The sequence below is a fragment of the Eubalaena glacialis genome, chromosome X, assembly GCF_028564815.1.
Source record: "Eubalaena glacialis isolate mEubGla1 chromosome X, mEubGla1.1.hap2.+ XY, whole genome shotgun sequence".
Classification (NCBI taxonomy): Eukaryota; Metazoa; Chordata; class Mammalia; order Artiodactyla; family Balaenidae; genus Eubalaena; species Eubalaena glacialis.
Window position 1 is genome coordinate 73,324,914 of NC_083736.1, and position 72,089 is coordinate 73,397,002.

At 36.2% G+C, this 72,089-nt stretch overlaps 1 pseudogene; it reads left to right on the forward strand.

Moving 5' to 3' along the window:
- Nucleotides 1-22,951: 22,951 nt before the first annotated feature.
- Nucleotides 22,952-60,337, forward strand: LOC133081820 (sodium/hydrogen exchanger 2-like; annotated as a pseudogene).
- Nucleotides 60,338-72,089: the final 11,752 nt, after the last annotated feature.

Here is a 72,089-nt window from a genome sequence, read left to right on the forward strand (position 1 = left end):
TTTTACTTCTTCTTTTCCAATTTGTATTCCTTTTATTTCTTTTTCTTCTCTGATTGCTGTGGCTAGGACTTCCAAAACTATGTTGAATAATAGTGGTGAGAGTGGACATCCTTGTCTCGTTCCTGATCTTAGAGGAAATGCTTCCAGTTTTTCACCATTGAGAATGATATTTGTTGTGGGTTTGTCGTATGTGGCCTTTATTATGTAGAGGTAGGTTCCCTCTATGCCCACTTTCTGGAGAGTTTTTATCATAAATGGGTGTTGAATTTTGTTAAAAGCTTTCTCTGCATCTATTGAGATGATCATATGGTTTTTATTCTTCAATTTGTTAACATGGTGTATCACATTGATTGATTTGCATATATTGAAGAATCCTTGCATCCCTGGGAAAAATCCCACTTGATCGTGGTGCATGAACCATTTAATGTGTTGTTGGATTCTGTTTGCTACTATTTTGTTGAGGATTTTTGCATCTATGTTCATCAGTGATATTGGTCTTTAATTTTCTTTTGTTGTAGTATCTTTGTCTGGTTTTGGTATCAGGGTGATGGTGGCCTCATAGAATGAGTTTGGGAGTGTTCCTTCCTCTGCAATTTTTTGGAAGAGTTTGAGAAGGATGGGTGTTAGCTCTTCTCTAAATGTTTGATAGAATTCACCTGTGAAGCCATCTGGTCCTGGACTTTTGTTTGTTGGAAGATTTTTAATCACAGTTTCAATTTCATTACTTGTGATTGGTCTGTTCATATTTTCTGTTTCTTCCTGGTTCAGTCTCGGAAGGTTATACCTTTCTAAGAATTTGTCCATTTCTTCCAGGTTGTCCATTTTATTGGCATAGAGTTGCTTATAGTAGCCTCTTAGGATGCTTTGTATTTCTGTGGTGTCTGTTGTAACTTCTCCTTTTTCATTTCTGATTTTATTGATTTGAGTCCTCTCCCTGTTTTTCTTGATGAGTCTGGCTAATGGCTTATCAGTTTTGTTTATCTTCTCAAAGAACCAGCTTTTAGTTTTATTGATTTTGCTATTGTTTTCTTTGTTTCTATTTCATTTATTTCCGCTCTGATCTTTATGATTTCTTTCCTTCTGCTAACTTTGGGTTTTGTTTGTTCTTCTTTCTCTAGTTCCTTTAGGTATAAGTTGAGATTGTTACTTGAGATTTTTCTTGTTTCTTTAGGTAGGCTTGTATAGCTATAAACTTCCCTCTTAGAACTGCTTTTGCTGCATCCCATAGATTTTGGATCATCGTGTTTTCATTGTCATTTGTCTCTAGGTATTTTTTGATTTCCTCTTTGATTTCTTCAGTGATCTCTTGGTTATTTGGTAACGTACTGTTTAGCCTCCATGTGTTTGTATTTTTTATGTTTTTCTCCCTGTAATTCATTTCTAATCTCATAGTGTTGTGGTCAGAAAAGATGCTTAATATGATTTCAATTTTCTTAAATTAACTGAGGCTTGATTTGTGACCCAAGATGTGATCTATCCTGGAGAATGTTCCATGCGCACTTGAGAAGAAATTGTAATCTGCTGTTTTTGGATGGAATGTCCTATAAATTAAATCTATCTGGTTTATTGTGTCATTTAAGGCTTCTGTTTCCTTATTTATTTTCATTTTGGATGATCTGTCCATTGGTGTAAGTGAGGTGTTAAAGTCCCCCACTATTATTGTGTTACTGTTGATTTCCTCTTTTATAGCTGTTAGCCGTTGCCTTATGTATTGAGGTGCTCCTATGTTAGGTGTATATATATTTATAATTGTTATATCTTCTTCTTGGATTGATCCCTTGATCATTATGTAGTGTCCTTCCTTGTCTCTTGTAACATTCTTTATTTTAAAGTCTATTTTATCTGATATGAATATAGCTACTCCAGCTTTCTTTTGATTTCCATTTGCATGGAATATCTTTTTCCATCCCCTCACTTTCAGTCTGTATGTGTCCCTAGGTCTGAAGTGGGTCTCTTGTAGACAGCATATATACGGGTCTTGTTTTTGTATCCATTCAGCAAGCCTGTGTCTTTTGGTTGGAGCATTTAATCCATTCACGTTTAAGGTAATTATTGATATGTATGTTCCTATGACCATTTTCTTGTTTAGTGTTTGTTTTTGTAGGTCCTTTTCTTCTCTTGTGTTTCCCACTTAGAGAAGTTCCTTTAGCATTTGTTGTATAGCTGGTTTGGTCGTGCTGAATTCTCTTAGCTTTTGCTTGTCTGTAAAGCTTTTGATTTCTCCTTCAAATCTGAATGAGATCCTTGCGGGGTAGAGTAATCTTGGTTGTAGGTTCTTCCCTTTCATCACTTTAAGTATATCATGTCACTCCCTTCTGGCTTGTAGAGTTTCTGCTGAGAAATCAGCTGTTAACCTTATGGGAGTTCCCTTGTATGTTATTTGTCATTTTTCCCTTGCTGCTTTCAATAATTTTTCTTTGTCTTTATTTTTTGCCAATTTGATTACTATGTGTCTTGGCGTGTTTCTCCTTGAGTTTATCCTGTATGGGACTCTCTGTGCTTCCTGGACTTGGGTGGCTATTTCCTTTCCCATGTTAGGGAAGTTTTCAACTATAATCTCTTCAAATATTTTCTCTGGTCCTTTCTCTCTCTCTTCTCCTTCTGGGACCCCTATAATGCGAATGTTGTTGCGTTTAATGTTGTCCCAGAGGTCTCTTAGGCTGTCTTCATTTCTTTTCATTCTTTTTTCTTTAGTCTGTTCCGCAGCAGTGAATTCCACCATTCTGTCTTCCAGGTCACTTATCCGTTCTTCTGCCTCAGTTATTCTGCTATTGATTCCTTCTAGTGTAGTTTTCATTTCAGTTATTGTATTGATCATCTCTGTTTGTTTGTTCTTTAATTCTTCTAGGTCTTTGTTAATCATTTCTTGCATCTTCTCAATCTTTGCCTCCATTCTTATTCCGAGGTCCTGGATCATCTTCACTATCATTATTCTGAATTCTTTTTCTGGAAGGTTGCCTATCTCCACTTCATTTAGTTGTTTTTCTGGGGTTTTATCTTGTTCCTTCATCTGGTATATAGCCCTCTGCCTTTTCATCTTGTCTATCTTTCTGTGAATGTGGTTTTTGTTCCACAAGCTGCAGGATTATAGTTTTTCTTGCTTCTGCTGTCTACCCTCTGGTGGTTGACGCTATCTAAGAGGCTTGATGGGAGGCTCTGGTGGTGGGTAGAGCTGACTGTTGCTGTGGTGGTCAGGGCTCAGTAAAACTTTAATCCACTTGACTGTTTATGGGTGGGGCTGGGTTCCCTCCTTGTTGGTTGTTTTGCCTGAGGCAACCCAACACTGAAGCCTACCTGGGCTCTTTGGTGGGGCTAATGACAGACTCTGGGAGGGCTCATGCCAAGGAGTACTTCCCAGAACTTCTGCTGCCAGTGTCCTTGTCCCCACGGTGAAACAGAACCACCCCCGCCTCTGCAGGAGACCTTCCAACACTAGCAGGTAGGTCTGGTTCAGTCTTTCCCAGGGTCATTGTTCCTTCCCCTGGGTCCTGATGTGCACACTATTTTGTGTGCACCCTCCAAGAGTGGGGTCTCTGTTTCTCCCAGTCCTGTTGAAGTCCTGCAATCATTTCCCATTAGGTTTCAAAGTCTGATTCTCTATGAATTCCTCCTCCCCTTGCCAGACTCCCAGGTTGGGAAGCCTGACGTGGGGCTCAGAACCTTCACTCCAGTGGGTGGACTTCTGTGGTATAAGTCTTCACCAGTCTGTGAGTCACCCACCCACCAGTTATGGGATTTGATTTTACTCTGATTGCTCCCCTCCTACCGTCTCATTGTGGCTTCTCCTTTGTCTTTGGATGTGGGATATCTTTTTTGGTGAGGTCCAGTGTCTTCCTGTCGATGATTGTCCAGCAGCTAGTTGTGATTCTGGTGTTCTTGCAAGAGGGAGTGAGAGCACGTCCTTCTACTCTGCCATCTTGGTTCCTCCCCTCCTCAACTTCTAATCTTAAGCTTTCCTTGTCTTTTGTAACAGTCTTTATTTTAAAGTATATTTTATCTGATACGAGTATTGTTACACCAGTTTTCTTCTGATTTACATTTGCATGGAATATTTTTCCATTTCCTCACTTTCAGACTGTATGTGTCCCTGGGTCTGAAGTAGGTCTCTTGTAGACAGCTTATATATGTGTCTTGTTTTCGTATCCATTTAGCCAGTCTGTGTCTTTTGGTTGGAGAATTTAATCGATTTACATTCAAGGTAATTATCAATATTTGTGTTCTTTTTTTTAAACATCTTTATTGGAGCATAATTGATTTACAATATGTGTGTTCTTATTACCATTTTCTTAATTGTTTTGGGTTTGTTTTTGTAGGTCTTTTTCTTCTCTTGTGTTTCCTGCCTAGAGAAGTTCCTTTACCATTTGTTGTAAAGCTGGTTTGGTGGTGCTGAATTCTCTTAGCTTTTGTTTGTCTGTAAAGTTTTTGATTTCTCTGTCGAATCTGAATGAGATCCTTGCTGGGTAGATTAATCTTGGTTGTAGGTTTTTCCCTTTCATTACTTTAAATATGTCATGCCACTCCCTTCTGGCCTTCAGAGTTTCTGCTGAAAAATCAGCTGATACCCTTATGGAAATCCTCTTGCATGTTATTTGTTGCTTTGCCCTTGCTGCATTTAATTTTCTTTTTGAATTTAACTTTTTTTTTAATTAATATGTGTTTCAGCGTGTTTCTCCTTGGGTTTATCCTGTATGGGACTCTCTGCGCTTCCTGGACTTGGGACATTATTTCCTTTCCCATGTTAAGGAAGTTTTCGAATATCATCCTTCAAATATTTTCTCAGATCCTGTCTCTGTCTCTTCTTCTTTTGGGACCCGTATAATTCGAATGTTAGTGCTTTTAATGTTGTCCCAGAAGTTTCTGAGACTGTCTTCTTTTCTTTTCATTCTTTTTTCTTTATTCACCTCCTTGGCAGTTATTTCCACCTTTCTATCTTCCATCTCACTTATTCTTTCTTCTGCCTCAGTTATTCTGCTATTGATTCCTTCTAGTGTATTTTTCATTAGAGGTATTGTGTTGTTTATCACTGTTTGTTCTTTAGTTTTCCTAGGTCCTTGTTAAACATTTCTTTTATCTTCTGGATCCATACCTCCATTCTATTTCTGAGATCTTGGATTATTTTTACTATCATTACTGTGAATTCTTTTTCAGGTAGGTTGCCTATTTCCTCTTCATTTATTTGGTCTCATAGTTTCTTACCTTGCTCCTTTGTCTGTAACATATTTTTTTGTTGTCTCATTTTTTTTGATGGGTGGGGCCGTGTTCTTGTCTTGCTGGTTTTTTTCCCTGTGGCATCCAGCACTGGAGTTTGCAGGCAGTTGGATGGAGCCAGGTCTTGGTGCCGAGATGAGGACCTCTGGGAGAGCTCATGCTGATTAATATTCCCTGTGGCCTGAAGTCTCTGTTATCCAACAGCTTGGACTCAGCGCTCCCACCACAGTAACTCAGGCCTGACCCCGCAAGGGTCAGGGGGGCTTTTAAAGAGCATAATATTAACAAAGAACAACAAATAAAATAAATTAGAAAAATAATAAAAAATATATTTGAAAAATAATGAAAATTAAATAACAACAACAAAACAAAACAGAACCACAGCAGCAAGAAAATAAAAAATAAAATTAAAAGGTAAGAATAAAAAAATAATAATTTCCCTGGTGCCTCCAATATCAGTTTCCTTGCCTCCACGGTGAGCTAATGCCAATCCCCACCTCCCCAGTACGTCCTCCAAGACCTCTAGGTAGGTCTCTGAACCTGCTGTGTCAGCCCCACCTTTGCGCTTGTTCCTCTCACCAGCATCTGCTCCTGAAGGTGGCCTGGAGCACATGTAACTGTGCAGGCTAGCTGGGGCACATTCCTCCACAGGGATGCCTGCAGGGGCTGGTGCAGCCTGAGGAGGTCTCGGAGGGGGGCAGTGCTCTGCCCGTCTGGCCCTGTGTGGCAGATGAGGCCCTGTCAGGTGCAGCCTTGGGCTGCCCGGACCTGTGCAGCCAGAGCAAGATTTGGCAGAGGCAGGGCTCAAGCCCCAGACCTGTGCAGCCTTTGGAGGCATTGGCAGGGTTGGGTTTCATGCCCAGGACCCATGTGGCCATCAGAGGCTTTGGCAGGGCTGGGGCTTAGGTCCAGGAGCTGCACAGCTGGAGGAGGCCTTGGGGTGGGGGCTTAGGCCCAGGACCTGCATGGCTGGAAGAGATGTTGGCGGGGTCTGTGTTCAGGCCCAGGACCTGAGCGGCCAGAGGGGCCTTGGGGGTTTGGCTCAGGCTTGGGACCTGTGCGGCTGGAAGACGCCATGGTGGGGGCAGGGCTCAGGCCTGGGGTCTCAGGCCCAGGACCGTAGCAGGCTCGCCAGGGCCCAAGTGGGCAGGGGAGACCCTAGCCATGTTCCCTCTTATCCCCTGAAGGCTCCTCTTCATCCTTGCTGATCCCCTCTGCCATGAGTGGGCCCCTCTGAGTGTGGGAACACCTTGTCTCCCCCAGCCACCCCTGAGGATCGCCAGTCCCATCCTGCTTCTGCTTTTCACCCCCCGCCTTCCCTCCCATGTCTTACCTGGTCACGCAGGGATTCCTCTAGTCCCCTTAGGTGTCTGAGGTCCCCCACAAGTGTCCAGTAGGTGCCCTGTGAGAATTGCTCTGATGCATTCTTGTTGTACTTGTGTGGAGATGTGAACTCCATGTCTTCCTACTCTGCCATCTTGACTCTGCCCCTGACTTGTGTTATTTAGAAGTGTGTTGTTGAAATTCCAATTATTTGAGGATTTTCCACCTGTCTTTCTGTTATTGATTTCTAGTTTAACTCCACTGTGATTAAAAGCAGACATTGTATGATATATATTATTTTAAAATATTTAAAGTATGTTTTATGGCTCAGAATGTGGTTTATATTGAGAATGTCCCATATGAGTTTGAGATGAATGTGTATTCTGCTGTTGTTGGATGAAGTAGTCTATAGATGTCAATTATATTCAGTTGATTGATGGTGCTGTGGAGTTCAACTATGTCCCTACTGATTTTCAGCCTCCTGGATCAGTTCATTTCTGATAGAGGGGCGCTGAAGTCTTTAACTATAATAGTGAATTTTGCTGTTTCTCCTTGCAGTTCTATCATTTTTTTTTTCTTGCATATTTTGATGCTTTGTTGTTCGGTGCATATATCTGGATCCTCTTTTTGGCCCACTCTCACAACCTCTATTTTTTATTTGGTGTGTTAGACCATTAACATTAAAATGATTATTGATATATCTGTATTAATATTTACCATATTTAATATTGTTGTCTATTTATGGTCTTTGTTCTTTATTCTTATTTTTGTCTTTCACTCTTTACTCTTTTTCTGCCTTTTGTGGGTTTTAATTGAAAATTTTGTATGATTCCATTTACTTTCCTTTCTTAACATATTAATTATACTTCCTTTTATCACTTAAAAACATTCCTAATTCCTCCCTCTCATTTTTTGCATCATTTCTATTATTCATTTTACTTATACATAAAATATATAGGTATATAAATATACATAAGCATACAAAATTGAATACATTGTTGTTATTATTATTTTGAACAAACTGTTACCCATTAGATCCATTAAGAATAAGAAAAAAAGGTTTTCTTTTATTCCTTCTCCAGTTTTCTTTCTTTCTTTATATAGATATGAGTTTCTGACATATATATTTTATTCTCTCTGAAGAATGTCTTTTAACATTTCTTGCAAGACAGGTGTACTGGCAACAGATTCTCTCAATTTTTATTTGTGTGAGAAATTATTTCTTCTTCACATTTCAAGAATAATGTTGCAGGATACAGAATTTTAAGTTTGTGTGTGTGTGTGTGTGTTTTTTCCTCTCGACACAATATTTTGCTCCACTCTCTTCTTGCTTGCATGTTTTCTGAGGAGAAGTAAGATGTAATACTCCTTTTGTTTCTTTGCTCCTATATGGGTAAGATGTTTTATTCCTTTGGCTTCTTCCCAGATTTTTCTTTATCTTTGATTTTATGCAGTTTGAATATTCTATGCCTAAGTTTAGGTTTTGGGCATGTATTCTCCTTTGTATTCTCTGTGCTTCATGGATCTATTGAATTAATGTGTGACATTAATTCTTCATTATTCTTATTTATTCATTATTCATTATTCATTATTCTTCTTCATTATTCATTATTGTTTCAAAAATTCTTCTGTTATTTTCTCTATTCTCCTTCTATTCCTGTTATGCATATGATACATTTTTTTTGTATCTGTCCTACAGTTTTTGGATATTCTGTTCCATTATTTTCAGTTTTTGTACTTTTGCTTTTCAGTTTTGAAAGTTTCTATTGCAGTCATATCAGCAAGCTCAGAGATTCTTTCCTCAGCTGTGCTCATTCTACTAATTAGCCCATTAAATGCATCCTTCATTTCTGTTTTTTTATCTCTATCATTTCTTTTTGATTGTTTCTTTGAATTTTGATCTCTTTGCTTATATTGTCTAACTCTTCTTGCATGTTGTCTACTTTTTTCTTTAGGCCCCTTAGCAAAATAATAATAGTTGTTTTCAATTCTCAGTCTGATAATTCCAACATCCCTGCCACATCTGAGTTAGGATCTAATGTTTGCTCTGTCTCTTCAAACTGTGTTTTTGGACTTTTAGTATGTCTCTTAATTTTTTTGAAAGCCAGACATAATATACTAGGGTTAAGACATTGTGGTAAATAGGTTTTAGGTGGTACAGTGGTAAGGTATCGGGGGAGGGAAGCGGTCTATAGTTCTATGATTAAGTCTCAGTCTTTCAGTGAGTGTGTGTCTCTGGGCTATGCACCTCACAAGTACTTATCAGTTTCTTCTCCTTCTTATGTGGGACAGGATAACTAGCATGGACAGAAGTTGGGTATTTGTCTTCCCCCTTGAGGAAGACTGGAGAGGACTCGAGTTCCCCCAGGTCAGTTAGTCTCCTAATAACTTAGGCTTTGGTAAAATAGTTTCTCCTAAGGACAGGCTTTGTTTAAAAGAACAGAATGTTCTGGTGTATTTCAAAATGATTATTTTTCCCTTTCCCCCTGCAGGTAGCACAGGGAGGTTTTTCTCTTCTTCCATATTCACTGTGAGAACCTTGTAGATCTTCTGGAGTTAAATCATGGGAACCCCTTTATAACTCCCCCGCAACAAGAGTTTTAAAATTTTAAACATATCCACACTGATCCTCTAGGAATTTGTCAATTGAAGTTTAAATTTTCCTACACTGGTATTTGTCCCAGGAAAGTTTTCTGCTTGTGAATTTTTGCTCCAGAAGCTTGTGATACTCTGTATTCCAAGTTTAGAAAACAGAAAGTAGTTTATCAAGTGTAGAGTACAGTGTATATTGAAGGTGATGGTAGAGCATAAGTCTGGAGAGGTAGGCCACTTAACTATTTAGTTCAATAAATATTGATAAACACTCCTTTGTGCCAGGCACAATGATAAGAACAAGGGATCTATAAATTAATAAGTTATTGCCCTGAAGGTGCTCACAGTATAGTGTAAGGGACAGTAGAGAATAAAAATAATTTCAATATAGCAAATAAAATACGACGATAGAGGCATGGTGTCATATGGGACATTGAGGTGGGGTACTTAATACAATTTAATTTCCTGGAGGAAATGACATCTGAATTACATCTTGAAGGAGGAATAAAAATTATCCAGAGAAGAAAAGTAGGAATGGCTTTCTGGAAACAAATAACCATATGACCACAGCACAGAGGTGAGGAATACCATATTCTATGAAAGCAACCACAAATATTTTGGTGTCATTAAAGCATGAAATTAGAGAAAGAAATTGGTAGAAAATGGGAGTGGATAGGTGTGTATGAGTGAAGTAATGACCAACATTTTTCATATGTTTGAATTTTATTCTTTTCATTTTTGGGAGTCAGTGATGTGTTTTAGACAGGGATTGACATTATCAATTTGATATTTTAGAAAGATAATTTTAGCAAGCAATATATTGAATGGTTTGGATGATGATGAGACCAGATATAGGAAGAGTTGTTAGGAGGTCATTACACTGGTCCTGGGAAAGATGTTGAGGTCACAAACTGATACAGTGAAAATAGAGAAGAGGAGAAAGATATGAGAAAGGGATAGGAAATGAAATTAACAGGATTTGTAATAGGTTAGATATATAAGGTAATGGAGAAATGTAAAGAATAACTCCCAGGTTTCTAGCATGTTTGACATGGTGGTACTGCTAGCTGATATAGGGAATACAGGAAGAAAATCTGGGTTAGAGTAAGAAAATATGAGGTAATATATCCAATTCTGAACAGGTTGAGTTGGAGGGTGGAGTTTATAAACATTGTAGTATGTTTTAAGAAATGAGAATTTTTTAAATGATATAGCTCTCTGGCTATAAATGTTTCCATTTCAGTCTTGATACTTTTTGAGGGGAACATTTGAATGCATTTAGACTTCTTTTTGGTCCATGTGGAAGGTTGGGACAGATGGGGCGTGTGTGCGTGTGTGTGTGTGTGTACAGAAGCATGTTCACATGCTTGCAGAAACAGCATATACAAAGAAGGCCTAAGCCCAGCATTGAGCTAGGAGAGATATATAGTTGTGTGAAATTGCAAATACAGTCTTGGGCATGCCATAAATGTCACACTACTTACTTTAAAAAGTCAAACTAAAGTTGATTTTTGAGGCCCCATACTAATCAACTGGTGTTTCAATCTGAGTCACTGTGTGTTGCGTGTGTGTGTGTGTGTGTGTGTGTGTGTGTGTGTGTGTGTTTGAGGACCTTTCCCCCTCTTTAGAATCTCAGAAAATTCTGGAGGTTATATATGGTTCCTGGAAACCTTGTCTTTGCTGCAACGTTGATGTTATTGACTTGTTCATCATCTGAATCTACATGATACCTTGAAGACCTGTTGCATTTGTGTCAAGATTTGGCATGACTTTATTTGCTAAGTTTGGAAGCTGTCCTGTCTAAGATCCAGCTTCCCTAGATTGTTCTATCACACCCCTACTCCCAAGAAGTCATGGCATCTTTCTAAGGCATCAGATTCAGGGCATAGGTCCTCTGCTGCTTATAAAACTCCAAACCATAATACCTTTCTGGTCTTGGGAAATTTTATTCTCTTTCACTGCTTATGCTTCTCTCTCCTCAAATTTATACATTCTATTTTTTGTTTCCAAGCCTACTTACCTCAGGTTACTTAGGCTTCTGGAAAACAAAAACTATGAATGTTATAATTTCTGAAAGCAACTTCTGTGTTTAACACTGAATTCCAACCCTTCCCTGAGACTAGAAGGACCAAGAAAGGGAAAAATACAGCAAGAACGAAATACATATGTCTTATCCTGGGTTACCTTGAAAGCTGAGCCTGATTCAAAAGCTTTTTCATGAAGATAGTTTGTTTGGGAAGTGATTCTGGGCAGTGAGAATGAGGAACCAGAGAGAGTACAACAGGGAAGGAGAAAAATCCAATTACGTGGAATCAAGTTGGTTACTACTGTGGATAGTTGATATTCAATCTAGATAGACCATTCTGAAGAGATATATAGAATGCACCTCAGAATGACCACCTGTCTAAGGGGTATTGTCTTTCCATTGACTCCTGGTCCTAATTTAGTTGAGGATTATGCTATTGAGATGAGGTACTGTCAGCATGAAGTGGGATCAAAGCTTGCAAAACACTTTTTGTCAGTATATGGCTGGAATCAGACCTGAGGGTAAGATTCTGTGACATAGTGATCAAGATGTGTCCTATAGAGTCCACCCTTTACATTCTCTGTCTCTCATTCTCTCCCTTAAGTTTTTAATGCAGTGGCCAACTGCATTCTCTAAAAATGACAATACATGGGGGAGATTAATGGAACATGCTACTACTGTCCATGCCATTACAACTGGTCCCAAGTCCGTATTGATATTTACTGTCTCACTCCTCCACCTGCAGTCTATTTTTCCCTCACTCTCAGTCAGTATTTTAGTTGGTATAGGTTGCTTGTCTGGTGAGATTATCCAAACTTTCGATCTTAAGAGGTCTGAATCCTTAGTTGACTTGCCCTTGCCTGGCTATAATAACTGTAATTGTCTATTAATCATTATGAGGTGTGGAAACAAAAAGAGACACCCTAGTAAAATTCCCTGGGCTCTAGAAATTTCTCCCTACCTCACTCATATAAGAGTAACCTTAGCTCTTCATAGTAATATGGTCAATTTCCACCATTAATGTTAAATTCTTCCTTTGCCTGCTGATCTACTTTTATGAGAAGTCCTAACTAACTAGGTGGGGGTTGTAGTTTCATGTTCAGGGGCACCCTACACTATCCTCTTTTTAAGAAGCATTGTTTCCCAGTTGAAACCAGGGCTTTGAACCTGGCAGAGCCTAAGAATTTAAGAATAGAAAGTCAGCCCACAAGGGTTGGAGAGAGGAGCCAATCCCATTATTCACTGGACCAATTTATTCTAGTATTGAGGATAAGAACCATATATCAGCTATTTGTTCAAGGGATATGCTTTATACTAGAGGATTGTGCCTCAACCTTGTGTGGTATAGTTTCCAAATGGAACACTCATTGAACATCTACTAGGCCTTTTAATTAGGCTGACTGATCTCAGATGATGTGACATATGGTAAAACTAGTAGACCTCAGATGGAAGAGGAATTATGTCATTAACCAACAGCAGTGGCTGGCTGGTCTCTTTGAAGGGATCATACTATATCAAGAGTTCAATATCAGTCTCTGCTGCTGGTAGATTGGTCATTCAGCAGTAGAGGTAGCTATATCAGCCTTGGTTAAGAAAAGCCTTTGCCTAGCTCTCAGTGCTACTATTGTAGCCACTTTATTCATGGTTCCATTACAAGAGCACTAGGATAGCCTAGAAGAGAGGTTGGCTGATAGCTATAGGGTGAATTATCCAATTCACTTAAATGTTGAGGACATCCTCAATGTTAATGTGTGTTACAAACTTTTTCATGTTTTGCCCATTCCTATGTGTCACTCACATGCCTCTACCCTAGACTTCCTAGTCTCCAATATTTTAATCTTGCTATTTCCAGGCCTCTGACCAGCTGGCCAAGCCATTATCACTGCCCAGAAGTCCATGGATATCCATATTTCCATCCAGCTCTCCTTCCACATTGTATCAGTTAGCTATTGTTACATAATAAATCACCCCCAAATTCAGCTGTTTAAAACAATAAACATATATTTTTGCTCATGAGATTTTGGTCAGCTGGATGATTCTGTTTTTCTAGATCATGCTTGGTTGATCTCATCTGGGCTTGTTCATGCATCTGTGGTCAACTACTACATCAGCTGGGAGACGGCTGGTCTAGAAGGGGTTTTCTCACATGTATGGTAATTTGTTGCCCATTGGCTAGGATAATTGGGGGCCACATGCATCTCATCATCCAGCAAACTATCCTGGACTTTTTCATATAGTCATATAAGGGTTTTGAGAGAGAGGGGAAGCATAGAAAGCCTCTTGAGTACTAGGCCCTGAATTGTTACTTAATGCTTCATGCAATGGGCCAAACAAATCACAAGGGCAGTCCATTCTCAAGGGATGGAGAAATAGACTTTACCTCTTAATGGGAGGAGTTGAAAAGTCAGAAAGAACAGGGTAAAGAATTGCGGACATTTTTATAATTAATGTATTATACACATCAAATTGATAACCAGGTGTACTACATAAAACTTTGCCAACTGGGAGGATTTTCATTTATTTCTCCCCTTTAAGGACATCTATATGTGTGGCTGATAGATGCAGTAACAGGCTACTTTTGGTTTACAACAGTATATCAAGCCTACCATATGTGAACCAGGCCCTGGAATATTCTCTCTCTCTCTCTGTATTTTTTTTTTTTTTACAGCTGGTCATAGGGTAACCTAGGTGAGGGAGAGACATCAGTGTACCAGAGATAAGTGACAAGAAGTCTAGGCCTTCTGTTTGTGCAACTTATTTTGGGACCAGTCTATTGAATGATGGATTGCTATTGACTTGGTGGATCTGATAATAACCAGCTCATGATGGTCAGCTCTAGTGGTAGTCACTGATGTCCCTTAGTCATGTGTTTAGTCTCTACTAGAGTTTAATAGCACATCTAGGTCTTCTTTTTGAACATCAAGGAGTTATCTGCTGCAGAAGGCATGACCTTGTTCCATAACCCCTGGAGTCTGTGTTATAACTCTCTAATTGGGGCTGTAGAGTGCACACAGCATCCCATCCACTACAAGTACCTCTCACACCATCAAATCTGCTAGGTCATATGACCTGAGAAAAGGGCTGCTTTCACCTGGATCTTTTTCATAGCTTCTGTGATATAAAGTCTAAAATTTAGGCCCAATATTATATGCTGCCTTGATATCTGAAACCAGAAAGGCCCCTAATAGTGTAAATGCAAAGTTCCCCTCTGTATTCTGCCTTGTGGATAAAGTCTCCTAGTTAGTCCACCCTCCTTATCAAGGGTGCCAGGCACAATTCCTGCTTATCCCTGGGTAGTGGGTTTCAGTTCTTCACCAGCCTATAGAATTAGTCAGACAAGCCAATTTCATCTTCTGACAGGAACTAAGCAGCACCTCACTCTCTTGATACTATAAAGCCTGTCTTCCACAGCCCTTTCTCATTCACTTTATTCCAGATTGCAACACCCAGGTAGTCTTATGTGACATATGGTGTCCTCCTCCCCTGGGCTGTGAGTATATATGACTCTTAAACTGCTGTTGATTTCACCTGTCCAGTGTTGGTTGTTGTGTTTTTGGTCATTGCCATAACTCTAGGGTGTTTCTCACCAATGGGGTGAATGGGAAGAAATTAAAACACCCTCTCTTACTGCTCAGAGCCCTACTCAAAACTGTGACTTTTAAATCTCTTGATAAATGGGTAAGGACTATATTTCCAAGTGTGATATACTACTGCATCCAACATTCGATGAGGACCACCGATCACTGCATTGCTTTTATATTGGAAGGGGATCCAATATAAGATTTCTGCCAAATGTTGAATATTCCAACCCAATTATTACCCAGGGACTGGAGAAATAACAACAACGTAGGTCCATAGAACCTTTGGACCCATTTTCAGATGGACTTAGGCCAGTACTCCACGTATCATCCTGGTCTCCTTAAGTTCCTGTCTTATTCAGAGAACAATGACAGTATTTCAGGTCTTTCAATATCAGTGTCATCTCCAGCTTTATATCAAATAGTTTTTCCTTGAATCTCTTTTGTGAGATATTAATATTGCTATATTTCATTTTTAAAGCAATTTGCTTTGTATATTTTTTCTATCTTTTTCTTTGCAACTTTTATTTGAAGTTTATCTCTTGTTAACAACATATATCTGGATTTAGCAACTCCAATCTGAGAGCATCTGCCACTTAATAATGAGTTTATCCCACTTACATTGTCTATCATTATGATTATATTTAGAACTATTCCTATATCTTATTTTGTGTCTTCCTATTTGGAGTTTCTAGAGTTTTTTCCTATCTTTTTTGATCTTTGTTAAGTTGACAATCTTCGTTAGGTTGACTGAGTTTTCTTTGCTCTATTTTTCTTTCTCTATTTTATTCTCCTTATTACTTTTTTTTTTTAATTTTATTTATTAATTTATTAATTTATTTATGGCTGTGTTGGGTCTTTGTTTCTGTGCGAGGGCTTTCTCCAGTTGCGGCAAGTGGGGGCCACTCTTCATCGCGGTGCGCGGGCCTCTCACTATCGCGGCCTCTCCCGTTGCGGAGCACAGGCTCCAGACGCGCAGGCTCAGTAATTGTGGCTCACGGGCCCAGTCGCTCCGCGGCATGTGGGATCTTCCCAGACCAGGGCTCGAACCCGTGTCCCCTGCATTGGCAGGCAGATTCTCAACCACTGCGCCACCAGGGAAGCCCTCCTTATTACTTTTTAACTGAGCTCTGTATAACATCCATATTCTGCTTATGGTTTATACCTTGGGCATATCTCATTGCTTTTCTGGTCACTTTCAGGGATCAACAGTCTAATTTTAGGTATGACAAACATCAATCTAGTCTATTACTATATTTTTAATCTCTCTCTCTCTCTTCCTGTATTTGGGTCTGACTCATGATTAGAAGCCTGCAGTGAGAAGTGGTGGTAGAGAGGAGGTTATGTGTGGATGGCTTCTTTCCTATTCCTTTAACTTCCTTTTTATGCCTTTTTCCCTGCTTGTTTGGCTGCCTCTAGCTCATGCAGGAGGGTTGGGGTTTGAAGGGGAGCTGAGGGGAAGAAAATATATCTTACTGGAGTGCTCCAGTGTATTTTGGCACCGAATGCCCTCATGATGTGTCATATGTGCAAATTCAAACTTTTTCTCCATGGTTATTCCCCTTTGTGAATTCTTGGGAAAGCTCATCTGCTTTAGGGATATTCCAGTGCTTGTACATTCCCATGTCTGGGATATGCCCCTGTGGCTGACTACTTATCAATTTCCTCTTCTTTTCTATTTCTGTCAGTAATAGATGCTCCATCCTATTTTCTTAGAAGAGAGTCATTTCTCCAGGCAGGAATATCTCTTGGTATAACAAGAGGACTCTGAAAAAGTACAGGCAGGGATTTTCTGATACTGACCTCTTTAATAAGGTAGATGTTATCAATAAAAAAGTGTAGTGATTCTGAGTGCGTGTGCGTGTGCGTGTGTGTGTGCACGTGCACGTGTGTGTGTAAGAGCATGCATCAAAGCTGGGGAGGCACTTCAAACTACACATAACCTCTGGAATACCTAATATGTCCATCTCCACTCCCTTGTTTGCAAATCACTACTCTGCTGAGCCACACATTTTGATGGGATGTGTCATAATCTTAACTGATTGGGTGTAGAAATAAAGATTTCAGTCTATGTGTGGGTACACTCAGGCCTCTCCTATTCAAATAAGTGAAGAGATTGAAAGCTTTCACTTCTTACTTGTGTGTTCGCTCTTTTTTGGATGTCTTCTCTTCTTTTTTCTCCTTTTTTTTCTCACATGCAGCTGGGATAGTATTAGTATTAGTATTTGTATTTGTATTTGTATTAGTATATAGTAATTAGAACTGTGTGCCAGTCTTGGACCTGTTTGCTCTCAGATCCATTCCTTGACATTTGCTTGCTTTGCTCTGCTTGCAGAGTGGCAGACTCCTCTAGGTTGTGTTTCTCAGGCTCCTGTGTCAGCTGGCTTCCTGGTGGACTCATATAATTGTAGGTACTGATAGGAGTATGGAGAGAGAGAAGAGAGAGGCCAGAGTATTTCTCTCTCTCTCTTATTTTCCTTGGGGAGGTCTCTGGCAGCAACTGTTCATGACTCTAGCTCTCATTGAACATTACTGCTAATGTTTTAGTTTCTGCCAGGTTATTCTGGCCTCTGTGATAAGTTTCCATCTCCTCTCTTTGTCTCTTCAGCCTAGGGGTAGTAGCAGCTTCCTGTTGCTGCTAATCTTTCTAATCTGTCAACTTTATGTTTTCATTGTTGTGTCTCTATTTCAGGTTACTGTCATCTCCTAATTGGTCTCAAAGTCTTTATTCATGCCACTCATTTAAGATGCAGTCACACAATTTTTTTTTTTTCATTCCTGGAATTTGCCATGATCTTTCTCTGGTTGTTTATGTCTCTATTTTTCTTTGCTAGTGAAACCCATCCCTTTTTGTCAGACTATCTCCAACTTTTCTTCCTTTGAGTCTCAGTTCAGATTTTTTCCAGAACGTTTTCTCTGTCTTCTTTCTTCTTTTAGTCTGGGTTAACAACCTTGATTCTGTGCTCCCATGTGTTGTGTATTCCCCCAGTATCTAGTTGTACTACATTAGGGTTGGATTTTTAATTTGTATCTCCCATTAGTCTGTACCACAAAGGCCAAACCTATATTGGAAGTATTTAGCATCGTATGCCGAATACCTAGCAGGAAATACAAGGTAGACACTCAATAGATACCTGTTGGTTATATACTTATTTTTGAATGAACCTCACTTATTATATTCTAATGACCTTTCAGGTTTATGTGTCTATTTCTCCCACTAACTCATAAGCTCCTTGATTGCAGGGAATCAGTGTTACCCCTCATGTCTACAGCATCTAGTTCTATCCCCACATAGCATGATAGGGGCATAGAAGATACAAATGATTTAGAACACTAAACCTTATTTTTGAAGAGGAGTGAATAGAAGTTCACAAAGGTTAAGTAAACTGTCTAAGGTCATAGAACTGAGGCAGGAGATAGATGGGCTCCAGGCTAGGCATTTACAACTGGCCTCCTATTTACATTTCTTGGGGTGAGAAAAAGATGGGTTTCAGGCCAGGCACTTACAACTAACCTCCTGTTTGCATTTCCTGAGACAGGAGATAGGTGGGCTCCAGGTAAGGCATTTACAATCAGCCTCCTGTTTGCTCTCCAAAATGGAAGTAACAACAGAAACAGGGTAAATAGCCAGCCTTTGTCTCCTGTGGACACCTTAAGATAACAGTCATGGCAGGGACAGATAAGGGCTAAACCCCGTTTGAGTAAAGATCAAGAGGTTATATATTTCCCTTTCTTGAGATAAGAGAGACACTGCACATGTGCAGAAGGGGTCCTTGGGGGTCAAAAGTCTGGGGACACTGCCAGGCCATAGTGAGTCTTGTTTCTCCCAGACCCTTTCACGTCAAGATCCATCTTGTCTGAGAGGTGCGTGCGCACCTAAGGGGAGGGTCCTGAGACAAATTAGCCAAGGGAGACAAAACAAGATGATTGGCCAGAAGGGAGACAAAGACCCAGCAAACTGCCCCTTTATAAAGAATTTAAACTTCCCAAAGGGGCGACTCTCTCTCTCTCTTGTGTTTGCCCGCGTGTCTTTCCACATGTACTCTACTTTTCCAATAAACTTTTAACTTTTCTCTTTACCTTCTGTCTCCTCGCCGGAATTCTTTCCTGACAAGGCAGGCAAGAACTGGGGGATCCAGGCACTAGCCGCTGGCCTCTGTGGTCTAGCAGTTAGGACTCCCGGTCCGAGAACTAGGATCTTGCTTCCAGCTACTACTCAGCTGCTTACTGCAAGCTGCCGCTTCCTGCTGCGTGCGTCCGAAATCAGAACTAGCACCTAATGGTGGCATTAGAATCGAGGTCTTCTAATTCATAGTTTATTGCACTTTTATATTTACCAAGTACTCTGAGTTCAGTCATTTATCCCATACTATGAATTTTTTAAATTAATTAATTAATTTATTTATTTTTGGCTGCATTGGGTCTTCATTGCTGTGCACCGGCTTCCCCTAGTTATGGTGAGCGGAGGCTATTCTTCATTGTGGTGTGGGGGCTTCTCATTGCGGTGGCTTCTCTGGTTGCGGAGCATGGGGTCAGGCGTGTGGACTTCAGTAGTTGTGGCGCACAGGCTCAGTAGTTGTGGCTCGCGGGCTGTAGAGTGCAGGCTCAGTAGTTGTGGTGCATGGGCTTATATGCTCCGCGGCATGTGGAATCTTCCTGGACCAGGGCTCGAACCCGTGTCCCCTGCATTGGCAGGCAGATTCTTAACCACTGCGCCACCAGGAAAGTCCCCATATTATGAATTTAAGTTAATAATTATGTTCTTTACAGATTTACATTATATGTCTTAATAACAATGGGTTATAGAATTAAATATCTGTCTTGTATTTTTTTAAAAGGAGGGAAATACCTATCAATTACATGCATAAACAATTACCCAAAATAAATAAAAACATGTGTTCACACAAAGCTTGTTCAATAATATTCATAGCAGCCTTTTTCACAGTCGCCAAAACTAGTAACAACACAAATGTCCATCAACATAAGAATGGATAAACAAATTGTGGGATATTTGTACAATGGAACAGCACTTGGCAGTAAAAAGGATTGAACAACTGATACATATAACAACGTGGATAATAACCACAGATACTATGCTGATCGAAAGAAGCCAGACACAGAGAGTAGATATTTTATGATTCAATTCATATGTAGTTCAATAATAGGCAAAAACTAATGTATTGAAAAAAATCAGAACAGTGGTTGTCTGTGTGTTAAGGTGGGGATAAGCTGAAAAGGAGCATGAGACAAAGGTTCAATATCTTTCTTTGGGTAGTAGTTATAAAGGTGTACATAAATTGCCAAACCATCAAGTTGAACACTTAAGAACTGTGCATTTTATTAAATATAAATTATAATCAATAAAAAGAGAAAAGAATGGAGAGGTGCTTTTCTTTTCATGGAATAACCTTCCATAGATCCTAAAATCACATTATATGCCTCTTGTATAAAAATCTAGACCTAGATAATGAGGGACACCAATATTGAATATTCCACACCTAATATGATTACTCCAGAACTTGGTCTAATGGAAACCTGGAAAATAATTACTGAGAATAGTGGTTAGTGTCAAATTTGCAGTCTCTGATCTAAAAATAAATAGCTAAATGCTGTGTACAGGATCATGGTAAATGAAATTGCAAATGGAGAAATTTACAGGGAAATTAAATTTTAAGTTGTCAGATTTTTAATTTATGCCCCACTTTAAAAAATTAGATTTATTTTCAAGAAGACTGCTTGTTGACATATCAAAAGCATATGCATTGGTGAATTTGTGTCTCCAAATTATTCCTTTTTGTTGAAAAATGGGTCATTGATTTATCATTAGCTGTTAGGTTAGATGGTGTTTAAGCAACTAAGAAAAAAAATGGGTCATCGATTTATATAATAGCCTAGGGCTCCCATATTTTAATTACTTGTGTTCTCTGTGAATAGTCAACTATGATAGCAGTCCTACATCCTGTTATGTGAAGTACTTATTTACTTATTTTGGCCTTCCTTTGTTTCTTCCTCCCTCCCTTTCTATGTGTGTATATGTATATATAGTTTTTGCTTTCTGTCAGAAAGGCAAGGATGATTATTATTAAAAACAAGAATTTAAAAGAAAAATATTTTTCCACTTTTACTGTGTAATTTTGCAGTATTCTGACCACAAAGAAAACAAGAAAAAATAATTTTCCTTGGTATCACAAATATTTATATTTGCTATAATACTCAAAGTGTACATCACTTTAAAATAGACTTATCACCTTCCCCCGTGAATTTTTTTTATTGAGTACCTATTGCAAGCATTGTTATATAAACATATGTCTTTATATAAGCAATGTCTATAAAGCAATGTCTTTACCCTGAGAAAATGGGGATCTACTCTTGTCTATTTAATTTCACAGGCTGAAAATACAAAATATTTATAATTAAGAAACAATACTAATAAAGGATTTTATAATAATACAGAACAAATACAAAGATGTAGTTAAAAATGCAGTAGTAGAGAAAATTCACCATCTTTATCAACTTGTCACAGGATTCATATGTATATTATTCATACTAACAGTTAGTTATATGGACAACGTGACATGGATGCTTAGCATTGAAAGCTCAGGGAAAGAAACCACGTGGAAATTTCAGAAAACCTTCTTTTTTTTTAGATTGGCTCTATTCTTTCCCTGAAACTAATAACACAATACAATTGTTGATGAAAATAATCAATAAGCAATTTATAATAGAAATTGAAAAGAGTTTTATTTGAGCCAAACTGAGGACTATAGCCCGGAAGACAGCCTCTCAGATAACTCTGAGGAAATGCTCCAGAGAAGCATGGTTTTCAGTACAATTTTATATCTTTTCAGAACAAAGAACATTAAACAAGTCAGGGATACATTCCTTCAAAGTTTCACAAAAGCAGATCTGCATCTGTACAGTGAGTCACTATGGCTTTGGCACCTGGGTAGGGAGTCTTATCATCAAAGGAGTACCAGCATTAGTGTTCAGGAAAGGAGGCTAATGTTTATTTCTAACATGGACATTCTTTACTTCTGGTTAATGTGCCCTTTTCTTTAATAATTAAAGCAGATGTACAATGTATGTTTGATAGGCCACAAACAGCCTGTTTTAGTTAGCATAAAATTCAAGTTTACTTATGTATAAGACAGAATGACTTCCCCATACCTCAATATGTGAAAATTTATTTTATCATGTTCCACTTTTAATTACATTTTTCCCCAATTGCCACAAGCAAAATAAATATGTAAGTATTAAATTTTTGATGCTATTCTATTTGGTAATCTATGTAACAAGATGTCCTCTAAAGAGTTTGACAAAGGACAGCAACAGAAAAGAAGACACCAGGTTTAAAATCATGCCTAATTTGAGGATAATAAAAATGAAAAGGGCACAATGATACAAAAGGATATGTAACTATTCTGGAGGTTGGCCTCTCTAGTGAAATCTCACTGAGTTTATAAGCAACCAATACATGTTTTTCATGGTGAAACCTGAGAAAATTGATTAACAAGTAAAGTAGGCATAATTTACATGGGGTGGAAGTTGGAGTAGAAGGTCCTTGTCCTTTTTTAGAAGTTCTATTGAAAGATATCACATGGGAGATAGGAATTATGGTAAAAAAATAAAAATAGTATTTCTATTCCCCTCTTAAGTACTAGGCCATTTATTCAGAATAAAGAAAAGGCTTTTCTCCTAGGATTTCCAGGAGCAGCTGATTTAATTTTGTCGACCCCTTCACCTCTCTCTGTGGAAATAAGGAGCTCTAACTCTAGAGTTTTCCCCAAAAGGCAGCTTAAATTTGGCATCCTAGTTAGGATTCTCGTACGCAGAGGTCTTGATAGTCTCTGGAGATTTAGGAATTCTTCTTGAATAGTTTTCCATATCCATTCTGAATTGGAGTTATCTTTAGTAAGAAAATAGATTGCTAAGTGGCCAGAATCCAGTTCCCAGTGATTTTCTTCCCTTGAGAGTTAGGACTGGGGGTAAAATCCTTTTCCATGTCAATCAATTAATTTGTCCCAGCTTCCTCTAATTTCATTCCAGGGCATAACAGCCCAGCATTTCTCTTCTAAGATTCCAGGGAGCTGCTGGAATTTTCACTAATCCATTAAATGCTAACCAGCAGGACTAAGGGTCAGGGACAGCAAACTGCATTTGTGAGCAACTGCAGCTGGGGGGGGGAGATTAAGTACTTTAGCAAGCACAGTTGGCAGAGCTGGTGATGGCCCATGGGCTGGGCCTCCTGTTACCTCTGCTACTGGGGCAGCTCTGCTCCCAGCTTCTGGGAACCTCTGGGGATAACATGCTGCACTATTGGGACCTGACGGCAAAAAATAGCAGCTGGGGACCCAAAAGAACACAGGAAAATGCCTCGATGGTGTCTGCTCACACACTCCTCTTCTCCCTGGATTAGCAGCATGTGCAAATTCCTTTCAAGATCACACTCTGGATTATGTTAGCCTCTCTGGCAAAGATAGGTAAGTGAGGAACTTCCCAAGGCTCTCCCAGGGAGTTGCCTAATGGGGGAGGGGACTTTCAGGGCTTTTCCAGATGTTAAGAAAGGCACCTTTTCCTTAATAGACCAGAGAAAGGCAAACTGGAATATTTGCCTCCTGTGCTCTGTCACAAGGATCTTTATCTTCATAGCTCCAACCCTCTTGCAGTGATTATGTTCAAATGTTGGTGGTCTCCCAGCAGAAGGAGGTGGGAATAGGCTCAGCACAGGAACTTAGACTACAAAGGGTCCCAGTTGTTCAAGGGTTGAGAAGATGAGGCATAACTTTAAAAGGGAGAACAGAGAAATCTTAATAGAATGATTCTAACTGATCTGAGTCTTTAGGCAGCCTTTTTTTTCTCAGAGGATGCTTATTATAGTTACCAGGTAGTGAGAAAGTGGAACAAGTCCATTTCCTATTTTTTAAAAGATAGGCCTTTTTGTCACCACTCAGAATTTAAGTGGAAACACAAACTAAGACTAAATCCAGCAAGAAAAGAAGAGCTGCTATGTTTTAACTATTTCACCTTTATGAACACCCTGATTTACTAGTGTTATGATTCTCTTAAGGAGATTTATTCTGTTACTCCTTTTATGTTCTTTAATAATTTATCAGACCTTTGCTTTGGTGGTATTAAAATTATGAGAGTCCTTTAACAGTTCAAAGTATTTATGATGGAATTAACATTTTTATGTAGGTTGAGAACCAAAAACAATGCCAGGAAAACATAAAAGACTGTAGAATTCTGTCATTTTAAAATGAATTTATTCTAAAATAAACCATGTTCAGCATTTCAAAGTTTTATTTAAGTGACTTTATAGATACCAAATCTTTACCATTCATGAAATGTAATATTTAATGATGACACAGAAAATCCATAGATTCATAGCACAATAGATTGTCAGAGCTGGAAAGACCCTAGAAATCATTCTTATCCAACTTCTTTATTTTATAGATAGGAAATCTGAGGCCCAGGGAGAGAAGATGCTTTGTGAAGTTCAACAAACCAGAACTAGAATGCTAGTCTCATGCTTCCTTGATTAGAAATACATGCTGTTTTGGGTGATAGTAATTAGCACTTGTGGATTCTTTTAAATTATTAGGGTTAATAATTAAGGTTATTAGGGTTAGGTTTCTTTTAAATTATTTTTGTAGTACTAGATATATTGATTGTAATAAATAGTCTAATTAAATGTTAATTTCAGGATAACAGGGCAAAGGGACTTCCCAGTAGGTCTTCCATCCCCATTTGTTTAAGTAGGACTTTATTGAGCCATCACTGACAGACAATTTTTTGCTGTGACCTTGTAAGAGAAGGTAAATTAAAAAACAAAAAACTTCCTTGTTAGCATTCATTCAACAAATATTTTTGAGCACATTTTATGTGTGGAGCATTATATTGGGCCCATGGGCTACAGAGATGAATAACACCCCATCCTTCCCATGAGGAGTTTTCAAATTATTTCAATGCCTAGAGGAAATAAGTGGTTCTGTAGAGCATAAAGAGAGACTTAGCATGGTTTAGTGGAAAGATAAGATTACTTTGAGCTATTTAATATTTGCTCAAATTTAGGAGCCAGTGCCTGGCACATAGGCAATCAGTATGTGTTAGATGAGTGAAGTACTTCTTTGGCCTCATATTTATCATTTCTAATATGGGGATAACAGTATTTACATTGCTGTGTTGGTATGATGAGAGAGTCAAATAGAAGAGTATATGTGAAAGCACTTTTGAAACTGTTTAAAGTCTAGCTTAGGAACCAACTGGCTTTCTTTCCTAAAAATATATTTATTATTTATTTGATAAGTATCTGTTGAGCTATTTCTATGTGCTATCAATGTGCTAGGGGATTAATGTAAAAACTAGCTTCAATCCTTGAGAAAGTTGTAGTCAAATTAATTAACAAATATTTTAGAAAGGGATCTCAGCAGTGTATTAGTGGTGACTGGGGCAGAGAGGAAGGGGATGGATTAGCTCAGATGACCATTAAGGTCCTTTCTATAGCAGAGAGGATTGATGATAATTAGAGTCGTTATTTATAGGCTTCGTGTAAGCTAGAGCATGATGATGTGGCATAGAACATGGGCAAAGGTAAAAAAATACAGGATAAAACAGAGAACTGCTGCTATGTGGGTTGCTAGAGACGGCTGCATTTCCCTCATGGGATGAAAGACTCATATCATTCTATGAGAAAAAACTAACTTTATAGTTGGGATTGTATTTTGATAATTCAGTAGTATGCATTAGTGTTAAGTCCATATCTGTCAATCAGACCAAGTGACAGTTTGGGGTAATTATAGGAACACTGAGCTAAAAGTCAGGAGACCTGGCTGGGTTGTCATCTCAGCTCTGCCACATAATTACCATTTAGCCATGAAAAGTCACTTTACTTCTTTGGCCTCAATTTCCTTATAAGTAATTATAATTCCTTATCAATGAAGAGTTAGTTATGATTACTAAAGCCCTTTTCAACTCTTATTATTCAAAGCAGACGTTTGAATTATGGTTGTCATTTCTATATTTTTAAGTTTCTGATGTCTTTGACTATGATCATGAGAAGAGCAGAAGAATATTGCCAGCTGATAAATGCATTGTTTCCATTTTAAAACATGTACTCACATTTGAAAATGATTCAGTGGGCACATGAATAATCATTTGCTGTTAACTGTGAACACTTTTATTCTATTAGTAAATATTTTCCATTATAAAGAAAATTGTCTCCACTCATGCCTCTGTATCTTTATCAAGTCATTATTAAAATGTAAAATGTAAAATGACTGAGAAGCTATTTTCCTGAAATCATGAGGCTTGAGAAGAAGGCTGACATATAGAGATGATTGATAATAAAGATGTTATAATAGTCTATCTTTTTTCTCTTTTCTAGGATTTCACCTCTATAATAAGTTACCCACAGTTGTACCCGAAAGCTGCCTCTTGATATTTGTAGGTCTCAACATGGGAGGACTAATTTACAGTTTAAATGACAAATCCCCACCAGTCATGAACAGTGATATATTTTTCTTGTATTTACTTCCACCAATAGTCCTTGATGCAGGATATTTTATGCCTAGTTGACCATTTTTTGAAAACATAGGGACCATTCTGTCATATGCTGTAGTTGGAACCATGTGGAATGCATTTGGGATAGGCCTTTCCCTCTATGGCATATGTCAGGAGAAGTACTTCAAACTTCAAGATGTGTCATTGCTCCATAACTTTTGGTTTGGTAGTTTGATTGCTGCAGTAGATCCTGTGGCTGTACTCTCTGTAGTTGAAGAAATTCATGTGAATGAAAAGCTTCATATTTTGGCATTTGGAGAATCCCTCCTTAATGATGCTGTTACTGTTGTAAGTATCCGAAGCATGAGCTTTCATGGTAATTAATTAGGTTCCCTTATGGTCACCCTTGAAATTTAAATAAGAATTGAATTCTGGTTTAGACCATGATTGAACAATTTAGTCCTAGGAATAAGTCTATGAATCGAGAGAATACGATTTACTGGTCATTATGTTTTCAAAAATAACCATGCTTTTTTGATACTATATTAATCTTGTATCAGTTTATTAAGTGAAAACTAGGATAAAACTTCTGGAGGCCACAGTCTTTCTAGTCATGTCAAATAAGAATATTTTAGCCATGAAGCATATATTCACAGCCCATCAGACAATTTTCAAACAGAATTATGCATAATTTGATATTGACCTGTAGAAATATCTTTTGATGTAGGGAAGATTTCTAGGAACTCATGTTGGGAAGGAAATGGGGAGTTGGAGGACTTCAAAGTTGAGAAACCTCAAAATAGAAGGATACATAGGGCATAAGTTGAGACTTTTCTGATTGGTAAATTCACTGTAATCTTTTTTTATGAAGGTGCTCTATAAGTTGTTCAAATCTTTCTCTGAAATGCCATCTATCAAACCATTGGATATTTTGGCTGGGATAGGAAAGTATTTTTTGGTTGGAATAGGAAGCATTTTCATTGGGCTCCTGTTTGGCATGGTTGCTGCCTTTACCACATACTTTACCAAGACCAGCCAGGTCATGGAACCTCTCTTTATCTTCTTATATAGCTATCTCTCCTACCTGACAGCTGAAATGTTCCATCTCTCAGGGATTGTGGAATAAGTATCTGGAAAAGTCTTTGATTTATTGAATTTCTTTTAGGAATTGAGTCTGATTTCCCACTAGAAACCTAGGAAATTGCATTTCCTAGATATGGGAGAAGGACCCTCCCTTTATGTTCTTCTAGGATTTCCTGTTACCTCTAATAGTCACTTAGTCATAGCACTGAAAGTGTTATTGTGGTCAAGTTCATGGGCTCCCTGTAGAGATTAAATGGCTACATCCCAACTACCTTGCCTATGTTGGGGTGGGGGTCAGTATGACTCTTTCATTGTATAACAAAAATGCTGAGAATTTGGCATGGGGCTACCTAGGGCAGTTCTCTATCTTTGCAGGGGAGAATCATTTCTCCTAATGGATTAGTTATCTGAGCTCAGTAGCATTCCAGTGGTAAGTAATTAGATGGCCCAGCATATAAATAAGCTTGGCATTAGTCCTTGTATAGATGAACTTTCTGCCATAACAATTAAGAAATTTTATTACTTCTTTTGTAAACCATATGGCATATGCTATATATTTTTTTCTTATCCATCACTGGCATTTAACCAATGATGATAGTACCTCATATCTAGTAATTAGCTTGTAAGGCTAAATGCCCACATGGTAAGTATTAACACCTAAATGCTTTTGTACTAGGGTTCAGACAGACCATCCGTTCTGTGTTTTTAAAAGAAATAGAATGCATTTTTTTTTCAAATGTTGCATGTTTTCTGAAAGCTTAAAAAGAAAAAAAGAAAAGATTGATTTTTAAATTAAGTTCTATAGAGCTAATGCCATTTGATTTTAGGTTGCTCTAAGTTCTAAATGGAATTACTGTACATGATAAATGTCACAGTATAGTGGTTGAAATTAGTCTGTTTTAAATAAAATGTTCTAGGTTGAAAGCAAGGATTCTATCTAGGGTCTGGGTGATTGCATTTTAATTTGTTAAGGGATGTAGTTTGTGCTTAAATTGTCTTTGATTTTTATTGTTCATGTTACCTATTAATGAAAGACATGTTAAAAAAAATCCAATAAAATAATTGGATTAGGAAATTTAAATTTAATTCTTCTAATCCAGGGCATTTTCCAAAGCTTTGAATACAGTATCTTTTAAGTGGCTTCCTTCTTTTGAGCACCCTGGACTTTTAAAGAACTTTGCAATGTGGAGAGTATTGCCATGTCTGTGTTGAGTCCTGAAAGAAAGAAACAGGTGGTCTCTCAGGTTAGAATGAATTCCAGTCAATCTTTTTCCATTGTCCCTGAGATACACTTTAATTAAAAAAACAGACAAGTAGTTATGAGCTCCTGTATGTTTAGTGCTATTCTCATTGTTAGGAGTGATAAAAGTAACTTTTAAAAAAATTTAAATTCTTGCTTTCAGAGATCTTATAATCTACTTAATGATGAAAAACATACACATGAAATAATAGGTTGACAACAAAGAAAGATGGGAAATACTCAAATGTATGGTAACAATGATTAGCACTTATCTGCTGTCATGCCTGGGCCTGGGCCAGAGTTTCTTGTGGAGAAGGGAAGGTCTGAGACCTAGGGGAAAAACAAGAGTGGGGGGGTGTGTAGAAAAGGGAGAAGAGAAGGCTGGCTTCATGGCTCTCTCAACACTGAAGACCTAGAGGCTGTAGAATTTTCTGCCTGCTTCCTCCTTTTGCCTTCCATAATAACTTCTTTTAATCTTTAGTGCCATTAAATATTGCACAGTTTTTGATTCATATTAACTGCTTTAAGTGTGAGGACAATTTGTAACCAGCTACTCATTAAATCTTCCAGAAAGTGGCCATAAGGTACTTAATTATTTTTACCTTATACATATGTGAGCATGTTTTATCCATCCTCACCCCCAAAGATTGTGAGCTCCTGTAAGATAGTGACAATGTCCTCTGTATTTTTCTGTTTTAACTAATTAACTAGCATACCATAGATGCTAAATATTTATTGAAGATAAGTTTTATTAATTTATTTATTTAGTATTATTATTACTTTACTTTTGTGTGCCTCCTAGAGAAAAGTTAGACTGGTAAAATGCTTTGGGGACTGGTAAAAATATTGTTATTTTGTTACCAAACTCAGGTTCAGCTGCTTGCCTCTTGAAAGCCGATACTGGAGACACAAGTGTTGGTTGGAAAAGGAAAAGTTGCTTTATTCAGGAGGGTGGCAACCTGGGGAGAAGGTGGACCAAGAACCAATTGCAAAGATTCTGCTCAGCCATGAAAGTTTTTAAAGGGGAAAAGGGAAGCTAGTTGCAGTTAATCATTTGGGGAGGGAGTCAGAATCTTGGTCATCTTTCACTATGTGCAGACTTACTGACTCCTTGTGATCTTTCTTTAGATGTTATCTTGTTCATGCAGTTTGCTCGTGAGATTACTGAAGGGGAAAATAGGGAAAAGATCTAGTCATCGGTTAATTACTTATTCTTCATTCCTACTTCTTCAGTCTAAAAAAAAATCAACAGGTTAGACAAGGCATTATGTGATCAAAAGATTTGAGACGTATGCTTGGGCCAGAGATTAGTGAAGCATGGGGGCACCTGGTGTAAGGTTAAGTTAAAATACAGCTGCTAAAGTGATGGGACAAAGGGCCTCCTGCAAAGAGCTGCTTCCTGCAAAAATCTGTTTCCTGCAAAGAGCTGCTTACAATTTGATAGGTGTATTAAATACCTAGTAGCCCAAGTTACAGTGCTAGGTGCTACATACAAAATTTGTGTACAGAGATACAACCCCTTTTTTAATTATTAGAGCTTGCTGTTACTTCAACACTTTATATAGTAAGGGTGAAAGCAAATAAGTGGTTGAAATTGATAGTCTAAGTGGTCTAAAAAGAAAGCTGTTCTCACTTTAAAATCCTTGTTATAATATTTTTTTTAAAAAAAAACTAGTATTAGAATTTGATTCCTAAGTGGCTGTACTTCAAAAAAATACTATTTGTCTCACCTTTTTTAAAAGTTTTGCTGAAATAAAACTTTGGATTTGTACAGTGAAGAGAGAAAGAAATGAAAAGGAAAAAAAGGGTGACCAAAAGTCTGTTGGGTGACAGCTGACAGTGAAGGGAAAAGAAATAAAAGAAGTAGGGACAGGAAACCTTATAAAGTAGGTGAGAATTATTGCCAAATTAGCACATGGGGTGTGCCAGACTATCAATATAAGAACACAAATTTAACTTATGTAGGCAGGCTTGATTTGTTTTGCATGGAGAGCTACAGGAACCATATCTGGTTATTACTGGTAAAGGTCTGACATGGATCTTTTTTGACAGGTGTTGTAAACTGTAGATTTTAGTCCTAGCCATTACCCCAAAAGGTGAATAGTTACAACTAAATTTTATAGTAATTTACTATTGCACCATATACAGTTTGTTATGTAAAGAGAAATCATAAGGTATGCAGAGTTATGAAGTAAAACATACCTGAAAATTTTTGAGTCTAGTACAGGCATATCTCACTTTATTGTGCTTCATTTTATTGCACTTCACAGTTATTGCATTTTTTACAAACTGAAGGTTTGTGGCAACCCTGCATTGAGCAAGTCTATCAGTGCCGTTTATCCAATAGCATTTGCTCACTTCATGTCTCTGTGTCACATTTTGATAATTCTTGCAGTATTTTAAACCCTCCACCAGCAGAAAGATTACAACTCACTGAAGGTTCAGTTGATGGTTAGCATTTTTAGCAATAAAGACTTTTAAAATTAAGGTATGTCCATTGATTTTCAGACATAATACTATTGTACATGTAATAGATTACAGTACAGAATAAACAATTTTATGTGCACCGGGAAACCAAAAACTTCATGTGACTTGCTTTATTGCAATATTCACTTTATTACAGTGATCTGGTACAGAACCTACAATATCACTGAGGTATGCCTATATTCCACCTAGATTTTGTTGTGTTTTAGATCTTTGGCTTTTCTTCCTTATAAAGCACAGTCTTGGGATGCTTACAGTAACTCTTTTTGTATGAGAAGGATATTAATAACATTTTACTATATGACACATAAGTGATCTATGCAGGATAATTTTTTCTATTTTAACATGATGTGGCATTGGGTGATAGAAAGGCCATAAGTACTGGAATTAGTCAGAGTTGGGTTCAAATATATGCTCTGCAACTTACTAGTTGTTTAATATTGGGCCAGTTAGTTAACTTATTTACATTTTGTGTATTTTGTGAGGTTATGAAGATTAAATGGAATAATTCATGAAATGTGACTATCATGTAATAGACACTCAATATTAGCAGTTCTAACCATTTTATTAGGAATGTGTTATATTTAATAGTTAATAAATCAAAATATATTTTAATCCTGCTTTATCCCCAAATTTTACTTAAATAGCTTTTCCTTTACCTGACATTGCCACCTTCATTAGCTCTTCTTACCCTGGCTAAAAGAAATGACCAAATTATAGTTCTGGTTTTGCATAATTGATCTTTCACTCTCACCTCTCTTAATACCTTCTTTTTGGTGTCATTTCTAAAAAAGAATTAGAAATGACCTAAGTGTTGTGGGGGGGGGGGTACTTTAAAACCACAGCTACTTCATTCATCTTTTATCTGGTTATTGTCTTTCTTTATGAGATGTATGAATATATGTTTGTCTATAGTTAGAAAACAGAATAGAAAGAAAAATTACAATCAATCTTTGAAAATATTCAGTTTACATGCAAATTGTATTTCTAGCTTAATGTATGTACTGTCAGAGTGACTTCATGTTACCTAAGATCATAAAGTGATTAAGAGTAGGAACCATGTCTAAAAATAGGATGACCATATGACCCAGCAATCCCACTATTGCACATATACCCAGAGAAAAACATAATTCAAAAAGACACATGCACCCCAGTGTTCATTGCAGCACTATTTACAATAGCCAGGTCATGGAAGCAACCTAAATGTCCACTGACAGATGAATGGATAAAGAAGATGTGGTACATATATACAATGGCATATTACTCAGCCATAAAAAGAACAAAATTAGGTCATTTGTAGAGACGTGGATGGACCTCGGGACTGTCATACAGAGTGAAGTAAGTCAGAAAGAGAAAAACAAATATTGTGTATTAACGCATATATGTGGAATCTAGAAAAATGTTACAGATGAATGGGTTTGCAAGGCAGAAATAGAGACACAGATGTAGAGAACATACATATGGGCACCAAGGGGGGGAAGTAGGGTGGTGGTGGTAGTGGGATGAATTGGGAGACTGGGATTGACATATATACACTAATATGTATAAAATAGATAACTAATAAGAACCTGCTGTATAAAAATTAAATAAATAAAATTCAATTTAAAAAAAGAGTAGGAACTATGTATGGGGGAGAAATCACACAATGCACCATACTGCTCAGAAAATATTAAGCAGTATCAACTGGGAATTGCCTTAGATGTGGTCATAGTGTATGTCTGGTGGCAGTAATATATTCTGGGTAATATTTTAATTAGTTACCACCTCTAAGAGCCTCAAAGATGCAAATGTAGAACTCTCTTGTGCTGAAAGACACCAGACAGCATATAGTATTTCAGGAATTTCAGCAGATGCTCTATGTGAATCTTACTCCCTGAGGATTTCATTATTCCATTTCTCTCAAACAATCACAAATTGACCCAAGAGAATGGACATTTGTGGTTATAGAGCTGCTTTAATTTTTTCTTTTTTTTTTTTTTACAGAATACGATATAAGAATAAAACCTGCATGTAACAGGTCGGAAAACAAGAAATTTATGACAATTATTAAGTAACCAAATGCTATTTATTGGAAGAAATTATTAAACATAGTGAAAATAATAAGGAAATATATTCTCTAGAGATTAATTAGCACTTGAGAGTTCACTTAAGGTTTTTTTTTTAACATCTTTATTGGAGTATAATTGCTTTACAATGGTGTGTTAGTTTCTGCTTTACAACAAAGTGAATTAGTTATACATATACATATGTTCCCATATCTCTTCCCTCTTGCATCTACCTCCCTCCCACCCTCCCTATCCCACCCCTCTAGGTGGTCACAAAGCACAGAGCTGATCTCCCTGTGCTATGCGGTTTCTTCCCACTAGCTATCTATTTTACGTTTGGTAGTGTATATATGTCCATGCCACTCTCTCACTTTGTCACATCTTACCCTTCCCCCTCCCCATATCCTCAGGTCCATTCTCTAGTAGGTCTGGGTCTTTATTCCCGTCTTGCCACTAGGTTCTTCATGAACTTTTTTTTTTTCCCTTAGATTCCATATATATGTGTTAGCATACGGTTTTTGCTTTTATCTTTCTGACTTACTTCACTCTATATGACAGACTTTAACTCCATCCACCTCACTACAAATAACTCCATTTCGTTTCTTTTTATGGCTGAGTAATATTCCATTGTATATATGTGCCACATCTTCTTTATCCATTCATCCGATGATGGACATTTAGGTTGCTTCCATGTCCTGGTTATTGTAAATAGAGCTGCAATGAACATTTTGGTACATGACTCTTTTTGAATTATGGTTTTCTCAGGGTATATGCCCAGTAGTGGGATTGCTGGGTCATATGGTAGTTCTATTTTTGGTTTATAAAGGAACCTCCATACTGTTCTCCATAGTGGCTGTATCAATTTGCATTCCCACCAACAGTGCAAGAGTGTTCCCTTATCTCCAAACCCTCTCCAGCATTTATGGTTTGCAGATTTTCTGATGATGGCCATTCTGACTGGTGTGAGGTGATACCTCAATGTAGTTTTGATTTGCATTTCTCTAATGATTAGTGATGTTGAGCATTCTTTCATGTGTTCGTTGGCAATCTGTATATCTTCTTTGGAGAAATGTCTATTTAGGTCTTCTGCCCATTTTTGGATTGGGTTGTTTGTTTTATTGTTATTGAGTTGCATGGGCTGCTTGTAAATCTTGGAGATTAATCCTTTGTCAGTTGCTTCATTTGCAAATATTTTCTCCCATTCTGAGGGTTGTCTTTTGGTCTTGTTTATGGTTTCCTTTTCTGTGCAAAAGCTTTTAAGTTTCATTCGGTCCCATTTGTTTATTTTTATCTCCATTTCTCTAGGACCTGGGTCAAAAAGGATCTTGCTGTGATTTATGTCATACAGTGTTCTGCCTATGTTTTCCTCTAAGAGTTTGATAGAGTCTGGCCTTACATTTAGGTCTTTACTCCATTTTGAGTTTATTTTTGTGTATGGTGTTAGGGAGTGTCCTAGTTTCATACTTTTACATGTACCTGTCCAGTTTTCCCAGCACCACTTATTGAAGAGGCTGTCTTTTCTCCACTGTATATGCTTGCCTCCTTTATCAAAGATAAGGTGACCATATGTTCGTGGGTTTATATCTGGGCTTTCTATCCTGTTCCATTGATCTATGTTTCTGTTTTTGTGCCAGTACCATACTGTCTTGATTACTGTAGCTTTGTAGTATAGTCTGAGGTCAGGGAGCCTGATTCCTCCAGCTCCATTTTTCGTTCTCAAGATTGTTTTCGCTATTCGGGTTTTTTGTGTTTCCATACAAATTGTGAAATTTTTTGTTCTAGTTCTGTGAAAAATGCCAGTGGTAGTTTGATAGGGATTGCATTGAATTGGTAGATTGCTTTGGATAGTAGAGTCATTTTCACAATGTTGATTCTTCCAATCCAAGAACATGGTATATCTCCCCATCTGTTTGTATCATCTTTAGTTTCTTTCATCAGTGTCTTATAATTTTCTGCATACAGGTCTTTTGTCTCCTTAGGTAGGTTTATTCCTAGATATTTTATTCTTTTGGTTGCAATGGTAAATGGGAGTGTTTTCTTAATTTCACTTTCAGATTTTTCCTCATTAGTGTATAGGAATGCAAGAGATTTCTGTGCATTGATTTTGTATCCTGCCACTTTACCAAATTCATTCATTAGCTCTAGTAGTTTTCTGGTAGCATCTTTAGGATTCTCTATGCATAGTATCATGTCATCTGAAAACAGTGACAGCTTAACTTCTTCTTTTCTGATTTGGATTCCTTTTATTTCTTTTTCTTCTCTGATTGCTGTGGCTAAAACTTCCAAAACTGTGTTGAATAATAGTGGTGAGAGTGGGCAATCTTGTCTTGTTCCTGATCTTACTGGAAATGGTTTCAGTTTTTCACCATTTAGGATGATGTTGGCTGTGGCTTTGTCATATATAGCCTTAATTATGTTGAGGAAAGTTCCCTCTATGCCTACTCTCTGCAGGGCTTTTATCATAAATAGGTGTTGAATTTTGTCGAAAGCTTTCTCTGCATCTATTGAGATGATCATATGGTTTTTCTCCTTCAAATTGTTAATATGGTGTATCACGTTGATTGATTTGCCTATATTGAAGAATCCTTGCATTCCTGGAATAAACCCCACTTGATCATGGTGTATAATCCTTTTAATGTGCTGTTGAATTCTGTTTGCTAGTATTTTGTTGAGGATTTTTGCATCTATGTTCATCAGTGATATTGGCCTGTAGTTTTCTTTCTTTGTGACATCTTTGTCTGGTTTTGGTATCAGGGTGATGGTGGCCTCATAGAATGAGTTGGGGAGTGTTCCTCCCTGTGCAATATTTTAGAAGAGTTTGAGAAGGATAGGTGTTAGCTCTTCTCTAAATGTTTGATAGAATTCGCCTGTGAAGCCATCTGGTCCTGGGCTTTAGTTTGTTGGAAGATTTTTAATCACAGTTTCAATTTCAGTGCTTGTGATTGGTCTGTTCATATTTTGTATTTCTTCCTGGTTCAATCTCAGCAGGTTGTGCATTTCTAAGAATGTTTCCATTTCTTCCAGGTTGTCCATTTTATTGGCATAGAGTTGCTTGTAGTAATCTCTCATGATCCTTTGTATTTCTGCAGTGTCAGCTGTTACTTCTCCTTTTTCATTTCTAATCCTATTGATTTGAGTCTTCTCCCTTTTTTTCTTGATGAGTCTGGCTAATGGTTTATCAATTTTGTTTATCTTCTCAAAGAACCAGCTTTTAGTTTTGTTGATATTTGCTATTGTTTTCTTCATTTCTTTTTCATTTATTTCTGATCTGATCTTTATGATTTCTTTCCTTCTGCTAACTTTGGGGTTTTTTGGTTCTTCTTTCTCTAATTGCTTTAGGTGGAAGGTTAGGTTGTTTATTCGAGATGTTTCCTGTTTCTTGAGGTAGGCTTGTATTGCTATAAACTTCCCTCTTAGCACTGCTTTTGTTGCATCCCATAGGTTTTGGGTCGTCGTGTCTCCATTGTCATTTATTTCTAGGTATTTTTTGATTTCCCCTTTGATTTCTTCAGTGATCACTTCGTTATTAAGTAGTGTATTGTGTAGCCTCCATGTGTTTGTACTTTTTACAGATCTTTTCCTGTAATTGATATCTAGTCTCATAGCGTTGTGGTCGGAAAAGATACTTGATACGATTTCAATTTTCTTAAATTCACCAAGGCTTGATTGATTTGTGACACAAGATATGATTTATCCTGGAGAATGTTCCATGAGCACTTGAGAAAAATGTGTATTCTGTTGTTTTGGGGTGGAATGTCCTATAAATATCAACTAAGACCATCTTGTTTAATGTATCATTTAAAGCTTGTGTTTCCTTATTTATTTTCATTTTGGATGATCTGTCCATTGGTGAAAGTGGGGTGTTAAAGTCCCCTACTATGATTGTGTTACTGTCGATTTCCCCTTTTATGGCTGTTAGTATTTGCCTTATGGATTGAGGTGCTCCTATGTTGCGTGCATAAATATTTACAATTGTTATATCTTCTTCTTGGATTGATCCCTTGATCATTATGTAGTGTCCTTTGTCTCTTGTAATAGTCTTTATTTTAAAGTCTATTTTGTCTGATATGAAAATTGCTACTCCAGCTTTCTTTTGATTTCCATTTGCATGGAATATCTTTTTCCATCCCCTCACTTTCAGTCTGTATGTGTCCCTAGGTCTGAAGTGGGTCTCTTGTAGACAGCATATATATGGGTCTTGTTTTTGTATCCATTCAGCCAGTCTGTGTCTTTTGGTGGGAGCATTTAATCCATTTACATTTAAGGTAATTATCGATATGTATGTTCCTATTCCCATTTTCTTAAATGTTTTGGGTTTGTTGTTGTAGGTGTTTTCCTTCTCCTGTGTTTCTTGCCTAGAGAAGTTCCTTTAGCATTTGTTGTAAAGCTGGTTTGGTGGTGCTGAACTCTCTCAGCTTTTGCTTGCCTGTAAAGATTTTAATTTCTCCATCAAATCTAAATGAGATCCTTGCTGGGTAGAGTAATCTTGGTTGTAGGTTTTTTTCCTTCATCACTTTAAAAATGTCCTGCCACTCCCTTCTGGCTTGCAGAGTTTCTGCTGAAAGATCAGCTGTTAACCTTATGGGGATTCCCTTGTGTGTTATTTGTTGTTTTTCCCTTGCTGCTTTTAATATGTTTTCTTTATACTTAATTTTTGATAGTTTGATTAATATGTGTCTTGGCATGTTTCTCCTTGGATTTATCTTGTATGGGACTCTCTGTGCTTCCAGGACTTGATTAACTATTTCCTTTCCCATATTAGGGAAGTTTACAACTATAATCTCTTCAAATATTTTCTCAGTCCCCTTCTTTTTCTCTTCTTCTTCTGGGTCCCCTATAATTCGAATATTGGTGTGTTTAATGTTGTCCCAGGGGTCTCTGAGACTGTCCTCAGTTATTTTCATTCTTTTTTGTTTACTCTGCTCTGCAGTAGTTATTTCCACTGTTTTATCTTCCAGGTCACTTATCCATTCTTCTGCCTCAGTTATTCTGCTATTGATCCCTTCTAGAGTATTTTAAATTGCATTTATTGTGTTTTTCATCATTGCTTGGTTCCTCTTTAGTTCTTCTAGGTCCTTGTTAAATGTTTCTTGCATTTTGTCTATTCTATTTCTAAGATTTTGGATCATCTTTACTATCATTATTCTGAATTCTTTTTCAGGTAGACTGCCTATTTCCTCTTCATTTGTTAGGTCTGGTGTGTTTTTACCTTGCTCCTTCATCTGCTGCGTGTTTTTCTGTCTTCTCATTTTGCTTACCTTACTGTGTTTGGGGTCTCCTTTTTGCAGGCTGCAGGTTCGTACTTCCTGTTGTTTTTGGTATCTGTCCCCAGTGGTTAAGGTTGGTTCAGTGGGTTGTGTAGGCTTCCTGGTGGAGGGGACTAGTGCCTGTGTTCTGGTGGATGAGGCTGGATCTTGTCTTTCTGGTGGGCAGGTCCACGTCTGTTGGTGTGTTTTGGGGTGTCTGTGGCCTTGCTGTGATTTTAGGCAGCCTCTCTTAATGGATGGGGCTGTGTTCCTTTCTTGCTAGTTGTTTGGCATAGGGTGTCCAGCACTGTAGCTTGCTGGTCGTTGAGTGAAGCTGGGTCTTGGTGTTGAGATGGAGATCTCTGGGGGATTTTCGTCGTTTGGTATTACGTGGAGCTGGGAGTTCTCTTGTGGACCAGTGTCCTGAAGTTGGCTCTCCCACCTCAGAGGCACAACCCTGATGCCTGGCTGGAGCACCAAGAGCCTTTCATCCACACAGCTCAGAATAAAAGGGAGAAAAATTAGAAAGAAAAAAAGAGAGAGGATAAAATAAAATAAAGTTATTAAAATAAAAAAATAAAAATAATTATTAAGAAAAACAGAAAAAAACATTTTTTAACTAAAAAAAAAACAAAAATGGATGGACAGAACCCTAGGACAAATGGTGAAAGCAAAGCTATACAGACAAAATCTCACACAGAAGGATACACATACACACTGACAAAAAGAGGAAAAGGGGAAAAAATAATATATCTTGCTCCCAATGTCCACCTCTTCAATTTGAGATGATTCGTTGTCTATTCAGGTATTCCACAGATGCAGGGTAAATCAAGTTGATTGTGGAGATTTAATCCGCTGCTCCTGAGGCTACTGGGAGAGATTTCCCTTTCTCTTCTCTGTTTGCACAGCTCCCGGGTTTCAGCTTTGGATTTGGACCCGCCTCTGCGTGTAGGACGCCTGAGGGTGTCTGTTCTTCGCTCAAGCTGGACAGGGTTAACGGAGCAGCTGCTTCGGGGCCTCTGGCTTGCTCAGGCCAGGGGGGAGGGAGGGGCACAGAGTGTGGGGCGAGCCTGCGGCGGCAGAGGCAAGCATGACGTTGCACCAACCTGAGGTGCGCTGTGCATTCTCCCGGGGAAGTTGTCCCTGGATCACGGGACCCTGGCAGTGGCGGGCTGCACAGGCTCCCGGGAGGGAAGGTGTGGAGAGTGACCTGTGCTTGCATACAGGCTTCTTGGTGGCGGCAGCAGCAGCCTTAGCGTTTCATGCCCGTCTCTGGGGTCCTCGCTGACTGACGCAGCTCGCGCCCATCTCTGGAGCTCGTTTAGGCGGCGCTCTTAATCCCCTCTCCTCGCCCACCAGGAAACAAAGAGGCAAGAAAAAGTCTCTTGCCTGTTCGGCAGCTCCAGACATTTTCCAGGACTACCTCCCAGCTAGCTGTGGTGCGCTAACCCCTTCAGGCTGCGTTCAGGCCGCCAACCCCAGTCCTCTCCCTGGATCCGACTGAAGCCTGAGCCTCAGCTCCCATCCCCGCCTGCCCCGGCAGGTGAGCAGACAAGCCTCTTGGGCTGGTGAGTGCTGGTCAGCACCGCTCTTCTGTGCGGGAATCTCTCTGCTTTGCCCTCCACACCCCTGTGGCTGTGCTCTCCTCCGTGGCTCCAAAGCTTCCCCCCTCTGCCACCCGCAGTCTCCGCCCGTGAAGGGGCTTCCTAGGGTGTGGAAACCTTTCCTCCTTCACAGCTCCCTCCCACTGGTGCAGGTCCTGTCCCTATTCTTTTGTCTCTGTTATTTCTTTTTTCTTTTGCCCTAACCAGGTACGTGGGGAGTTTCTTGCCTTTTGGGAGGTCTGAAGTCTTCTGCCAGCGTTCAGTGGGTGTTCTATAGGAGTAGCTCCACGTGTAGATGTATTTCTGATGTATCTGTGGGGAGGAAAGTGATCTCCGCGTCTTACTCTTCTGCCATCTTCTCCTCTCCTATATCTCACTTAAGGCTTTTGATGCCCAATTATTTTTAGATTTTTTTTAAAATGAATTTTTATTGGAGTATAGTAGTGTTACAATGTTGTGTTAGTTTCTGCTGTACAGCAAAGTGAATGAGCTATATGTATACATATATCCCCTCATTTTTGGATTTCTTTCCCATTTAGGTCACCACAGAACACTGAATAGAGTTCCCTGTGTTATACAGTAGATTCTCATTAGTTATCTATTTCATATATAGTAGTGTATATATGTCAATCCCAATCTCCCAATTCATCCCACCCCCCTTATCCCCCTTGGTATCCATAAGTTTGTTCTCTATGTCTGAGTCTCTATCTCTGCTTTGCAAATAGATCACCTATACCATTCTTCTAGATTCCACATATATGCGTTAATATATGCTATTTGTTTTTCTCTTTCTGACTTACTTTGCTCTGTATGACAGTCTCTATGTCCATCCATGTCTCTGCAAATGACACACTTTTGTTCCTTTTTATGGCTGAGCAATATTCCATTATAAATATGTACCACATCTTCTTTATCCATTCATCTGTTGATGGGCATTTAGGTTGCTTCCATGTCATGGCTATTGCAAATAGTGTTGCAATGAACATTGGGGTGCATGTATATTTTTGAACTATGGTTTTCTCAGGGTATATGCCCAGGAGTGGGATTGCTGGATAGTATGGTAACTCTATTTTTAGTTTATTAAAGAACCTCCATACTCTTCTCCATAGTGGCTGTATCAATTTACATTCCCACCAACAGTGTAAGAGGGTTCCCTTATCTCCACACCCTCTCCAGCATTTATTGTTTGTAGATTTTTTGATGATGGCCATTGTGATTGGTGTCAGGGTAATACTGCATTGCAGTTTTGATTTGCATTTCTCTAGTAATTAGTGATGTTGAGCATCTTTTCATGTGTTTGTTGTCCATCTGTATGTCTTCTTTGGAGAAATGTCTATTTAAGTCTTCTGCTCATTTTAGGATTGGGTTGTTTGTTTTTTTGATATTGAGCTGCATAAGCTGCTTGTAAATTTTGGAGATTAATCCTTTGTCAGTTGCTTCATTTGCAAATATTTTCTCCCATTCTGAGGGTTGTCTTTTGGTCTTGTTTATGGTTTCCTTTGCTCTGCAAAAGCTTTTAAGTTTCATTAGGTCCCATTTGTTTATTTTTGTTTTTATTTCCATTTCTCTAGGAGGTGGGTCAAAAAGGATCTTACTGTGAGTCATGTCATAGAGTGCTTGTTTTCCTTTAAGAGTTTTAGTGTCTGGCCTTACATTTAGGTCTTTAATCCATTTTGAGTTTATTTTTGTCTGTGGTGTTAGGGAGTTTTCTCATTTCATTCTTTTACATGTAGCTGTCTAGTTTTCCCAGCACCACTTATTGAAGAACCTGTCTTTTCTCCATTGTATATTCTTGCCTGCTTTATCAAAAATAAGGTTATCATATGTGTGTGGGTTTATCTCTGGGCTTTCTATCCTGTTCCCTTGATTTATATTTCTGTTTTTGTGCCAGTACCATACTGTCTTGATTACTGTAGCTTTGTAGTATAGTCTGAAGTCAGGGAGCCTGATTGGTCCAGCTCCATTTTTCGTTCTCAAGATTGCTTTGGCTATTCAGGGTCTTTTGTGTTTCCATACAAATTGTGAAATTTTTTGTTCTAGTTCTGTGAAAAATGTCAGTGGTAGTTTGATAGGGATTTCATTGAATCTGTAGATTGCTTTGGGTAGTATAGTCATTTTCACAATGTTATTCTTCCAATCCAAGAACATGGTCTATCTCTCCATCTGTATGTATCATCTTTAATTTCTTTCATCAGTGTCTTATAGTATTCTGCATACAGGTCTTTTGACTCCTTGGGCACAACTGAGGAGTGTGCACTTGCTCCAGTAATATCCCCCTCTACTGCCTCCAGCAGCAACATTGATTGGTTTAGAGATTATCATACTAAGTTTAGTAAATCATAAAGAGAAAGACAAATGCCATATGATATCATTTGTATGTATCATCTAAAATATGATACAAATGATCTTCTTTACAAAATATACTCATGGACATAGAAAAGGGATAGGGGAGGGATTGGGATTAGCAGATACAAACTACTATATATAAAATAGATAAACAAGAAGGTCCTACTGTATAGTACAGGGAACTATATTCAATATCCTGTAATAAACCATAATGGAAAAGGATATGAAAAACAATATATATATATATATATATATATATATATATATATATATATATATATATATATATACATATAACTGAATCACTTTGCTGTATACCAGAAACTAACACAACACTGTAAATCAACTATACTTCAATTGAAAAAAAGAAGAGTAGTAATATGTTAAGACCTAGCAAGAGCAAATGTTAAAGACGAATGCCAAGATTTCTATAGATTTGTATGTATAGTTTCGTGTGAAAATTCATGAGATGAAACAAATCCTCTTTCCAATACCATTTGATTTCTAAATTATAATGTGTAGATAACCACTACATCTGGTATGAGAAAAGGAAAAAGATCCTTATCATAAGATAGTCAATGAGGTATCTGTACCTCTTAAAAGAGTCTGGCATCACAATTTATCTTAATTTTGTGCCTAGATATACAGAGGAAAGATGAGCTGAATACAGACCATATGAGGCTAGGAATTTTTTCCCTTTGGATTTTAGCCATATTAAATGATATATTTATTTGCAATTCTGTTAAGTTAGAAGATTTCTGTAGAATATTCTCATTCTTTTGGTTTGGGGACCCACTTAGGATGAATAATAAACAAAACTGAAAAGTCAGCATTCTGGCAATATGTCAATATTGCTGAAGCAATACACCTAAGCCAGCCAAAATGCAGTTTGACTCAAACTATTCTGGATGAATTTCCATTTAGCCAAATGGTAATTTGGCCTAAAATGAATATCCTGTCACTAGCTTTGAGTTCTGGTAATTTTAATACAGCATAAGAATGATTAGAAATTTGATTATATATGTTTAGGCAGTATTGGAACAACTTAAATGTTCAACAGTGGGGAAGTAGTTATTATTAGAAAAATAATAATATAAAGTCATGTGTGGCTTTGGAAGGTTTTGTTCGAAAGTGATAGCAATAATTTTCTCTCTGGATGGGTGGGGTTATGGGTGCTATATGCTTCCTTTGCATATTTGTATTTTTCTCTAAGAGCTTCCTTTGCTTTTGTAGTAATAAGAAAGAAAATTAAAAGGTAAAGAAACTTAGTTTTTAAAAGAAAATTAAAATATCTAAAATTTTCAGTGGATTTAGCTCTCAATTATTTTAATCATACTGCTCTAATAGTTTGACTAAGTTTTCGTTTTCTGGCACTGTGTAAAATATTTAAATTGAATTAAAATGTTTTTAAAAACAGAAATATGGACCAAAATTCTTAGTCATATACAGAGGCTGCCAGACTACTCCCACGGCTCTCCAAATTGCCATATATATATTTTTTCCAAACAAATCAATTTTGGCTAAATTGTCTGTTAGCCAACTTATTTCAGCTCAAATTTTGTGTAAGAATCCCCACTTTCAGCCCATCTGTCAAGTAACCTTGCATTCTCTTTCTGGTCTTGAAGTAAATTATCTGATAAACTCATTCACAATAAGATGTTTGAAACATAATCACTGGGAGTAAGATCTATGGGACAAAGGTTTAACTGGTGCCCTTCAAATAGTACTAGTACATGAGCAAGCACTTCTCTTGTGGTTAAGGTTCATTTTTGAGACTACAGACAAATGTGAGGAGTAAAAAGCTTTGGCTGAGGCTTGAGTCTCAGAACTCTAGACTCTGGGTGACAGGAGGAAAAAAAAAAACTTTTTTTAAAGCCTTGAAGAACATGGAATCCTGGCTCATCAAAGATGAAAACCAGCACAGGTCACATTACTTAACTTTTAGTTCACCAGCTTGGGTCACCTCACTAGTATTTATAAGACTGAAGAGAAAGTTATATTCTGTTTGTAGAGACTATTTTTGCAGAATGCCCCAGATTAGTCCACATGGGCCTAAGGAAGGGAATTGCACTGCTTTCATCCTAAAAAACAGAAAAATCAAAGGAAAAACCAAAGCACAACCAAAATAAAATGTAACTATTTAAAGAAATCTCTCTGAGGAAATAAACCTTTAAATAGTTTAGTTAGTTTAGGCTTTTAAACTATTCATCACAAATCCTTAGAATTCAAATCTAGTTTAACACTAATTTATTATAACACGTTTGTAGCATTTTCCTTCTGTTGATTACTCAAGTATTCTACTTATTGGAAAATTTAGGAGTTCTTGTGCTGACTTTCTTCGTGAACAAATGTCGTATGAATACAGTCACCAGAAAGGACCAATTTATTATAGCCTATGGAGGACTGAGGGGAGCAATCTGTTTCTCCCTTGTTTTTCTGCTCCCAGAGTTTTCCAGAAAGAAGCTCTTCATTACAGCAACCACAGTCGTTATCCTCTTTACCGTTATTGTTCAGGTAAACAAAACAAAGTAGTGCAATTTGAAACCTTCCACTTAGATGGATATGAATGGGCCAACATTCTCTTTCAGGAACTTGAAATGAGTGTATATTTAGGAGAGACAATTATAGCATGTGAAATAGTCTCTACCATAACTCAAACAGAACATTTGCAAAACTTGAGATGGGATTTATTTTTAAATCAATAGGGGAATAGAAGAATTGACATTTATTCAAGTGGTTGACACCAATAGCTTTACAACAAAGACTGCATTTTAGCTACTTAAAAAGGTAAGGTTGAGGTTGAGAACAGAAGAGGAAATAAATAAAATGCTTTAGGAGTTTCATTCTAAGGCAGCTTTTCTCTTGAATTATCTCTTTATCCTCTCCATATCACCATTTCCCTCTAATTGCCATTTCACTTCAGTTTTATAAAGCTGGACAAAAGAATATTGAAAAAATGTCTAAAAACCTATTCAGCAACTTAATGAGATAGTATTTCAAATTTTGGCTAAAATGTTTTAACGAGCATAATGATGGTGGATATTTGTATGTGTGTGTGTGTGGTGGAATAAGACAAGTCAGAAGATGTGAATCTGGCAGGCTTCCCTTAAACAAAATAATTATTTCTCTAGAATGGGTGAGATCATTCCTTAGGCTTTGAATTTCTTGTTTTGTTTTATTTTGTTTGTAAATGACTGATTAAGGTTGAACATTTATTTTCTTCTCATTTAAAACTTAATGAATTGTATTAAACCAGTCCCGAATCAAATTGTGTTTTTATCTAAGCACTAACTGATTTTCACTTTAATATGTGTCATGTAGCGCAATGTTACTTCAAAATGCAAAGTCATTTTAAAGAATTAACTTTCAATTCCTATATCTTTTAGAATTCTTAATGTCTCTGATAATATATCAGTAACACTCATGTTCTCCTTTAATTTTGCATTTCTTCCAGTTGTTCAAATGCATCTTACTCCTAGAGACTTCATCATTTGATATTTACATTTTCCCATTGATTAATACTGTAATCCATTTAAGACCATGATTGGGGAGTTTAGGTGTTTTAGGGAGGTATTGTTGGATGATTGCAATTGTAGACAGATTGTAAAATAATGTCTCATGTCATTCTAACACCATCTAGTGGTTAAAATATTTTCAGAAATTTAAATTTTGTTTAAGAATTAAGACCCATTGGGGGGAAAAAAAAAACCCAAAGTACAATGTTATATTTTACTTATTGGAGATTGATAAAATTGCCATGATGTGCTTCAAGCAAATGAGTGCCTGGTCCACCATCAGTAGAACATGTCTTTCAATTTTTTTCTGTGATACACTGGACATGCTCTGTAGTGATCTGGCCATTTTTACCCCTTTGTTCTTCTTGAGGGGAAAAGAGGACTAGAGTTAAAATCAGAAGACCTGGGTGCTATTCACAACGTTATTCCAGATGAGCTTTCTATCTTGGACATTTTACTGATTACTCAGTATCTTTTTTTTTTGTAGAAAGAGGATACAGGACCTATCTTTCAGGGCTGTTTTGTTATAAAGATCAAATAATAATATAAGTTTAAAAGCATTTTGTGTTTATAAGGTATTATTTTTATTGTTACTATGACTGAGCACACTCAAGAAATTTATCTTCACATGCTGTGTCAGCTTGTCAGTTTCACTTAACTACAATTTGGATTCTGCCCTCACTGTTCCACCAAAATTATTCTTGCCAAAATGTCTCTGCTGGCGTCCTTAGTGCCAAGTTAGGACACATTCTTTTGTCCTAACATTATGAAACTTGTCAGCACAGTTTTATACAGTGGGCTACTTCTTTCTTGAAATACTTTTTTTTTTTGCTTTTTTTGACATCATACCCTGCTAGTGTTTCTGTCTTTCTGGTCATTTCATAGACATCTTTGCAGGCTGATCCTTTTCTATTGGGTCTCTAAATGTAAGGGTTCTCCAGTATTAGATCCTGAATATTCTGTTCTCCCTATACTTTTTTATTAGGTGTTTATATTCATTTTCATGGCTTCAAATGCAGTATAAATTCTGATGACTTCTGTTTACCTGTAGTCCAGCTATCTACTCTGAGATCTAGACGTTTACATTCAACTGTTACTTCATACTTCCACTTGGATGTCTCACAAGAATATCACAGCTGTTAACAGAAAAAAAAAAAGCACAACCTAAAAGTTGTGAGTTATGTTTTATTTGGGCACCTTACTGAGGACTATAGCCTGGGAACAGCCTCTCAGATAGCTCTGAGGAACTATTTCAAAGAGGTAAGAGAGAAGCCAAGATATATAGGAGTTTTTGCTGAAAAAAAATGTAGTCAAACATCAAAACATTACTGCTAATCACAAAAAGCAGACATCTCAAGTTAATGATTTTAGTGCTTTTTCTATGTATGGGAAGATGCAAGGGTCTGAGCTCATTGAAATTATTCCTTAGATATGCATCTTAACTTTCTAGGGCCACTGTCCTGTTTTTCTCCATCCTGAATTCCCCTCAGGGCATACATTTGGGGGTAGCTGCAGTGGCTGATGGCTTGATGGCAGGCAACATTCATTGTCTATGGGAATGGAAGGCAACATTTGTTTTCATCCACACAGGCAATATATCTACAAAGGATAAATCTGATTTTCATGTTTTGCTTCTGTCTTAGTAAATGGCTCTGATATCCATCCATTTACTAAGGCTAGAAATGTAGAATACATCTTTGATTATTTCCTTTTACTTATCCTTCACTTCAAACCCTGTGGTTTCTAACTCCAAAATAGATCTTCAGTATATGTATTTGACTTTTAAAAAGTTTCTAGATATACAAAATTGTATTAATAAATATTTTGATTTATGACACACTAGAATCATTGGCCCATACATGGCATTTATTTATTAATTCATTCATTCTTTCAATCTTTAATTTAATACTTCTAACAGTTGTGAGCCCAGCACTAAATTTGAGAAAGTTAACAATAACCCGTGCAATGCATTCCTATCCTGTTTTCTTTCATCTCTCACTCTCTCATAGGTAACTGACATACTGAATGAATCATTTACCAATCTCTTGTCTTTTAAAAAATAGTTTTTGAAATCACATATTACACACATAGACACACACATAAACAATATATTGATCAGTTTAAATTGTTTTCTAACTTTATGAAAGTGTGTATGTGGGGGGGTGTGTATGTGGGGGGGTGTGTATGTGTATGTATTGCATGTAGCCTTCTGGAATTTTTTCGTCTATTAACATTTTATTACTAATACTTATTCACACAGTTGTGAGTAGTTGTAGCTCATTCATTTTCAATGTTCTACAATACTGCATTTTATGATTATTCACCAATTTATTTATTCATTGTCCTTTCAATTGATATTTTTTTCTTTTTTGCTTTTACAAATCGTGTTGTCAAAAATATTCTTGTATCTGTCTCCTTGCAGAATCTCTATGCTATTCTCCATTACTATTGCCATCATCTTAGTCCAAGCTACTATCATCTGTTTCCTGAACTGCCTTAAAATTTTCCATTTTCCTTTCCCCTTTCAATCTGTTATCCCCACAGAATCAAAAGCAATATTTTTAAAACACAAATTTTATTACTTTCCAAAATTCTTCTATTGGTTCTTTTTGAACTTTTAATAAATTCCAAAACACTTAACATGACTATAAGCTGTGACAAATATTGCTCATGTCTACCTTTGAAGCCTCGCATTTTTGGGCCATTCTCCCTCTTGATCACTGTGTTTTAAAAGCCTCTTTAACTGCTTCAAACTTGACAAACATTTTCTCAACTTGGGGTTTTCCAAAATGTCATTCCTTCTCTCTAAAACACTATCTCTTAAGTTCCTTGCATATCTGTCTTCCTTTTATCCTTTAATCCTCAGCTATATACAACCTCCTCAGAGAAGCCTTCCCAGACCTTCTATGTACGTGCGTTTGATTTTATTTCTGGGAGAGCCGAAACTGTAATTAAACTATGTCTTGTTTTGATGGTGTGGGGCTTAGTATAAGCATCTCCATTTTGGGCCTATTGTTTTGAACACTTTCATAGAATGTATCACTATATGTATGTATGTATGTATGTATCTATCTATCTATCTATCTATCTACCTATCTAACAATCTTTTAGTTATTTTCTTCTCCACTTGGGTGATGTCTGTCTCCTCTACTAGGCTGAGTTCCATGAATGCAGGAAACATATATGATTTATTCTCCACTATATACTCAGAGTCTACTAGTGTGAGCTCCAAAGAAATGTGCAATAAATATCTGTGAAATAAGGAAATAAATGAATAAATAGTAAATAAAAGTTAATTTGGAGTATGAATATAAATTATGAACATATATAGTAGAGCTTTGAACTTGAGACCATTTTTTTTAAAAAACATGATTTTTATTGATTTACTCAAGACTTCATTTAACCAGCTATGCTACAGAGATTCAAAATGTGGAATAAAATTTTGTCTCTCACCTATATTTTACATCTTCAAAAGACCAGAATATAATAGTACAAAATACATAAAATGGGTTATAGGAGGAGATGTCAGGGTCAGGTTGGTTTGACATCTTTATTTTAAAAGCATTAATTTTGATCTATCCATGGTAGACTGAATGGAATGAATTAAATTAAGTGAAGATGGAGAGTTGCATGGATGGGTTTAAAAATGCAAATATGGAGTCAGCCTTTCAAAATGCCAGGTCATTAGACAGACCTGCTCACACTGGGAAGCTTTTTGCCTGTGATAAACACTGTTAAAGGACGTAGTTCTATCCCATGAAAGCATTGTATGATGATTTTTCAAATGTCAGAATGAATATAGTGGATTCGCACAACTCAAATGTCATCTAAAAAGCGGGAATTACACAAAATTACTTATGAAAACCATGTGAATAGGACGATCCCCTGACTTTGGGCAATTCAGATGCGTTTGCAAAAAATTACAGCGTTCCAAATTGTAAAGGAAGCTTTTGGTGTGACATGCTCATTTGGTGTGTTAAAGAAACCAGGGCCAAAGTAAGGCATTTTTGTCATTTAACAGTGCTGAAGAGCTGATGAAGAGCTAGGACACCTTGAGTTTCTTTTAAGTTTCAACCTTAACATTAATGGGAATTATTACCTGCTTCTTTCCACATCTCTGAAATAAGGTGAAAATAGAAACCTTATGGGGATGCATTTTCAAAGTGTTTTGAAAATGACTAAGTAGTGTGGAAGTTCATTGAAAGCAATAGATTTTTTTGTTTATTTGCAGCCAGTTTTTTCCATATTCCACCTCATGTTTTATACTTCAGTTGATAGCTTTCTTTCTTAAAGTCCTTGTTCCCACATGTAAATGTTAGAGCAAATATCAACTTCTCTTACTTTTCATTCAACCATACTTTTGTTTAAAAAGACAAAACAAAACTAAGAAAAGAGAACTCTGCAAAGAGCAACTAAAGATGATACAAACAGATGGGGAGATATACCATGTTCTTGGATTGGAAGAATAAACATTGTGAAAATGACTCTGCTACCCAAAGCAATCTACAGATTCAATGCAATCCCTATCAAACTACCACTGGCATTTTTCACAGAACTAGAACAAAAAATTTCACAATTTGTATGGAAACACAAAAGACCCCGAATAGCCAAAGCAATCTTGAGAACGAAAAATGGAGCTGGAGGAATCAGGCTCCCTGACTTCAGACTATATTACAAAGCTACAGTAATCAAGACAGTTTGGTACTGGCACAAAAACAGAAATATAGATCAATGGAACAGGATAGAAAGCTCAGAGATAAGCCCACGCACATATGGTCACCTTATCTTTGATAAAGGAGGCAAGCATATACAGTGGAGAAAAGACAGCCTCTTCAATAAGTGGTGCTGGGAAAATTGGACAGGTACATGTAAAAGTATGAAATTAGAACACTCCCTAACACCATACACAAAAATAAACTCAAAATGGATTAAAGACCTAAGTGTAAGGCCAGACACTATCAAACTCTTAGAGGAAAACATAGGCAGAACACTGTATGACATAAGTCACAGCAAGATCCTTTTTGACCCAGGTCCTAGAGAAATGGAAATAAAAACACAAATAAACAAATGGGACCTAATGAAACTTAAAAGCTTTTGCACAGCAAAGGAAACCATAAACAAGACCAAAAGACAACCCTCAGAATGGGAGAAAATATTTGCAAATGAAGCAACGGACAAAGGATTAATCTCCAAGATTTACAAGCAGCTCATGCAGCTCAATAACAAAAAAACAAACAACCCAATCCAAAAATGGGCAGAAGACCTAAATAGACATTTCTCCAAAGAAGAGATACAGATTGCCAACAGACACATGAAAGAATGCTCAACATCATTAATCATTAGAGAAATGCAAATCAAAACTACAATGAGGTATCATCTCACACCAGTCAGAATGGCCATCATCAAAAAATCTACAAACAATAAATGCTGGAGAGGGTGTGGAGAAAAGGGAACACTCTTGCACTGTTGGTGGGAATGTAAATTGATACAGCCACTATGGAGAACAGTATGGAGGTTCCTTAAAAAACTAAAAATAGAACTACCATATGACCCAGCAATCCCACTACTGGGCATATACCCTGAGAAAACCATAATTCAGAAAGAGTCATGTACCAAAATATTCATTGCAGCTCTGTTTACAATAGCCAGGACATGGAAGCAACCTAGGTGTCCATCATCGGATGAATGGATAAAGAAGATGTGGCACATATATACAATGGAATATTACTCAGCCATAAAAAGAAATGAAATGGAGGTGTTTGTAATGAGGTGGATGGAGTTAGAGTCTGTCATACAGAGTGAAGTAAGTCAGAAAGAGAAAAACAAATACAGTATGCTAACACATATATATGGAATCTAAGGGAAAAAAAAAAAAAAAAAGAGGTCATGAAGAACCTAGTGGCAAGATGGGAATAAAGACACAGACCTACTAGAGAATGGACTTGAGGATATGGGGAGGGGGAGGGGTGAGATGTGACAGGGTGAGAGAGTGTCATGGACATATATACACTACCAAATGTAAAATAGATAACTAGTGGGAAGCAGCCGCATAGCACAGGGAGATCAGCTCGGTGCTTTGTGACCACCTAGAGGGGTGGGATAGGGAGGGTGGGAGGGAGGGAGATGCAAGAGGGAAGAGATATGGCAACATATGTATATGTGTAACTGATTCACTTTGTTGTAAAGCAGAAGCTAGCACACCATTGTAAAGCAATTATACTTCAATAAAGATGTTTAAAAAAAAAAAATAAAAAAATAAAAAGACAAAACAAAACTAAGAAAAGAGAACTCTGCAAAGAGCAACTTGTTTTATAGTAGTCATCCATGGAAGCTCCTTCAACTTCCCAACATAACTGCATCTGCTCCTAGCCTTTTCTTTCTTCTTATTACAGAGCCAGGGTCTCCTATCTCAAGCTATGCTCTGTAATCTATTCCTTTCCTGTCTTGCATTTTCAATCATTTATTTTGTCTCATGTATATTCACACTCTTCTTATCAACTAGATCCTTCCCATCAACTTTAAACAGGCTCAAGTCACTCCTATTTAAAACACAACACAACTACACTAAACTAAAGTAATTCTCTCTTTTGACCTCATAAATCTTTGTTGCTCCCATCTCTTTTATTAAGGTTACTAATGGCATTTGCAATCCTCATTTCACTTGAGCTTTCACAGGAATTCCACATGCGTCAAACTCCCACCTTCTTGAAATATTGTCTTTTTTGTGCTTTGTGACAACTCACTTTCTGATTTTCCTCTTACCTCTCTGGTTCCTCTTTCTCTGTCTCTTTTGCAAGCTTATTCTCATTGTTATATCACTAAATATCAGAGTTCCTCAAAGATTCCTGTAGAGCCTTTCCTCTTCTCACTCTTTACTCTTTCCCTAATGATTTCATCCATACCCACATAACGGCTTCATTTACTGACTGTATACATAAGACTTATGAATTTATATCTCCAGCCTAAATATCTGAGTTCTAGGACATACTGTTTTCTTGACACCCTCACTTGGCTATCTCACAGGGATCTTAAGTTTTGTATGTTTAAAATTGAACTTTTGATTTTCCCTGCCAATCTGGTTCCTACCTTTAGTCGTCCTAATTTAGATTAGTGTTACCATCCTCTACTCCTTTTGCTCAAGCATGGAATCTTAGTGTCATCCTTTCTGTCATACTGTCCTTTTTTATGTCTATTTGGTCACTAAGTCAGTTTCTTTGTATCCGCTCTGCCATCATCTTTGTCTAAGCTATCACCATCTCTAACATGGAATACAAAAAACGGTCTCCTAAACAGTCTCCTCATATCCATTATGGCTCATTTTCAACACTTTTTCCACACTGAAGCTAGTTATCTTTTTAAAGCACAAATCTGGTCAAGCCATTTCAATTTTCAATTAGTCTTAGAATTTTTAAAAAATGGTTAACACAGCCTGGAAAGCTTTGCATTGTCTAACCCCAACCTCTCTCTCTAGTCTTAATAATAATATGATCTCCCTTGTACTCTACAACCCAACTACACAAGGTTTTCATTTTCTCTAATATGCCATGCCAAGGGGCGTTATCAGTGCTATTATTCTCTCAGCCAGGAATGGTTCTTTCCCCTTCATATAGCTAAAGTCTGCTCATCCTTCAGGCTTTAGCTTAGGAAAAACTTATCCTTCAATTTAAACTGTGTTACTCTGTCATAAACCAGCTTCATTTCCTTCAGAACACTTATCTCAAGTTGTAGTTGTTCATTCATTAGTGCAATTACTAAACTAATGGCTCTCTCCCTGAGACATACTACACTGTAGCCTCCATAAGGCTGTGGGCCCTTTCGACTTTACTTTCCCACTGTAACTCCAGTGCCTAATATAGAATTTGGCAATAATACATGTTCAATAAATATTGTGGCACAACTCGATGAATAGTTATTAATATAGAGTGTTTGCTTCTTTTATTATCCCTCTTAAGAAAAATTTAAAGTAACATGTGGAGAGAATTGTAATCCCATATATAATGGATGATGAATAATAAAGACTAAATGATATACCTGAGGTATTTGGCAATAATTGAAATGAAAATCTCTTGCAGCACTTTGGCTCTGTGATTTGACTACTTCTTTCTGTTTTTGAAATATAGTGGTAGATTTTTTTTAGGATTTATTAAATGACCCACATATTTGTAAACAATACATATATATATTCCCCATTGATCTTTGTGAGAGAAAACCACAACACATCTCTCTGGTGTTAGACCAATGGTCCCTCTGAATTTTAAGAGAATATTCTAAATTCCTATCATGGCCAGATTAAGAGATATGTGCATATGCACCCACACATAGACACACAGACACGCAGACAGATAGACACACACAGACACACACACCAGGGAAATATTCAAGCACTAATTTCATATGAAAGAAATTCAGCTTTCTGTTTTTCATTTTGTAGGGGATGGCCATTCATCCTCTTGTTGACTTATTAGATGTGACTAGAAGAGAGACCTCTCCAACTGTGAGTGAACAAATTCTCATTCGGGTAAGATGTCTATACATCATGTAGGTCATTTTGTTGACTGGAACTAACCCTTGTATATTAGGTCCTTACATGTTAGGTCTTCTTATACTTGAATTTCTCTAATAAAAGGAGACGTGATTTTATGAATTCTAAACAGGTATTTGTTATATTGTGACAATCTTTAATTTGAAAATCAATAAGTCAGTTCTTCTGGTAAGAGGTAAGAACAATGGAAGTCTGAATTCTAGCATTTGCTCTGTTACTATCCAGCTTCCCTCATTATCTTAGAAAAGTCTTTTAACTTTTTTGTGACCTTGGTTTCCTAATCAGTAAATTTAAATGACTGTTTAAATGATCTCTGAAGTCCTATCCAGGTTGAATAATCTATGAATTATGAGTTATTTTACTCCAAATTATAACATTTTTTGGTTTGTTTAACATATTAATTCTTAATATTAGACTAAATTATCCAGTAACTTAGTTAATTCTCTATTTGATATCATAAAGCAATTGCTTATAAGTTGACCTGTGTAATCCTTATGTAGTTGGAAAATTTTTCTTGGGGTATTTTAGTCTTTGGTGGAGATTTTTTTTGTACCATCAAGGATTGCGAAAGTTAAAAATTTCCATATTCAAATTTCAAAATATACTCTTTGAAATAGGGTTTCAAAATTACACAGAGTTTAGAAGAAAATGACTCATTTCTACATTAGAAGTAAGGAGAAGTTCAGAGAAATTTAAAGATGTGAAATCTATATCACTTGGTTTTATCTTATAGAAATAGAATTTGAATTGTTGCTTATCCTAAGTGGGCTTTTATAAAATATAACAACGGTAGCATTGAAATATAGAGAATGTTAAGAATGATTTCAAGATACCCTTAGATTTATTAATGTGGAAAAAAACTCTGGGAATTTTAGTCAAAGAGAAGAGCTAGCTTGTCTACCTTGCTTCTAACTTCAATGTGGCACAGTTCATAATTTTCTGAGATACGTTTTCAGCACATGTAATGGCTTTCTACACATAAAACACTTAAGTTTTATTAATAACTATGTGCCTAAGAATGTGTACAGATAAGCATGACTAATTCAACTTTTTATGTTCTTTTCTTCAAATTTTAATACTTGATTGCCCATTTTGTAGAAAAAACATATGTTGGGATTTTTATTATAATGTAATTACATTTTTTAGGCTATTTTGGGGGGAAATCATATTTTTACTGTATTATTTCTACCATATGGATGACTTTTAATGACTGTATAATATATATTATATTGATAAGACATAATTTAATTTATTTAACCAATTTATAGGATGGAGTCAAACTTTATTTTCTTTTTTCCAACTTTTTATTTTAAAAATGTCAAGCATACAGATTTCAAAGATAGTTCAATGAATATGTATATACCCTCTACCTGGATTCAATGTAACCTTTGCCATCTTTGCTTTACCACTCTCTGTCTATATATGTATATATTATTATTGTCATTTGCTGAATCATTTGAGATTAAGTTGTAGACAGCTGACTATTCACTGCTAAATATTTCAGCATGTATTAATATTTCCTAAGTAAAAGGACATTCTAGTACATAATCACAATTTTTTATCAAATTCAGAAAGCTTAAAACTGAAACAATAGTGTAATCTAATATAACTCCATATTCAAAATTTTTCCAAGTGTCCCAATAATGTTTTTATAGCATTTTTCTCCTGATCTAGGATCATACATTGCATTTAGTTCTCATATCTTTTTAGTTACCTTTAATCTAAAACTATTTTTCAGCATTTTGTTGTTTTTTATGACACTGGCATTTTTGAAAAGTGCATGAAGTTACTTTGTAGAATATCACTCAAATTGGGTTTATTATTTCCTCATAAATATATTCAGGTTATTTTTTGTGATGTTATGTCAAATTAAACTTTTAATCTTAGTATTTAAAGTCCTTTGTTAACTATTTTCTCTTCCCCACCCTTGACCTACATCTATCCAACCTTCTTTTTCTCATAAATCCCTTATATAGTTCCTTGTTTTCTCCCATACATTTTACTCACAATGTTCCCATTACATAGAATGATTTATTTTTTCCATATGTAACCCCATTTCTTCAGGGCCAGCTCACAATGCACATTTTCATATAAGCCTTCTCTAACTCCATCTTTTTCTATTTCTTTCTTAAATTTTCCTTTTCTTGTTGCATTTATACATGTACACATGCCAAGTTTGAACTGTATTATCATGCACGTGCTTTGATCCCTGTCCACTTCTTTAAGTCTTGCCTCTTCAATTTGGTTCTACGTCCTTCAAGGGCAAGGGCCATGCCTTTTACTACTTTTATTTCCTTCATTTTTACCACGCCCAGATTTTTAATAGATGAATGAATCTATCATATGATACTGATTGATATGTGCATTTTCAGTTTTAAATGGAGTGTCTCCAATGCTTATACTAGAATTACTGCAAATATTCTTACATATAAATATAGATGCTCCTTTTTAGCTTACCCTGAAAAGAGCTTAAGATTAAAAAAATAAGCAAGTGGGATGAAATCAACAATTTTGAAGACACTTTTGAGGGATTCTTTTATTTGGTAGTAATTGACCAAGTTCCTCATGCATACTGTATATTTAGACATATGTTTTGTTCTATTTCAGTTATTTGATCATTTGCTGGCTGGCATAGAAGACATATCGGGACACTGGGGACAATATTAATGGAAAGATAAGTGAGAATTTGCCAAAAGTATGCTTGTGTACATGTATAGAAAAGTGGAAGTGAGCCTATATCTCTTTCTGTATGTTTCTCTTGGGTATAGTTGAGATTTATTCATCCACATATTATAAAAAGGATGACAGCTAAAAAACAAAGATCTTTCTTTTTCTTTTTATCATGAAGGACATGACTGATGCCAAGTCCAGACCCCAAAACTAAATTGTGTGCCATAAAATTCTCAGGACCTCCTTTATTGGGGGGTAGGGGATATTATGCCCAGTTCCAGAGAAAGGGATTTTACATCAGATCATGTTACTATCCTAATTAAAGTTTCTATTATCTTGTCACTTAAAAAATATCCAAACTTTTTACCTCAGTTTACAAATCTGGCTACTGTTAGCTTTCTTCCACATCTCATTCTATTCTCTCTGCCACATACTACACTGTAGCCATGTTGTCCTTCCTAACACATTAAGTTCAGCACATTTCTAACTTAAAGCCTTTATGTAATGTTCCATCTGTCTGGAATGCTCTTCTACCTGATCTTTGCATGCCTAGTACCTTCATGTCATTTAAGCCTTGGCTAAAATTTCATTTCCTCAAAGAGTTCTTCCCTTACTACTCAATCATTCTCTATTATATCAATGTACCGTAATTATCTGAATAACATATAACTCTCTAATATTTTAATGTCTTATCTTGTTTATTAAATAAAATTTTATTTTAATTTGAAAAAATATAATTCATATAAATATATCATTATTCTTATTGTATGTTTCTCTCCAACTAAAATGTAAGTGGCATAAGGGCAGAGACCTCGTCTGCACTAAGTTCTGTAACTGCAGCACTTAGAAAAGTTCCTTCCACATAGTAAGTACCCAATAAATATTTTTGAATGAATGACTAAATGAATTATAAAAGGGATATTTTTAATGTTGATATTAAATCTAGTCCTAGATTTTAAATCCAAATGTTTAAACTATTCTAAATTATGATCTATTTCTAAGTGCCCTGGTAGCAACCCTTATTAAATCTGCTGCTTCAGCCTAGATTCCTTGAAGGAGCTGTGTAAAACAACAGATATGGTTTTAGCAGCAAACCCTTGGCACAAGCGGTAGGGTTGATATTTTGTCAACATCCTTTTAGGCCACCATCCAGGAAAGATGTTTTCTAAGGTGAAGTTAATGTCAGAGAACCAAGAGAAATTATAATAGTGGTCACCCCCAAAGCAAGTTTATTTTAAACTCTGATAAAGAATAAATTAATTTACCCTTCTTATAAATGCAAAAGAGCTAACAAAAATCAGTCTTTTCCACATGTTTGATTTGGATGTTTGCTTTTGATCACAGAGAAGGGATGTAAACCATGAATGGGACTATTTACACTTATTGTCTTGTCCTTCCTGATAATTCAAACTGCCAAACAATTAAATATTTTTTACAATAAACAGTTTGAGCTAATTACTTGGCTTTCTGTTTATGTTCCATGTGGTTTTATGCAGTGACTTTTGTCTGTGGAAGAGCTACACACACAGACTTTGAAAACTTCATGAAGAACCTAGGGGCAAGACAGGAATAAAGACGCAGACCTACTAGAGAATGGACTTGAGGATATGGGGAGGGGGAAGGGTAAGATGGGACAAAGTGAGAGAGTGGCATGGACATATATACACTACCAAATGTAAAATAGATAGCTAGTGGGAAGCAGCCGCATAGCACAGGGAGATCACCTCGGTGCTTTGTGACCACCTAGAGGGGTGGGATAGGGAGGGCGGGAGGGAGGGAGACGAAAGAGGGAAGAGATATGGGGATATATGTATATGTATAACTGATTCACTTTGTTATAAAGCAGAAACTAACACACCATTGTAAAACAATTATACTCCAATACAGATGTAAAAAAAAAAAAAACTTCATGGTTACATAGATTTGGGTCATCTCCTTTCCTTCTTCTTCCTTTTGCTCTCACCTATTCTCACAAATATCCTCTTCCTCTAAAATAGTATCTCTACTGAGCTCCATACATTTCTGGGTCCGATTTTTTTCATTGATAAAAATTGCTATTTAACATTCTACAGTTTTTTTGTTTTGTTTTTCTGATACTGCCACCTATTGTTTTCCTGAGCCAATTTCAGGTTGACAACTTGAGCATAGAGTCAAGGTGGCCTTGGACTCCTGGAACATCAGAAAGTGCTTTTTTTTAAAAATGTAATACAGTTTATTTTTCCCTTTATAGAAGTAAAATATGATTTGTTGTTTTAAATGTTAAAAATGCAGAAAAGTAGAAAATATCGTCTTATTCTTAAGTAACAATCACTTGGTTTACTTCCCAGTCTTTTTTCCTATGCTTAATTTTTTATTATTATGCTCATACCATATATATATAATTTTGCTTTTCTTTTTCACTTAGAATAGTTACACACATTTTGACAAATTGTTAAAACTCTTAATGAAAATCATTTTAAATGGTTTTAAAATATTCCCTGACATGAAGGAATTGTAGTGCACTTAATTAACCACTTTATATTGTTAGGCATTATGAGTGTTTCCAATTTTTCTGTTTTATAGAATAAGAATGCAGAGAAAGTGCCTTTTAATATGTAAACAATTGAAAAAGAAGTAGACCTCAGGAAAGTATTCAAGATTATGGTGCATGTTTTTTAAAATATGAACTTATTGACCATAAATTTATATTTAGCTGAACATTTTCACTCAGGTGTTGTGAAACTGTGGTTTAACATGATTTATTTTTCATTTTGTGAGTTTACTGTGTGAGTTTAAATTCAGATTCCCTAAGCAAACATTTAACACAGTTGTTCTATTCCTTTTCCCATTCATTGAAATAAACTATATAAGCCCTCTTCCTTCAATGGCCTTCTCTGAAATATAGACCCTACTTGGCCAATATTTCTGTCTTTGGTGCAAAGGTTTTATCTTCATAGTCTGTGTTTCCCTTGGCTTGGTTGACATTAATGGGATAAACCTAAAACTTCAGTTTCCTAATAAAGACGTATTTGAAATTAAGTAAAAATTTCTTATAAGTTATTTTCTTTTTACACCATAGATTATTTTTTCCATTTAAACAAAGCACATTTGGAATAGACAGTGGGTGAACCAGTTCTGAGACCTTCTAGCTAGAGTATAAAAGTACTGAAAAAAATGGCAGTAATTTTTTGGAATTTTTATTTTATATGCTTCTTGAACAGATTGGAGTATTTCAACAGCAAGTATCTGCAGAAGATTTTGCTCAGAGAATATGACCAGCCCAAATCAAGCATTGTGCTTCTTTATGAAAAGCTTGAAAGAAAATACGCCATTGAGCTAGCAGAAGCAGGCCAGTGAATATACACACCATCTAGTACATCTTTTCTGTAAGTGTGTGTGTGTGTATGTGTGCACACCCATGTGTTTGTGCATGTTTGTGTGTCTTCATTTGTTTAATGAGATATCACAAAAAAAATTACAGAATTATTTAAAGTTCCTTCCCTTTCAAGCACAGTTGTCTTTCTTTGCATAACCTCCTGGGAAAATATGAAGAAGAGCTTAGATAAAATGGAGAACATTTCTTTGAGTACCACAGGCTGCATTGTTTAGCATACAGTGGTGAACAAAGCTTAATGAAATAAACTCTGTCTATGATACTTAAATAAACTCTGTCTATGAAACTTTAGTTTCTAAAAGTTTAAAAAATTATCTATCTTCCAAGAAGTACGTTTGTATTTTTATTTCATTTAAAGACTCATGTTATGTAAAATAATTTATCATTAGCTTTTGTTGATTAAGGACTGAACTGAGTATTAAAATGTATTTAGTTTTTTTTTTATTATTATTTTGCTGGGGAAAGTCAATAGACAAAAATATAATTTGGAGGTTTCCTTGATGTAGGTCTTCAGACAATTGTTAGGAGACAATTGTAGAGAGATCTTGGAAAGGGAAAATATAACAAAGGGAAAGTAATAAAGGAAGAAAAAATATCACTATAAATAATTATTTACTGTATTTGGTGTTTGAGGAGGAATTGGTGTTTTTCTGCATCATGAGATTTTGAGGCAGGGAGGTTCTTTTTATTAAATTTTTATAGAATTTTAAAAATCCTTCAAGAATAATTTATTTTAACGGGTATGAGGTAACTGTAGTTGTGTATTTAGCCTAGGACAAAAGGATTAACTAACTTATGCTTGGACCCATCATTCTCAACCAGCAAGTGCTTGATTTGACAGGAATACATTTCACCAGCGGATAACTCATTTCTCTATTCTACATTCAGAAGTCAAGGCCTCAAAGTTTAGCCATTGTTTAATAGTAATTAGCTAGAACACTATTGCAGCCCTTAGATATATATGGTATGTGTTGACATGGAACTATATCCAGGACACAATGTTGATTAGAATAAGAAGGTTGAAAAATAGAAAGTATAGCGTGATCATTTTTTATAGAAAATATAATTTATATACCTCCATCTGTATATGTGCATAAAAATTCTAAAAATGTATACACCAAGAGTTAATTGTAATTGTCTCTAAGTAATTACTTGGGTTTTGTATTATCTTTATATTTTCATATATTTTTGGTGTATGTATATATTAATTTTATAACCAGAAAAAAAAATGTAAAGGCATCCAGGAAAGGAAATTCAAAATCAAAAGCAAAACAGAACTTAAGGTAAAAAAAAAAAAAAAAAAAATCCCAAACTCCGCAGTTGAAGAATGTGAATCCTCTGGGTTCCAAACAATTGACTAAAGTTAAGGGATGCTTTTTCAAGAATAAGTTAGCAAATAAACACTGGAATAGGATATCAAAATATAGTACAAAATAATTTTGTTTTAAAAGATTATTAATTAGAACATAATTTTTTTTTTATTGTTGAGTTTTTGACTTGCCTTTTTAAAGTGAACTGCACCAGATGACCTCCTGAAGTATTTTCTGCTATAAAGTATTTCTGCTATTAGCTGGATCTTCTGTATCAGGTAAGGGTATACTGGCTACAGAGAAGGACAGATAGATGGGTAACAATTTTATGCTGTAAATCCTTGAATAGAGTAGGCTTTGGACCTATTTAGGAATGTTAGTAATTTTTTATTAAGCCAGGTATATGTAATCAAAACAAAGTTGAGAGCTAAGTATAAATTTGATTTATTTGAGTCATATATATAGCAATTCTGATTAATTCAGGACCCTAAATGTGAATTTCATTTTATGTAAATCACACAAACTGGCTTTCATCATTGTCTGAAATGACCACAGAAATATTGACATTTCCCTTTTATGTAATAGTATAAATCTGGCATTAATATTAGGAAAAGAAGTATGCTAAATATTTAGGAATTTATAAGCCTTTATTAATGATAATATGTCAGAATTTGGATGGAGACTAAAGCTTTAATTGCATAATTATCATAAAAATATTGTTGTAGGCTTGTATATATAGGAAAAGTCAATTCAATTATTGATAGATCGTAGCATACTTAAGAAAAATCTCAAGCCACTTCATGCCCATTAGGATGGCTATTTTAAAATAAATAAATAAATAAGTAAACAGAAAATAGCAAGTGTTGGCCAGATTGTGCTGAGATTGGAACACTTGTACATTCCTGTTGGGGATGTAAAATGGTGCAGCTGCTGTGGAAGATGATACAGTGATTCCTCAAAAAAATTAAACATAGAATTACCATATGATCTAGCAATTCCACTTCTGGGTATTTACCCAAAAGATGTGAAGGCAGAGACTTGAACAGATGTTTGTACACCCTCGTTCATAGCAGCATTATTTACAGTAGGCAAAATGTAGAAGTGACCTAAGTGGATATTGACGAATGGATAAACAAAATGTGGTATATGCATACAATGGGATATTATTCAACCTTAAAAAGGAAAGAAATTTTAGCAATGCTACAACATGGATGAACCTCAAAGACATTTTGCTAAGTGAAATAAGCCAGTTACAAAAAGATAAATACTGTATGATTCCACTTATATGAGGTACTTAAAATAGGTAAATTCATAGACAGAAAGCAGAATAGTGGTTTCCAGGGCTAGGGGAAGGTGAGAATCGGGAGTTATAATTTAACGGGTACAGTTTCATTTGGGGAAGATGAAAAATTTCTAATGATGGATGGTGATGATGGTTGCAGAAAACTGTGAATATATTAAATGCTACTGAACTGTACCTTTAAAAATGCTTAAAATGAAAAAAGTAAAAGAAAAATCTCAAAAGTCATTTGAAATGCTAGTATGAAACAGCATAATTCTGATGCCTGGTTTCAGTCATCATAGTTAAATTGATTTGCCATTTTCCTTGCATAATGATTGAATAAGTACTTTAACTTAAATTTCAACAGGTATTCAATCTATATCTTTATTAAAGCCATTTTGAGGAAGTACTATCAATACTGTATAAATACTTATTTAGTTGTATATAGAGTAAACAGAGGTATGGATTATAAAAATTTTAGTACTCAAAAAGAGAACTGTCTTTTGAAATATTTTTAGTCCAATATTGAGATAAATGGACTTAAAAGTAGAAATTCCCTGAATGTCTGACTTTGCTACCCTTAAAGTTCAAATTTCTTCTTTACAATGAGCCTTTCTACACTCCTGCCTCTCCACTCCACCTTCAATTAGTCTTTCAGACCACCTTTGTAATGCATCTATTGATAGTTTAGCATTCATGAATTCATTTATGGAATTTGTATATTTATGTGTTGCATGCATATAATAAATCCAGGTACATTTTTTTTGCAGCCACAGTCATGGAACAGCCAAGTCAGCCCCATCCCCAACGCCTCTGGATCAAAATCTTATGGATAATATTCAAGACATACTGACCACAAACCTTTATAAAATCAAGGGAGTGGTAAGATCTTTTTCAGTACATACTACTTTATTTGTCACACAAATGGAATAAATCTATATTCTTTTCTTTTTATAGTTCCAAATGTAACTGGCCCCCATATATGTCACAGAAATATTAGCAGGGTAAACGAAATGACAGGTCAGTGTTTAAGTCACATTCCAACTTGTTATTCATAGGAAAGTGCTTTAACATTTTCTATTTAATTGCCAGTGCAGTGCATTACATGATGTCCAAGAGTCCTGAGAGACGATGACATTTTCTTAAGTATACTTTTTTTTTTTTACAGTAAACCCTATTCTATTTAGCATATTACAAAAATGGGGTATTTTAGTTAGCAAATTATTTTTGGTTACTAGAGAGCTGCCAAATTCCAAATTTTAAAAAATTTAGACATGATAAAATAGACCTAATATATCTAGATTGAGAGTATGTAATATTTCTTGAATAATTCAGAAATCTGAAAATTTCTAAGCACATTAGAATCCTATCTTTTTTCCTTATTCAATGAAAAAAAATCTTGTCTGCAGATCAGTATGTGCAATCTCATTTTGAAATTTAGAAGTTGGCTTTATGTTAGAAACAGCCCAATTTAAACTTGTATATTTTTAAGTCATTGCTGTTAAAACAATTTTTTTGCCTGTGTGCATTTTGCAACCATATAAAAAGAAATGTAATGGAAATGCCAGTTAACATAAGTGTCAAAAGCATTCTGTTTAGTAGTATGCTGGATAACAGAGTTACTGTGTGGTGGAGAGTCTTAGAGAATAAAGCTCAATAGATATGAAAAACACTTTGAGCTTTTGAGGAAAAAGCTGGAAAATAATTAGAACAATAAACGTCTAATAATAATAAATGAATATTACTCTTTTAATGCAAGCTTGCTCATGATCCAAATTATTTTCTCAAATTGGCATATCAATGTAATATCTTTGTTCCCTGGGTTTCTTATTTTTAAATACTACCTATTACATTAGAGTATGAAGTAATTATAACGTTCAATGTGTTGTAAACAAATTTGTCTATATTCTTCATTAAGTCAGACTCATTTTAAAGAATTGTGTATAGTTTTTTTCCAGTTTTATTGAGGTATAATTAACATCCAGCACTGAATAAGTTTAAGGTGCACAACATAATGATTTGACATGTACATCATGAAATGATTAGTGCAATAGGTTTAATAATCCATTATCACACATAGATACTACATGAAAAAATAGAAAAAATATTTTTTCCTTGTGATGAGAACTCTTAGGATTTAGTCTCTCAGCAACTTTTATTTATAAGGTACAGCAGTATGTATGTATCATGTTGTACATTACATCCCTAGTACTTATTTATCTTATAACTGAAGTTCCTACTTTTTGACTGCCTTCATCCAATTCCCCCTCCTCCTACCTCCATCTCTGGTAACCACAAATCTGATCGTTTTTTCTATGAGTTTGTTTGTTTCTGAAGTATAATTGACTTACATCACTATGTTAGTTCCTGGTACATGACATAGTGGTTTGATATGTGTATACATTTCAAAATAATTACCATTATAATTCTAGTTACTATCTATCACCATACAAAGATATTACATAACTATTGACTATATTCCCCACACTGTATATTTCATACCTATAACATTTATTTTGTAACTGAAAGTTTGTACCTCTTAATCTCCCTCACCTATTTCTCTCGTCCCCCCATCCCCTTCCCCTCTGGAAACCACCACCTTGTTCTCTGTATCTATGACTCTGTTTCTGTTTGGTTATGTTTGTTCATTTGTTTTGTTTTTTAGATTCCACATATAAGTGAAATCATACAGTGTTTGTCTTTCTTCATCTGTCTTATTTCTCTTAGCCTGATACCCTCTAGGTTCGTCCATGTTGCCACAAATGACAAGATTTTATTCTTTTTAATGGCTGAGCAATATTCCATTATATATATATATTCCATTGTATATAATGCTGCAATATATATATATATATATATATATTATTGTATATAATGCTGCAATGAACATTGGTGTGCATATATCTTTTTGTATTAGTGTTTTTATTTTTTTTCAGATAAATACCCAGAAGTGGAATTTCTGGATCATTTGGTTGTTCTATTTTTAATATTTTTTAGGAATCTCCATACTGTGTTTCATAGTGGCTGCACCAATTTACAGTCCCACCATCAGTGCTCAAGGATTTCCTTTTCTCTGTATCATCGCCAACACTTGTTATTTGTTGTCTTTTTGATAATAGCCATTCTGACAGGTGTGAGGTGATATCTCATTGTGGTTTTGATTTAGATTTCCCTGGTGATTAGTGATGTTGAGCATCTTTTTCATGGACCTATTGGCCATCTGTTTGTCTTTGGAAAAATGTCTATTCAGGTCCTCTGCCCATTTTTTTAATTGGGTTGTTTGTTTTTATGATGCTGACTTGCATGAGTTCTTTGCATATTTTGGATATTAACCCCTTGTCAGATGTATCATTTTGTTTGGTATAGTCCAATTTCTTTTGCTATAATCTTCTAGTTTTATTCCCTTGTTGTCAGAAAAGACACTTGAAAATGAATTCCATGTTCTTAAATTTGTTGACTTTCTTTTATCTAGCATGTGATCTATCCTTGAGAATATTTCATGGGCACTTGAAAAGAAGTTGTATTCTGCTACTATTGTGTGGAATGTTCTGTGTATATTTGTTAGGGCCATTTGATCTATAGTATTTTTCAAGTCTGCTGTTTCCTTATTGATTTTCTGTCTCAGTGATCTGTCCATTATTGTAAGTATTGAATTGAAGTTTCCTACTTTTTTTTTGTATTGCTGTCACTCTCTCTCTTCAGGTGTGTCACTGTTTGCTATATATATGTGCTATGATGTTGAGTACATATATATTTATAATTGTCATATCTTCTTGTTGAATTGACCCTTTTGTCACTATGTAATAAACTTCTTTGTATCTGTGACAGTTTTTTACTTAAAGTCTATATTTGCTGATATAAGTAAAACCACCCCATATCTCTTTTGGTTAAGAGTTGCAATATATATTTCCATCCTTCCACTTTCAGCCTATGTGTGCCCTTAAATCTAAGGTGGGTCTTTTTTAGACAACATATAGTTTGGTCTTTTTTTTATGCATTCAGCCACTCTATGTCTTTTGATTGGCGAGTTTAACCCATTTACATTTAAAATAATTATTGATAGTTAAGGACTTACTATTGACATTTTGTTAATTATTTTCCATCTGCTTTGTAGTTCTCTTATTCTTCTCTTCTTCTTTTGCTGTCTTTATTTGTGGTTTGACAATTTTTTGTAGTGATATGATTTGATTCTCTTCTCTTTGTCTTTTGTGTATTTGTTATAGTATTTTTTCTTCGTTGTTACCATGAAACTTGCACCAAACATCTTATAGTTATAATAAACTATTTTATGCTCAAAACAACTCACCTTCAATTACCCTAAAAAGTTCTACACATTTACTCTTGTCCCCACACTCCATATTATGGATGTTAGAGTTTAATTATTTTTATATAGTATATCCATTAACAAATTTTTGTGGTTATAGTTATTCTTAATACTCTTGTATTTTAATTTTATACTAGTAATAAAAGTGATTTACATACAGCCATTACAGTATTATGATATTCTGTGTTTCTCTATGCGTTTACTTTTACCAGTGAAATTTATACTTTCATATGCTTTCATTTTACTGCTTAGTGTCTCTTCATTTCAATTTGAAGAACTCCCTTTAGCACTTCTTGTAGGGCAGATCTGGTGGTGACAAACTCCATCAATTTTTGTTTATTTAGGAAAGGTATTTATCTCTCCTTCTGTTTTTGAAGAACAGTTTTGCCATTCACAGTATGCTTGTTTGGTCATTATTTTCCTTTTGGTACTTTGAATACGTTATCCCACTCTCTCCTGGCCTGCAAGATTTCTGCTGAGAAAAAGTATATATTCTTATAGTGGCCCTCCTAAATTTGTGATGAGTCACTTTTCTCTTGTTACTTTCAAAATTCTCTCTTTGTCTTTGACTTTTGACAATTTAATTATAATGTGTCTTTATAGACGTCTTCAGGTTTAACATATTTGGGGGTTCATCTGAATCTGAATGTCCATTTATCTCTCAATATTTGTATATTTCGGCCATTATTTCTTTAAATAAGCTTCTATCCTTTATCTACTTCTGGTAGCCATCTCATGCATATAGTTTTTACTTGATGGCTTCCGATAAGGCCCATAGACTTTCTTCACTCTTTTTTATTCTTTTTTCTTTTTGTTCCTCTGATTATTTAATTTGAAATAAACTGGCTTCAAGTTCACTAATTCTTTCTTTTTCTTGAATGAATTTGATATTGAAGCTTGGTATTGAATTCTTCTCTTCAGTAATTATATTATTCAGCTCTTAGATTTCTGTGTTTTTTTCCCCATGGTTTCTTTCCTTTGTAGAAATTTTCATTTTGTTCATGTGTTGTTTTTCCTGTGTTCTCTTTTAGTTCACTAAACTTATTTAAGATGACTATTTTGAATTATTTGTCAGGTAGTTCATTGATCTCCATTTCTGTAGGATTATTTGTTGGAGCTTTATTAGTTTCCTTTGGCAATATCATGTTTCCCTGATTCTTTGTGATCCTTGCATACTTGAGTTAGCATTTGAACATTTGAAGATGTGGTCACCTCTTCTGGTCTTACAGGCTGACTTCAGCAGAACAAGATAGTTATTAGTCAGCAGAGACTTGGATTCTGAGAAGGCCAGCTGGCTGTGTCCATAGGCAGGCAGTGCATTCTTCCAGGGTCTGCTAGTAGCTGAGAACTGCTGCCAGTTTCTGCAGATGGGCTGGCCCTGTTGCTAGGATCTGTGGTCAGATGTTGACTTCTAACAGCAACCTCACCTAACCACAGAACAGTGCCACACAGACCTGCCTGAAAGGGGAAGCTCCCAGTAGCGTAGCCCAACACTGGATCACCACCAGCAGCCTTATGCAACAGTGGTTCCTGTAGACTGACCCACAAAACTGTAGAGACAAGCCAGTAAGCTGTACACAAATTTGGAACCAAGCGTACCACACCTGCCTGACCATGGAGCACCACCAGTGGCATCACCAAACCATGGACCCTGCCAGTTACCCCATGCAACTGTAAAGCCCAACCAGCCCCACTTGACTACAGAACACAGCCAGTAGGCTCTGCCCATCCATAATTACCTACCCATTCATGGAGCTCTGTTAATGGCCACACCTGACCAGGAAGCCCATCCAGCCAACTCACCTAACCCTGAAGCCCTTCCTTCAGTCCCTGAGTGACAGCATAATCCTGCCAACAACCCTGACATATCATGGAGCACTGTTAGGAAAGGATAGAAGCACTCCTTTTGGGAGTATGTAAATCACTTTTATTACTAGTATAAAATTAAAATACAAGAGTATTAAGAATAACTATAACCACAAAAATTTGTTAATGGATATACTATATAAAAATAATTAAACTCTAACATCCATAATATGGAGTGTGGGGACAAGAGTAAATGTGTAGAACTTTTTAGGGTAATTGAAGGTGAGTTGTTTTGAGCATAAAATAGTTTATTATAACTATAAGATGTTTGGTGCAAGTTTCATGGTAACAACGAAGAAAAAATACTATAACAAATACACAAAAGACAAAGAGAAGAGAATCAAATCATATCACTACAAAAAATTGTCAAACCACAAATAAAGACAGCAAAAGAAGAAGAGAAGAATAAGAGAACTACAAAGCAGATGGAAAATAATTAACAAAATGTCAATAGTAAGTCCTTAACTATCAATAATTATTTTAAATGTAAATGGGTTAAACTCGCCAATCAAAAGACATAGAGTGGCTGAATGCATAAAAAAAAGACCAAACTATATGTTGTCTAAAAAAGACCCACCTTAGATTTAAGGGCACACATAGGCTGAAAGTGGAAGGATGGAAATATATATTGCAACTCTTAACCAAAAGAGATATGGGGTGGTTTTACTTATATCAGCAAATATAGACTTTAAGTAAAAAACTGTCACAGATACAAAGAAGTTTATTACATAGTGACAAAAGGGTCAATTCAACAAGAAGATATGACAATTATAAATATATATGTACTCAACATCATAGCACATATATATAGCAAACAGTGACACACCTGAAGAGAGAGAGTGACAGCAATACAAAAAAAAAGTAGGAAACTTCAATTCAATACTTACAATAATGGACAGATCACTGAGACAGAAAATCAATAAGGAAACAGCAGACTTGAAAAATACTATAGATCAAATGGCCCTAACAAATATATACAGAACATTCCACACAATAGTAGCAGAATACAACTTCTTTTCAAGTGCCCATGAAATATTCTCAAGGATAGATCACATGCTAGATAAAAAAAAGTCAACAAATTTAAGAACATGGAATTCATTTTCAAGTGTCTTTTCTGACAACAAGGGAATAAAACTAGAAGATTATAGCAAAAGAAATTGGACTATACCAAACAAAATGATACATCTGACAAGGGGTTAATATCCAAAATATGCAAAGAACTCATGCAAGTCAGCATCATAAAAACAAACAACCCAATTAAAAAAATGGGCAGAGGACCTGAATAGACATTTTTCCAAAGACAAACAGATGGCCAATAGGCCCATGAAAAAGATGCTCAACATCACTAATCACCAGGGAAATCTAAATCAAAACCACAATGAGATATCACCTCACACCTGTCAGAATGGCTATTATCAAAAAGACAACAAATAACAAGTGTTGGCGATGATACAGAGAAAAGGAAATCCTTGAGCACTGATGGTGGGACTGTAAATTGGTGCAGCCACTATGAAACACAGTATGGAGATTCCTAAAAAATATTAAAAATAGAACAACCAAATGATCCAGAAATTCCACTTCTGGGTATTTATCTGAAAAAAAATAAAAACACTAATACAAAAAGATATATGCACACCAATGTTCATTGCAGCATTATATACAATAATATATATATATATATATATTGCAGCATTATATACAATGGAATATATATATATAATGGAATATTGCTCAGCCATTAAAAAGAATAAAATCTTGTCATTTGTGGCAACATGGACGAACCTAGAGGGTATCAGGCTAAGAGAAATAAGACAGATGAAGAAAGACAAACACTGTATGATTTCACTTATATGTGGAATCTAAAAAACAAAACAAATGAACAAACATAACCAAACAGAAACAGAGTCATAGATACAGAGAACAAGGTGGTGGTTTCCAGAGGGGAAGGGGATGGTGGGAGGATAGAGTTAAGTGAAGAAGGCAAGATCTTGCCATGCATCTGTCAGGGATTACAGGGCTACTTCTAAGATCTGTGCATGTTTGCTCCTGAGATCCCCTGCCCCTTTTAGTTTTTTTCTAGGTGTCCCCAGGTAGTCTACCTGTACTAATTCCTTCAGTGTTCTGCATGAGGTGACACAGAAATGGGCCTCAGAGGCATTTTCCCAAATGCTGGCAAAGTTCAATGTCCACTTCAGTTTATCTTTCGCTCAACAGAGAAATTGCAAACTGTATATATCCTTAGATGTGCTGTGCTGATTTGGGGGAAGAACAATGTGAAAAAAGTAAACCTTTTTTCTTAACCTCTTTGGATGCATTTTTCTCATTTTTTTTGTGTTCTACTAGAGTGCTGTCATCTCTCCCCTGGAGTTTGGAACCCTCAAAGGGCATTCTCATCTGTGGATAACTAATAATCAGTGTTTCTGTAGAGGTCAAGGGCTGGGGACTTCCTATTCTGCCATCTTTGCTGATGTCACTCCAGGATGAACTGCTTTATCATTGTAAATTGACCCATTTTATTCCAGGCTTCCTCTCCCTGCATCAGAGCATGGGAGGTCTCTCAAGGCAATTAGCTGAGATAATTCCATGGCTTATCTCTTTAGCTGCCCATTTTTCTGGCTTCACTCTCCTACATTGTTTGATTTACAGTGTTTTGCACATTCTTGTTTCCTATAGTTTTATTTGTTTGTTTCAGGGGAGAGGTTAAATCTGATCTCTATTACTTCATCTTGGCTGGAACCCAGTTTGTTTTCAATTTTTTTCCCTTTTTAATATTTTTAAAAGATTATATAAAACATTTAATTGGTTCTGCAGTTGAATGTATAGTGCAGGATACATTCAGATAAGTCTAGCTTTCATCGCTATCTCCTCCTATACTGTTTTTTCCTTCCACCTAAATATAATGAGTTTTTAATTAGTTTGTGGTTTGTAATTCC